This window comes from Panicum virgatum, chromosome 5K, assembly GCF_016808335.1.
Source record: "Panicum virgatum strain AP13 chromosome 5K, P.virgatum_v5, whole genome shotgun sequence".
Taxonomy (NCBI): Eukaryota; Viridiplantae; Streptophyta; class Magnoliopsida; order Poales; family Poaceae; genus Panicum; species Panicum virgatum.
The window spans coordinates 52,276,462-52,337,409 of record NC_053140.1 but is presented as its reverse complement, the minus strand read 5'-3'; the positions used below and the strand labels follow the sequence as shown (position 1 = coordinate 52,337,409).

The 60,948-nt window shown below is 50.4% G+C and overlaps 5 protein-coding genes and 1 pseudogene across 8 annotated transcripts; 3 read left to right on the top strand and 3 right to left on the bottom strand.

Moving 5' to 3' along the window:
• The first annotated feature begins 270 nt into the window (after positions 1 to 270).
• Positions 271 to 3,924, top strand: LOC120708432 (ABSCISIC ACID-INSENSITIVE 5-like protein 2). The gene is made up of 4 exons (XM_039993674.1): positions 271 to 580; positions 710 to 1,652; positions 1,858 to 1,929; positions 3,451 to 3,924. Exons 2-4 carry the CDS (start codon positions 810 to 812, stop codon positions 3,529 to 3,531), a joined length of 996 nt encoding a protein of 331 aa, XP_039849608.1. The 5' UTR covers positions 271 to 580; positions 710 to 809; the 3' UTR covers positions 3,532 to 3,924.
• Positions 3,925 to 6,474: 2,550 nt separating this feature from the next.
• Positions 6,475 to 9,559, top strand: LOC120708431 (14 kDa zinc-binding protein-like). 3 transcript variants are annotated; one of them, XM_039993670.1, is made up of 5 exons: positions 6,476 to 6,739; positions 7,605 to 7,662; positions 8,198 to 8,287; positions 8,998 to 9,115; positions 9,210 to 9,559. In XM_039993670.1, the coding sequence occupies exons 1-5, from the start codon at positions 6,570 to 6,572 to the stop codon at positions 9,275 to 9,277; spliced, it is 504 nt and encodes a 167-aa protein (XP_039849604.1). In that variant the 5' UTR covers positions 6,476 to 6,569; the 3' UTR covers positions 9,278 to 9,559. The 3 variants fall into 3 exon arrangements, with proteins under 3 accessions (XP_039849607.1, XP_039849604.1, XP_039849606.1); XM_039993672.1 differs by lacking the exon at positions 6,476 to 6,739 and adding an exon at positions 6,747 to 7,324; XM_039993673.1 differs by lacking the exon at positions 8,198 to 8,287 and having other exon boundaries at positions 6,475 to 6,739.
• Positions 9,560 to 10,205: 646 nt separating this feature from the next.
• On the top strand, positions 10,206 to 11,598 carry LOC120708430 (protein RETICULATA-RELATED 3, chloroplastic-like). Its single transcript, XM_039993669.1, has one exon. It carries the CDS (start codon positions 10,206 to 10,208, stop codon positions 11,238 to 11,240), a length of 1,035 nt encoding a protein of 344 aa, XP_039849603.1. The 3' UTR covers positions 11,241 to 11,598.
• Positions 11,599 to 17,287: 5,689 nt separating this feature from the next.
• On the bottom strand, positions 17,288 to 18,245 carry LOC120708429 (thaumatin-like protein). The gene has a single exon (XM_039993668.1). The coding sequence runs from the start codon at positions 18,172 to 18,174 to the stop codon at positions 17,776 to 17,778; it is 399 nt and encodes a 132-aa protein (XP_039849602.1). The 5' UTR covers positions 18,175 to 18,245; the 3' UTR covers positions 17,288 to 17,775.
• Positions 18,246 to 23,938: 5,693 nt separating this feature from the next.
• LOC120708427 (F-box protein At5g46170-like) lies at positions 23,939 to 26,051 on the bottom strand. Of its 2 annotated transcripts, none has more exons than XM_039993667.1 (2): positions 25,653 to 26,051; positions 23,939 to 25,345 (listed from the first exon to the last, which is right to left on the bottom strand). In XM_039993667.1, exon 2 carries the CDS (start codon positions 25,205 to 25,207, stop codon positions 24,146 to 24,148), a length of 1,062 nt encoding a protein of 353 aa, XP_039849601.1. In that variant the 5' UTR covers positions 25,208 to 25,345; positions 25,653 to 26,051; the 3' UTR covers positions 23,939 to 24,145. The 2 variants fall into 2 exon arrangements, with proteins under 2 accessions (XP_039849601.1, XP_039849600.1); XM_039993666.1 differs by having other exon boundaries at positions 23,939 to 25,352; positions 25,653 to 26,040.
• Positions 26,052 to 30,314: 4,263 nt separating this feature from the next.
• On the bottom strand, positions 30,315 to 31,470 carry LOC120708426 (annotated as a pseudogene).
• Between the last annotated feature and the right edge of the window lie 29,478 nt (positions 31,471 to 60,948).

Here is a 60,948-nt window from a genome sequence, read left to right as displayed (position 1 = left end):
CCGTGCCTCCTTTTCCAGCCAGGCGAAGACAAAAGCGGGGACTCTCATTTTCATTCCGTTTTCTCGTGCCGCTGGTGGGCCCACGCCCCAGTTCTTAATCACCCTCTACAGCAGTTTCAAGCCAGTTAAGTACTGTACCTACATGTCCTCACTCTCCCCAGGATCCCATCTCTCCCACCCAACCTCTCCCCAAGCAGGCGTCGCGCTCCCACCTCGCCTCCGGCCGCGTCCCACACCTCGCGGGCCGCTCCGGCCCCGGCCGCGCCCCACCTCGCGCGCCGCCCCAGCTCTCCCCGCGCCGGCGGCCGCGCCCCACCTGCGCCTGCGCCGGCGGCCCGGCCCAACCCTGTCTCCGGCCGCGCTCCGCCGCGCCTCCCATGGTTTCGTCGCGCACCCGCCACATGGCCGCCTCCTTCCCTCCCACCTCCATCCCCATTGACGGATGCTAATTGACCCACTGCTGTTCCGCTCGAAGCAGCCCCAGACCGACGCCAGGCCAGTGGTCGACGCCCGTGGCGAGCTGAGAGGCGGTGTCCTCACCAAGTCCGGCGCCGGCAAGGGTTGCGCGTCTCGCGTGTAGGTAAGTGCTTCCTCTGTCATCCCCTACTTCTCATCCCTAAATGGATTCGTAATAATCTTGCCCCTCTTCCTTTTTTTCCGCGTGGGGTTCCCTTGCAACTGCCTGATAGCTCCCCCTTTGGATCTGCAGGTTTTGATCTATCAGCTGTAGACGCGAGCTTTGTCTTTGCTTGAAGTAGTTTACAGTATAACGTAGACGGGTTAGCGTTGTTCCTGAAATCTGTTGGTTCATGGGGAGTCAAACAATGGCATCACAGGCTGGGGGAGGAGGCGGGGGCGGCGGGGGCGGTGCTGGCGCAGTGCAACGCGGGCAGATGCAGAACCTGGCAAGACAAGGGTCTCTGTATAGCCTTACCCTTGACGAGGTGCAGAGCCATTTGGGAGAACCCCTGCATAGCATGAACCTTGATGAGTTGCTCAAGAGTGTCTTTCCTGATGGTCTAGACCATGATGGTGGCACTACCAGCCAGTACGAGCAGACCTCAGGCCTCTTGAGACAGGGGAGCATCACCATGCCGCCTGAGCTTAGCAAGAAGACAGTGGATGAGGTGTGGAAAGGCATCCAGGATGCACCGAAGAGAAATGTCACAGAGAGTGGTAGGGGGAGACGAGAGCGGCAACCAACACTTGGGGAGATGACGCTTGAGGATTTCTTGGTGAAAGCTGGGGTCGTTACCCAAGGATATCTGAAGGACTTGAACGACGTAGGCAATGTGGAGCAGGTTGGTAGTGCTGGGCCTGTTGGTTTGACTGCTGGAGTACAGTGGTTAGACCACTACCAGCACCAGATTACAGCTATCGAGCCCCATCAGCATGGGCAACACAGCATGCCAGGTGGTTATATGCCGAGTCAGTTAGCCCTTCAGCCACTGAACGTTGGGCCGGGTGCTATTCTGGAATCATACTCTGATGGCCAAATTACTTCACCAATGATGGGTGCACTTTCTGATTCCCCGACACCTGGTAGGAAGCGTGGTGCCCCAGGAGATGTGGCGGATAAGTTGATGGAGAGAAGGCAGAAGAGGATGATAAAGAATAGGGAGTCAGCTGCTCGTTCAAGGGCTAGGAAGCAGGTTGCAACATCTGTCTTCTGCCTTTCTATGTTTAACATGCTCTTTTTGTCAGCAATTCTTTAGATACAGAAGTGGATGGATGAAGATTTATGAATGCTAATTTCTTGAGCTAGTTTTTCTTGTGAGCTGTGAGTAGAAAATGTTAGACATGATGACTTGTTCTTCGTCTTAAACCTGAGTATTTCTTGCACTGTATTTGCAACAGGCCTACACTAATGAACTGGAAAACAAGGTATCTCGATTAGAAGAGGAGAATGGGAGGCTAAAGAGGCAAAAGGTACTATGTCATCCCCTTTTGGGAGAAAGCGTTTTCTTATTCCTCCATGTTTGGTCGGTGAAGATGTGCAGTTACCAATTAGTCTTTTATCTTTTATCATCACTTTCTGTTTCCTAATAGGTGTCAGGTTATCTGATAAGTGACAGGAAATAAATGTGATTACCCTTACTAACAGTTGGATCTATTTTTATTCTCACTGTGAAGCTACTTTTAAGACCTGTGTTTATCTAAATGTCACTAAACCCCCTATAGTCTATAACCTCCATTTGCTTTATCGTTGTAGCATTTATTTTGCTTCCATTACTGGAGATAAAACATGTTTATATAGATATAGGACATAAGATTTGATGTACATCATGTGTTGGTTGATCGAATTATGAGATCTGTGCTGTTTGTCCCGTAAAACATTTATTGGAGTAGATGAATGTACCAAGGGCTAATTCTTATCTGTAATTGTAGCAGACTATTTGGGGCTATCTTTTATTTACCTTAGCATCAAAAGTCCAATATGTTAAGGTTATGTTATGAACCACAGCCCTCAACAGGTTACATTATGCTATTTGGGGTTATCTTTTATTTACCTTAGCGTCAAAAGTCCAACATTGTTAAGATTATGTTATGAACCACAGCCCTCCCTCTATATCTAATTCTAACACTGTAGGGTGGAACAATACTACAGCCCTATCGACATATGTTATTATTAGGTATAATAGAGAGGTGTTGGTTGTTATTATGATTTTGTTGTGGAAACTGTCTTTCTGAAGTTTTCCTGGACGACTGAAAAGTCCTATAAGTTTAGTTTTAGTGTAACTTCGTGATATTTCATAGGTTGAGTATTTTTTTTAACTGCATAAGTTTGAGTTCTACTTTATATTACGCCTTCAGATTTCACTTACAGCTTCATGATATTATTACTAATACTGTTCTTATCTTTGTATATGTTACTTTTGATTGATGATTTGTAACTGCAAATTCGGAATTGATATCTGTCTTAGTTGCTTCTTTTTAGCGGTGATAGTGATAACTTTATATTTTATACGACCACCAATTCAATCAGTATGTTGCTTGATAGCCTTACCTATGTGTTTCAGTAACCTTTCAGTTGTACTCCTAACAACAATTACTGATCCACACTCCACAGCTCAAGCTTAGTTCTTGACTTCTTGTTGAGGCGATTTTGTTTTTTTGGTTGTATATATTAGACTTCTATTTGATGCTGATTGCATTAGATGGCTATTTCATTTCTAAATCATTCATCTTACATGTTGTAGTAAGATTATCGGAAATTGAGCAGACTCAAGCAATTTTCTGGTACTGTATTCTCAGAATTTATTTCCTGTGTGGCAAAATAAAAAAATCAAAACCGTGACATGCCCTCTGCCACTGATGCAAAAGCTCAGATGCTTGCAAATAATTTGTTGGCTTGATTTTTAGCTTGTTTTATTCAATTCAATACAGTTCCCACAGTAGGTTATCATATTCCTGTACTCCAATTAAATTAATGTTTTGTGTTATGTCCAGGAGTTGGAGAAGATACTTTTCTCTGCGCCTATGCCTGAACCCAAATATCAACTCAGGAGAACAAGCTCGGTGGCTTTCTGATTATGTCCAGAATATCTAGTTTTGTAGTTCTCCAAGTGCTTTGGCTTGTAAGGTTTTGCCTCTTCGGCTTAGAATCATTTTCTAGCTGGGGAGTTTTTGGCTTATCCTAGCTCGATGGTTTGCTCTCTAGATTAGCAGGAGCCTAGCATGTGCTATCTGAGCACCGCTGTCTCTCCTGAGGCCTTGCTACTAGCCTAGTATGTAAATTTAAATCTGCAGGACTCATTTAGGTGGTCGTAGCTTTATTTACATGGTGACTTAACCCCTGCTCTTCCATGTGTGATATTCTGTGCTTGCCAAACTGCATTGTGCCAGATGGATACATACAACTCTGAGCAGTATGAACCTTTTTTCTTGTAGTCTCAGCTAAATTACATAAGACTCTTTGACTCTTGTTCCTGTTCCTCATTTCCTTTTATCAAGTGTGGTTGATTAAGAGCATCTCCAGTGGTCCTCCAATAAACATCTTTCAATAAGGTAGTATATATTTTTCCAATATTGATAGTTTATTGGAGAAAGGGGAGACTCGAGAAGTGGAGATGCTCTAGGGTACGAGGTAGTTCTTGATGCATCTTCTCGGATAATGATTTCTTTTAAAAAAATAAACTTATGGGATAATGACTTAAAGATACCTCTAAATTGTTGAATGCTTAGCTTTTCCTAAAATGTGGGCACAAAGAATCAGGTATTGTGTATGCCACTGGGTCCTTTTTAGCCTTACCTCTACATCATAATCTGTTTGGATATTTCTTTCGGTTGACTTGTGGTCTTGGAGTTAGTCAGGGTTACCTACCCTGAATCGGTTGCTTATTACTCCATATACTGGAGCCTCCGTCAGATGCTGTTTCGAGCTGTAACTGCCGTTGCCTTATCTGTTGGTGAAGCGTCGTTTGCAGTATCTGTTGGTGAAGCGTCGTTTGCAGTGTGATCAAGATGCTGATGAGTGAACTTGTGTCTATTTTACCAAATGTATTGTTTCAAGCGCAGGTTGTGACAAAAACACCAATTGCAGACTGCCAACCTCGCATTATCAGAGAATTGGTTGAATCGTTTCAGATGCTGGTTTAATTGTGATTAGATTGATACATACTTATTCCTACCATCTGGCCGGTAAATCAGCTGATAGTTACATTACGCCACACTTCCTATTTGACATGTCGCAACCGTGCCGCTTCGCTAAACTCGCCTCACGGCGTCTGTTCGGAAGTACGCCTTGCTTCTTAGAAAGCGTAAAGCCGATGCTGGTTTGTTTTTTTTGAGTAAAATGCATTGGGGGTCCTTAAACTAGTTGACCTGTTCTGTTTAGGTTCATAAACTCCGAAAGTGTATTTCTGGGTCCCTAAACTTTTTAAGTCGTTCACCGCAGGTCCATACTCATCCATGTGGGCAGCTAGCGCTGATGTGGCACGCTGACTAGGCGCTGACTAGGCGCTCTCTCTCTTTCTCTCTCCCCCCGTTCTCCCCCTGCACCGCGCCTCCGTCTGCGCGCACGCCGCCGCCGCGGCCACTGGGGAGAGGGATGGCGCGGAAGAAGGAGGGCCGGCCCCGCGTGCATGTTCGTGCCGCGGCCAGCCTCGCGCCGCCCGGCCGCGCGCCGCCATCCGCCGGCCTGGGGAGCTCCGAGCTCCACGCCCGCCGCCGTGTGCCAGCCGCGTAGGCCGGCCCCGCCGCCGCCGTGGCGCAGGCAGATCTGCGGGTCGTGGCCGTGGAGCAGCGCTAGGGCCGGCGGCGCGGGAGGGAGCTCCACCCGGACAGAGGAGGGAGGAGAGCCGCAGATCCGCGCGAAGCTGGCCGCCGGCGAGCTCGGGAAGGGAGGATGCGCCGCTGCGGGGAGTGGCGCCGCCGCGAGGAAGGATCTGGCCGCCGCCATGGGAGAGGGGATCGGGGGAGCAGAGGGCCGCCCGGCCCTACTCGCCACCGCTGTCTGAGATGAGGCAGGGACGGCGGAGGCCGCTCGAAGTCGACGCGAGAGCTGCCCTCGCGTCCTTCGCCCGCGCGCCGCCGCCCTCCTCCGCCTCCCTTGCGCGCCTTCATCGGGCCGCCTGGAGAAGACCGAGGAGGAGCCGCCTCCTCTGTTCCGCGCGTACTCCACCGCCATGGCCTCCACTGGCGGGAGGGTGGCGGCGCCGTCGCCGTCGCCAAGAGGCCACGAGGCCGCCGCACCATCTCACCGTCGTCGCCGCTCCCACGAACCCCGCGGCGCCGGTGACCAGCACGGACAGGCCCCTATCACGCCGAGAAGCCGCGAGGCCGCCGCAGCTTCGTGCGCTCTGCTTGCTCCGGCGCTGGCCGCCGCCGCTGCGCGCGGCCCTACCGCGTCCGCGGCCGCTCCGCCTTGCCGGCTCGCGCGCAAGCGCCTGGGAGGAGGCTTGCGGCGGGGAGGCGAGCCGCCGTCGCCATGGGAGGACGGGCGCGCATCCGGCCACCCCGTCCGCGCCGGCGAAGGGAGCACAACGCGCTGGAGGACGGCGGAGCAGGGAGGGGCCGACGCGGGTGGGGGGAGAGAGAGAGGAGGGAGGGAGGAGAGAGAGTGAGGAGGGAGAGAGAGCGAGTTCGGGCAGGAGGGCCCCTCCGCCGCCAGCCTCGCCTCGCCGGGGCTCCGGCCCCTCCGCCGCGGCTCGCCTCGCTGGCGGCGCAGGGGGAGAGAGGGGGCGGCGCCGGCTAGAAATGGGAGGCGGAGGCGCGGTGCAGGGGGAGAACGGGGAGGGAGAACGGGGAGAGAGAAAGAGAGAGAAAGATAGAGAGCGCCTAGTCAGCGTGCCACATCAGCGCTAGCTGACCACATGGATGCGTATGGACCTGCGGTGAACGACTTAAAAAGTTTAGGGACCCAGAAATGCACTTTCGGAGTTTATGGATCTAAACAGATCATGTCAACTATTTTTTGGACCCCAGTGCATATTACTTTTTTTTTTCCCGAGGAAAGCCAAAGGTGGTTTGTGATGGGCTGATGGCGTGGGCAAGTGTGCGACGACTTCAGCTGCGGTCTGCGGTCTGCGGAGCAGCGGGAGGCGAGGGCGACAGGGAAATTGGAGGGGATGAGCCGGAACGGCGGCGCCCAAGGCCAACATCCTCCGACGACGGCGAGTGGCGACCGCCTCGCGGTCATCGCGTCTCACTTATCCCACTCTTGGCTCGGCAGTCCGGCGCACATGGCCAGCGAGAAGGAAGCCGCACTCGCCCCCGAGCCCGTCGACGGCCCCACCATGTCAGCCTCTCTCAACCCTCCCAATTCGATACTGTCACTTCAATTTGGATGAATATGACGGAACGGAACGCTCGTCTGACTGGGCTGTAGTTTTGTTTCCTGCTTGCACGCGCGAGCAGAGCCCTGGATTCTGGGTCGTAGCCTCGTAGTGGTGGTTGGACTTCAGAGCAGAACCGTCTGCAGTAAATCCAATTTCAAGCGATGCTGTCTTCGTGTAGCCAGTATCCTATTCTACCCCGCCGAATCTGAAATCGATAGGTTTTTGTAGGGACATCGATGTGCTAATGTGATCCAATGCAAGTTGTGCTTCGATTATCACTTGAGTGGGTGAATTTAGGCAGATATATGGCAACATTTGAACACACACCTAAGGGCCTGGTTTGCAGGTGTTCAGTTGAAACCATCACATTCAGTAGCAGAAACCCATCTCCTCAACAGGTGGGAATGTTCATTGAGCTCCTCAAAATCTATGGTTACTCTGGCAGCTTTCGTTTGTCCATTTGGATGCACTGAACCTACGGCTGGGAAACATGCAGAAATCTTCCTTCGATACCTTTTCTGTCGCACACTCAGTCAACTAGTCAGGTTGGTGGTGACCTGCAAGATGTATATGTGCATATAATGACAAACAATAGAAACAAATAATCAAATATTAGACAGATACCCAATGCTTAACTTTCACACTTGCTGCTAGGATATGCCAAATACTAGCCAACATTTGCTGAATTTTAAGTTTCATCTTTCCTTTTTCTGAATTAAAGAGGTTGCTTTACTTGTTTCTAGTTATGACTACTATACTACTGCTTCTCACATGCATGTGCCATATGTTCTCCATTGAGATGATTAGTCGTCTGTTTTTTTGCAGTTTTGACAAAATTATCAGGAAGGAGATCCCATCTCAGGTGGTTTATGAGGACCAAAAGGTAATCTTATCTGTGCTATCTGGATCAAGTCCTTAATGATCTAGGACTATCAACTTTCTGGTATTGCCAGCTTTAAAAATATTGGCGCCTTCACCACCCTTGGTGTCATTGCCAGCAAGGTTGATTTTCCTCATTGACATGCTATTGAGAAACTCAAGAACTAGTGAACAACATGTTTTAGTCTCACCTGGTGCCATTAAGTGGTTCCTCCTTGACAATCTGGGTCAGGAATCTGTTGAAATTTTAGTCTCACCTGGTGCCATTAAGCAAGGGGTCCATGCTCTGAAGTCTGAAGTCTTCAGCAATTTGCGCTCTGGAAATAACACCTTCCATCTCCCTGGAGAGCCAGCAATTTTCAGAGAAAGCATCTTATATCGAAGAATTACTGTCAAACATTATGCTATCCATTTACCACATACAATGCAAAGCTGCAGTACAAATAGTTTTAGGAACAACATGTTTGTTGTTGCAGTGTTGCTATAGCACGTGATTACAGTAGAATTTTTATCATCTCTATTCAATTATTTTACTACAGGTCCTTGCATTCCGAGACATTACACCACAAGCTCCCATACATATTATAATCATACCCAAGGTTAAAGATGGGTTATCTAGGCTGTCGAAGGTACTTATATTCACCTCTTCTTTTCTCCATTCAAATGGATTGTGCCAAATCCATACTGTAAACCATGTTTCAGAAACAAATTTAAGAAATACATTGGAAGGTACTATGTGCCTTGGACACAGACAATTTTCATGATGAAGTATCAGATGCTTAAAAATAAGATGAATTTAGCTGATGCTATGAATGCTAAAATTTTTTTGAGCAATTATGATAATTATTTGCAGTACGCAATGATACATAGTGTACGATGTATTTGATTATAGGCGGTATCTTTTCAGGAAATCATTGTCCTCTCGTATCTGGTTGAAAAGTTTTTTTTTCTGGTGATAAACCTAGCGGCACATGAATGTTCATGTATCGTTTCCATTGTATTTGTTACTTTAGATACGAGTAAGTTGTAGTGGCACATGAACGATTCATGTATCTCTTGTCTTGAAGGGTCAACCAGCTAGTAGATGGGCTTTAATCCTTTAACTCTTCAAGAGCTTTACCTCTCAGCGCCTGTACCCATAGAAGATAGAACTCTCTGAATGTGAAGGGCAAAATGATATGACATCATTGGTACTGGACAGTGGAACGCAGGAAATTCGCAGCCAGGTTTAGGACTTATTTAGGGATTCAAGGTTGTTGCAAACTGCAATTCACTGAATATGCTGATAGCAAAATAATCAACAACCCTAACTGCAATGTGCTATCGTTGTTGTTCCCAGGCAGAAGAAAGGCACGTCGAGGTTCTGGGCAATCTTCTGTATGCTGCAAACGTTGTAGCAAAGCAGGAAGGGCTTGAGGATGGCTTCAGGATTGTCATCAACGATGGGCCCGAAGGATGTGAGTAACGTTCGTCGGTTCTGATGAGACCCATCTTGTTGGGAATCTCTTGTTGGTGGCCATTCGACTGATTTTTCTGCCTTCGGTTACGTAGGTCAATCTGTGTATCACCTCCATGTCCATCTTCTTGGGGGACGGCAGATGAACTGGCCACCTGGGTGAGTTGGTGTTGCAGTTTTTACAAGAGCAATTTACAAATTACACGGCTGGAATATTCACTTACTACTGCGGTGTCCTGTACACTGGAGCCTGCGATGTAATCTGAGACGATGCTGACAGCATACAGACGCGAAGGACGTGTATAATCGTTGGCAAAGCTTAACAGACCATCGAGATGGTTTTGTCAAGTGTGTAATTTGTAAAGTATGCTAGATGGAGAACGGTCATCCTTAACCAGACCATCGTTTGCAATATGCGGAGCTCATCCGTTTCCCTTGCTTCTCATTTTTCTCGTCCGTGGTAAGAACAGAGGATTACCGCGTGGTAAGTTGTTTTCATGAACTTCTCTGTTTCTCAATTATATGTGATGCTATCATCATACTCTCACAAACACATCTTACAAGAAACCCCCCTACCTCAATCATTACTAATCATGCGATGGTCTTGCAGGCCAAAACCGGAAAAGACTAATAAACTATCCCGTGACATTTTTTCATCCAAACAATATCTTCTGACAGTATCGGAACCCAGCCGTTTTCGAAAAATACAGGGAATGAAGCCGGCGACCCAAGATGCTCCCAGTTCCGCGTACTGTTCGGCCAAGCGCCAGGTTGCACCAGCAGCGATCTCGCGGCAGGCGTGTAGGTGGACAGGTGGTCGCCCGAGCCCACGTGGGAGGCCTGCGGGGCCAGGGCGCACTTGGTGCAAGTCCCCACCAGGCCACCACCAACTCCTTCCCCCTCTCACCAGACCCGGAGGACCCACCCCCTCACGACTTCACTACACCAACCCCCAAAACCCTCCCCCCATCCGAGGCCGTCCCGCACTACCAAGCCACCTCCCGCACCGCGCCGCTGCCGCCGCCGCCGTCTCGCACGCGCGGCAGAGGACGCGCGCGATCCCCTCCCGCCCACCACCACCAGATCGCGCCATGGCCTCCACGGCCTTCGCCGCCACCAAGTTCCTCCCGGCCCACCTCGACTCCTCCCCGCGCATCGCGCCCCACCGCGCCGGCCCCACCGCGAATCTCTCCTTCGCGCCGCTTTCCCCCTCTTCCTCCTCCGCGGCGTCGCTCCTCCGCCTCCGATCCCCGTCGCCGTCCGGCCCGGGAGGCAGGCTGCCCCCGCCCCCGCGCTCGTACGGCGGCGGCGGATCTGGCGACGCCGCGGACTCCGGCGGCGGCAACGGCCGCCGCGGGGGCATCCTCGGCGTCTTCCTGGCCGGCTGGGCCGCCCGCGTCGCCGCGGACCCGCAGTTCCCGTTCAAGGTGCTCATGGAGGAGATCGTCGGCGTCACCGCCTGCGTGCTCGGCGACATGGCCTCCCGCCCCAACTTCGGCCTCAACGAGCTCGACTTCGTCTTCTCCACCCTCGTCGTCGGATCCATCCTCAACTTCGTCCTCATGTACCTCCTCGCGCCCACCGCCAGCGTCGCCGCCGCCGCCTCGTCCGCCGCCGCCGCGCTCCCCAGCCACATGTTCGAGCCCGGCGCCTACTCGCTCGGCTCCCGCGTCGCCACCCTCGTGTCCAAGGGCGCGACCTTCGCGATGGTCGGGTTCGCGGCCGGGCTCGCCGGCACCGCGCTCTCCAACGGGCTCATCGCCATGCGGAAGCGCATGGACCCGGAGTTCGAGACTCCCAACAAGCCGCCGCCCACGCTGCTCAACGCGGCCACCTGGGCGATCCACATGGGCGTCAGCAGCAACCTGCGTTACCAGACTCTGAACGGGGTCGAGTACCTGCTCGGCAAGGTAGCGCCGGCGCCAGTGTTCAAGGTGTCCATCGTTGCTCTCCGCTGCATCAACAACGTGCTTGGTGGCATGTCCTTCGTGTTGCTTGCCAGGTTGACTGGATCGCAAAGATCAGATAAGCCAGCGACGGCTGCAGAAGAGAAGGAACGGTTGATAGCTGTGGGCAATGCCGCCGCAGATGCCATCAATGAGGCAAAGGACGCAGAGGGTAAGTAAAGCGGGTAGAGGAGGGTGCAAGTGGATGCATGTATGCTCTGCGCCTGAGCTTCGTTTGCGGCTTCTTGGAATAGGCCATGAAACCTGTAGATGATAAGTGGGTTGGAATAAGGAGTGAGGCTCAAAACATTTTCTTCAATCTGTTTGTGGTGATGACATGCTTAGTTGATCTTAGAATAAAGTTTTTCTCTCTTGTCCATTTGATCTTTGACTCAATGGGTAGCCTGCTTGCCATACCTGAAGTTGTTTGATCTGCATGCAATCTATGATCCTTAATGATCCTATGATGTAAAGACGAGTGGATTCATGACCCAAAATATAAGAACTTGATGATGTCTAGTTTCTTCATGTAACCAAACCAGTGCCTGTAACTTCTGTTCAATTGTTGGAAACCAATTCCTTTGTTGAATAGACATCAAAATCTGATGTGCTTTGTTCTGCTGCTTTGGCAATGGCTGTGATATGCCAAAATCTAAGATGTTTGTTGGAACTACATTTCGGTACATTTCTTTGTAGTTGTGTTCATGTAAAAATCGATTCTAATGCTTAAAGATCAAGTGGGAAAAGATTTGCGGGTTTTAACTCGATTGAGTGTATAATTGTTTGCTCATTGGCACATTGTCATCCTTGGCATTGCAAATTGAATCGAGGATTCAAAGTTGTAAAAGCCAGTGGAAGTAGACCTGAAACTCCAATGGTCATGGAAGCAATGCTAGTATGTATTAGTTGTTGGCTGGACATATATTTTTCTAGTGCTAATCAGAAGCCTTTACCTTTCTCCAAAAAATTTTAAATACAGGACCTCGTATTGCTTGTTTCTGTGGCTCTGTAGCCATTGCTCTCAGACTTGTAAACGTCGGTAGAATCAAAGCTTGAGAATGCTCCCTGTTGGTCATGCATACCTTTCAATCCGACTTGTGTTTGTGTTGTGCAAGATAGTTCGTTTGTCTGTTGTTTACGGTCCTGGTAAGTCTGTTGTTACCATGTTAGCTGTGCTTATTCATTTTTTTGTTATTTTCGGAACAAAGGTTATGAACAATAGCTTAACATATTCATTTCTGATTAATTCGAATATCCAGCTTGGGCATATCCGCATATTTTCTACTATTATTGTGGTCCCTCTCGGGCCTTGGCTTTGATCCACTGGACCAATAGGGATTTTATAGTTTGTAGCGACGCTGTTCCGGTCCCGAATGCGGATGCCCCCGGCCCTTTTTTGTTGGTAGACAGCGACCTCCAGCAATTCCTTCCAGGTCCAGCGCTCTCAAAGTTTCGACCGGTCGCACTTGACGTCTTGTGCTTGCTCGGATCGCAATTCTACAGAGGACAGACGTGCGGCCTGTGAGGCGAGCCCTCCGTGAAAAAGACGGCAGACACGACGACGTCCATGTCACACGACCCGTGCGCCGTGCCGCTGTGGCGTTTGCGCCTGGCGTACATCGACGCGCGACCTGAACCGGGACGGGGGGCACGGGAAGCACGCCGAGCCCCGAGTCTCCATGGCATGGTCGCACGCCGAGCACGGCGGTTCGGCGCTGGCGCCGCCGCTGCGGAGACTCGTCGTCTCCGTCACGCCTCCGCCGCCGCCGCCACTTACCTGCGCCTACGGACGGTCCCACGTCCCCGTCGTCTGCCTGTAGCTGCCAAAGCAACTTTCAGATGCCTTGGAATGGTCGCCCGGCTGGAGTAGCCACGGGAGACAAGCAAGCTGCAGGTTCCGTGCCGAATCCAGCCGTTCGGCGCGTTCCCCGCGGCGCGGGCGCGGCCAAATGTGCCGTTCGGAGACGGGGATGCCGGGCAGGAATTCCGCCGCCCGCTCTTGTTACCATTTGGGTCGCCGGCGCGCCGCTCCGGAGTCCAGCCACGCCACGCCATGACGCCCAGCCCGATCACGACTCGTGCCCCACTGCCCCCTGTGGAATCGCACACGCGTCGCGTGCATGTTACAGTGGACATCGCAACCACGGCGCCGTGCATGTTACAGGCTCGGAGGTCGGAGCCGCTGCACGGCTCTGAGGGGTGTGGACAGTTCAAGTCGCGTCGGTCAAACCCATTGTGCCATGTGCCGCACTCGTCAGGGAATGCTAGATTTTTTTTTTTTTTTGCAAAGAGACAAGGGTAGGTTCAACTTTCAAGGACGAGGAGGCACTGAGGAGATGAATGATTAGCGTGGTCAAACAGGTGAGTCCAAAGGCTTTGGGCCTTTGAGATCTTGAAATGGATCTGTCATGTGGGCGTGGCATGTGGAGGTTTCACTCTTGTTTTTGTTATCACACCAGATTTGATGCCAATTAATCCTCCAGTCACATGATCAGAGGGACTGAGCGTCAGGCACATTGGCTGTTTTCTCTTGTCCCTCTTTTTTGAAAGACCTTGGGTGGTTTCTCTTACTAAACTGCTGATTATTTTTTTAAAAATTCTAGAGCCACTGACTCGTAAAGCAGCTTTGTTGTGATTCTGCGATTGGATGATTGTAGGTAGGAAGGACCACAGCAATGAGGAGCAAAAAAGGCGAATGCATTGTGATGGGCCGCTGTCCTCCAATATTTCAAGAAAAAACATTTCCCTGAAAGTGCATCAGCGTTGCATGCTCTGCAAGTTGACGGGAAATAAAGACTAAGAGTCGCCCTGGGCACGAAAAACCTAGAACCGAGAACCGAATCGAAAAAATTGAGAATCGGAGCCGAACCAATCTGAAACCGAGAATTCAGGAACCAAAGTATTCGGTTCGGTTCAGTTCCTAAACCGGTTAGCCGAAGAACCGAGCACATCATATATTCAGCTCATAAAGCTATTAGGTGGCCCAAGGCCCAAACAAAACCCTAGCTTTATTACACCACTCCAACCCAAAGTCCAAACTACCCACCAAGCCCACTAGTCACTACCGCCCCTCAACCCCCAACTCGGCGATCCCCAACCCTTAGTCCCCCACCCCCACGGCCGCCTCCGGCCAAGCGCCGCTGTGCCGCCGCCGTGTCAGCCCCTCCACGCCCTCCTCGGCCGCCGCTGAGGCACCTTCCCGGCCACCGCCGCAGCCCCTCCCTGTCCCGAGCCTCCGCCTCGCCCTCCCCGGCCGCGACCCCTCCCCATCGCCGTCGCGGCCGCTCCCCGACACCGACGCGGCCCCCGCCCTCCCCGGCGGCGTCCAGCGGAGCACGCAGGCTAGGCTGCGGGGGTGTTGCGCCTCCCGGCAGGCCAGGAGCACAGCATGGCGCCCGCGGTCCTCAGCAGTCCAGGCGGCGGCGGCGGCGCGGCCGTCCCCTGCAGGCAAGCCGCCGGCAGCGCGCAGCGATGCCCGTCGCTGGCAAGCTCCGAGAGATTTTTTCCTCCTCAACGAAGTTCGGTTCCATCGGTTTTAACCGGAACCGAACCCGAAATTTATCGGTTCTTTGTCCTGAAAAGAACCGAACCGAACCAAACCAAACTTGTTCGAGAACTGAAGAACCGAACCGATCGGTTCGGATAGAACCGAATGCCTAGGCCTAACTAAGACTGCACTTGATGTCAACACTCACATTAAGAGTAGTTAACATTCAAGAAACTCATGTTTGATAAACTAGGAAACTTCTGCTAAAATAAGGCTTTATTACACACAAAAAATGATTTAAAAAACAGTGGAAAAAACTTATAGTGGATGCAATCTATATGTGGCTCCATGTGCCGCCCACAATCGCCGAATGGGCACTCACGCAAAAGATAAAAATGCGAGTTGGTACAGAACCGCTGGTACGCGGCCATCACATGCTAAATCAAACACAATCATGGGAGCTCCTGAGGTCGGATCTCCAATATCTCTTGGTGCTGACTGTACTCGCATGGAAGCTTTTATAAGAGCAGCGGCTTTGAGTTCCTGATCCTCGCTTCTCAGTTGATCCCATCATCAACTCACCAGTAGCTTCTACCTACCCCCCCTCTGCCAAAGCGCCAGCACACAGCCATGAGAGCTATCACCGTCTGCGCCTCCTTCCTCTCCGCCTTGCTGCTTCTGCATTGCATCCTGACGTCGTCTGGTGTCGTGGTCTCAAAGGAGAGGATCCAATCAAGGAAGCTCTTGCAGAGTGTACACGTCAGCTCGGAGAGAGCACGGCGACAGGTGTTCCACGCAGTGGCGGCCGCGGCGAACAAGACTCCTGGCGCCCAGGTGTCCGAGAACCTGAAGAAGCAGACGCCGAGCAGGTCCAACCCGATACAGAATTAGCTGGAGTAGGTCACGATCTGTGAGCAAATCGGAATGCATTCTCTGCACTTGTCAAGTGTATGGAGGGATTTTCTGTTATTTTAGTTTTTGTTTTCGTTTTGCTACGTTAGAGACTTGCGTTTATCATTGCTTGTACAGTAGAGGATAGCATATAGATAGATAGAAAGGGGATTTTTCTGTTGTTTCCCTCTCCCAATTGTTCATGAATTTTCTGTCACGTTCACCTTTTCCGGTCTAATATGTGAAGACTATTTTAGTGATATCAGGTTCTATGCCCAGGACTAATTTCATTGCCATTTTGAAAATGTTCTTTCTTTTAGCTTCTGGGATTCTTATAGGACACGAAAGAGACAGCTAATTATCAAAAACCCACAAAAGAGTTGTTACCAATTTTTAATTTTTTTAGAAGTATAAGTTTCAATAACAGTTGACAAGTCAAACTTTGTTAAACTAGATTTTGAATATTATTCCCAGTTTTCAGAAATATTGAGGGGATCCCGAACGTCTAGTGACAGATAGATGCTCCCTTAGCAAAAGAACTAATTTCTAGGATATTTTACATTTTGATGATCATCATGAATTTTCATACGCCGTGCTAGCTAGAAACCCAACTCTCTTTTTTTTTTTGAGTGGGCTAGAAATCCAACTTGAAGCTCCTGTTTTGCATTGGCTGAATCTTCACCCATCCACATGGGCTGGCTGATACTTTGGTTGAGTTTCCTGCACCGTATATGGATTGGGCTGAGATCTGGCCCATCCAAATACACCCAAGCAATCTGCACTGTGTTCTGTGTTTCGATTTGGTTTGGCTGTGGAGGACCGGATCCGAGGTTGAGATGAGAGACCAAAGGGTTCGAAAGACTACCAGGACTCTGTTTTTTGGGCTGTAAAACTAGACGGGCCGAATGCACGAAATCGAAGCAATCTCTCCAGCTTGAGCGCCAGTACTTCTCGATCTATCTACTTTTCTTGGTCGTCGCGCCGAGCCAGACAGCCTCACGCCCTCACCGCCGGCGTTGGCAGATTGGTCGGCCTCATGGACGACGACGACGTTTCCTGTTCCTGGTGTCTCTGCTGCATTGTGAAATCCTGCTTCGGCTGCCTCGGCGGCTGCTGCCTCTGTGCCGCAGACTTCGCCTGCAGCATCTGCGGCTTGTTCATCGCGGTGGTGCTCATCTGCGTGCTCGTCCCGGCCTTCGGCGTCGTCCGCCCCGTCCGCGCCACCGTGAAGGACGCGTCGGTGTCGCGCCTCGCCCTCGCCGGCGCCAACGGCACGGCGCTCGCGTACGATCTGTCCTTCACCGTCGCCCTGCGCAACCGCAACTGGGCCATGCACGCCGAGCACGCCGCGCCGCTCGACGCCAAGCTCCTGTTCGCGGGGCGGCACTTGGCAGGCGAGCGGCTGGCGGACGCCGGCAGGAGCATGGACCCGAAATACACGGAAGAGTTCCCCATGCGGGCGGCGTCGCCGCTGCGGGGACTAGAGATGGGCGGCGACGCGGCGGCGGGATTCGCGAGGGAGAGCGTCGCCGGCGTGGTCGAGTTGGAGCTGCGGCTCACCGGGGCGTTCAAGTACTGGCCGGTGCACGCAGGCGGGAGCAAGAGGCTGGACGTGACGTGCCCGCTTAGGGTGCCGGTGGAGCTAGCGCCGGCCACGCCGGGGCCGCACTTCATGTCCACGGCGTTCGACAAAGCCATCATCACGTGCTATTAGATAGTTGGATGAATACCGCAAGCTTCTTCTCTAGGACGTCCCCTTAGTATTTTTAGGCAGGTATATACAGGTACCAAGAAGTACAGTACATGTACATGGTTTTCCTTTGATGAACATTATGTGTGCAACAGTATGAGAAATTTCAAAATCAAAATGATATAAGGTAGTTTTTGCAAATTTTCCCTTTATTCATATACAAGCGTTCAAACATGTAAAATGATGGCCAATATAATACGTAGTAAGTAACTAAGCCGGCCTTATTCATGGATCATATCTTCTATATATGCGTGGTAAAACCCTCCTGTATAATTATTTTTACAGTAGCGATGCTGTCGATGGATCTCCTGATCTCCTCAAGGGCATAACACGATGTCGTAGTTGGCGCCCTGCGGGCAGTTGAAGGTGCTGGTCTGGTCGTCCTTGGCGTAGCTGTAGGCGTCCGGGCACAGCCCCTTGAAGAACCTGGAGTAGTCGGTCGGCGGGCACTTGTCCGTGTACGGGCCCCGGCAGCAGTAGGTGTCGCCGCCGAACTTCTCGCACGCGCTGGCGCATCCCCCCGGCACCTTGAGCTCGGCGAGGCAGCGCGCGTTGACGTCGGCGGCGCAGCTGGGGCCCCTGCCGCCTCACTGGAAGGACATGGGCACGTTGAAGCCGTCGACGAGGGAGACGTCGATGTAGTCCGGGTCGCCCAGCGTGTACTCGGCCAGCGTCGCGGGGGGCCGCCCGGACACGGTGCACTCCAGCGCGCCGCCGCAGTCGCCCGTCTCGCACGAGCCGCGGCCGGCGCCGTCGAAGTCGCAGCCCGTGCGCGCCCACATCCGCGCGCTCGACGTGCCCGCCGGCACCTCCACGGTCCACGTCCGGCCAGGGTCCAGCCGCGCGCCGCCGCCCGGGAGCGCCGCCGGCCACAGCGTGTCCCTGCAGCGGTTGATGACGTTGAAGGTGATCGCGTCCGCCGTGCTGGCCGCCGCGAGGGCGACGGCGGCGAGGAGGAGAAGAGAGGACCTCGCCGGAGACGCCATCGCTGATTCCCTAGCCGTGTCCGTGCGCACCAGCAGTCCACTCCGATGGTGCCCAGATGTGTGTGCGCGCTGTGAGCAAGTATGGAGGGGTTTGCTGGGTACTTATAGGTGCATGGCGCAGGTCGGTATCGTGCCATGGTGCGGTTGCGTGTGGAAAATTCGTAACAAAATTTCCACAAGATTATGCGTTCGTGTTTGGCATGGGGGTGGATGAGCTGTACCAAAACGTTAGGTCAGGGTCAGCAGGTGTGTATGAGTGTATCCTAAACCATACGCGTATCTCGACGACGCACAGCGGGGTGTGTAGAAATGTATGCACAGTACAGTTCTTCCGATCCAAGGCTCCAGCGGCGCGGGAGAGACCATGTCAAGGTCGGCCGGCGAGCACGGCCAGATCAACGTGTCAGGGCGGGGCGGCAGTACCGCATGGATGAAAACTTTCGGAGACGTACGCGGGCGACCAGAACATGTATGGTTCGAGTTTGTCCAGGTGACCAGGTCCATGAGCCCTTCGTACTCCTACAGGGTACGCGGGGCCGCGTGTCGCCGGCGGCGCCGCGAGACCCGGCGGGATCGAGGTGCGCGGCCGCGGAAGGTAGCCACGTACGCCGTCAAGCTTGCCGGACACCGGCTCTGCTTTCTTCTCGCAGCTGGAGAATTCCGACGGGCACATGCTGATTTCCATGCATGTGCCGATTCATTCAACGGTCAAGGAAGGGAAGCGAGCGAGACTGCAAGTCTGCCACTGCAAGAGAAGGCCGCGAACGTGCATGTAGTGTCTAGGAGAGAGACGAAGAGACCCGGGCTTTAAGGCTGCCCATATGGGCCGAGACCTATTTGCTTGCATAGCTGCGGCCCAAAAAAACTTGGCCCAACAAGATCACATATGCAACTCCGCTCATTTTTTCGTACACACTAAGATCCATTTTTTGTTCTTATTTAATTTTTCACCTTCACCTCAACAAAACTATCCGTGCCCATGTGTAGTGTAGGTTATATGTCGCAAATGCGATGGGAACAAGTCTTGACGCACTCACTACATAAAGGTCCGAATAAAGCCTTTTCTTTTCTTATGGAACATTTCTTTCGCCACTGGAACCATCAAACAAATTTTGGGATGGGCAACAAATTGAATTTCAGACGAACATAATACGATGGATAGTATTTCCCATGGCTTGCCCTCGTTTTTTTCACGAACGCCATCTCTAGGGCCTCTCCATGAGGCCGAATTCACTACTGAGTACTGAGTGAAGAATGGGCCTGGGCCATGAGGGAAAAGAGAGAGAAAACCGGCCCACGACCCCGCGCGGAAGGGTGTCTCCGATCATCCTCCTTCGGCGCCTTCAATTAGGAACGGGAAACACACATCTCTAAAGACCTAATTGCGGTGAGATTTTCGAGCAAAGAATGGGCCACGTCGCCTCTTATTCTGGTCTGTCCGATCTCAAGCTGCACATGCTTCAGCCGTTGATCTGGCCCCAGCTTCTCGACCCTTCACGAGAGCAGCAGATGCTTTCGCGCGTGCAGCCTGCATTTGCTCGTCTCCACCTGTATTAAAGTACCCTGCTTCGCCAACAGATGCTGGGAAAGATCGTCAATTCCTTGCTTCGTTAGCAACACTTGGCCGAGCGGCGCGCTTGCCTCATCCGTCGGCAGCGACGACCCAAAGCTCCGCAGAAGAGGCCAAGGCCGAGATGGCCACGCGCCCACGCTGCGGGACCAGCACTCTCGGCTGCGGACCGCTCACGAGGCGTCCAAGAACGCGGCTCCGACAGCGCGCCCGCCGCCACGCAGGCCGCGCCCGTCCGGCTCCTCGGCTCCGCGCTGCGCCTCAAGGTGTGCCTGGCCTCCATAGACCGCCGCCCGCCCGCCCGCCCCCGCAGCCGCCGTCCAGGCCGCGGTGGGTTCCGTGGCCGCAGGCACCAATGGCGGAGTCAGGAATTTGCGGCTGGGTATGCCAAATATAAAAAAAACCGAAGCAAAAAAATCGAAGTTATACACAATATAATAAACGATTAAGTTATACCGGCCATAACAAATCCATAATAATAACAAGTGGCGGCCTCCTTCGTGCTGGTGCTGGGGCGTTGGCACTAGGGCGGCGAGGCGGCTGCGGTTTGCCACTGTCGGAGTTGCCGTTGCCGAGATGGGGAGGTCGGGAGGTGGGAGACGAACTGCCGGACGCCGGTCTGGGGATAGGCCAAGGGCCAAGGGCCGAGAGCCGAGGGTCGGAGGCGCATTGGGGGCGGATATGAAGCCAGGGGGACGGGGGCGAGCCTCAAGCAGAGAGAGAGCGATTCTTTTGTATTTTGGGCTTTTTTGTTGGACTTTGTTGAAATGGGACCATAAGTTTGTATATAATACTCCCTCCGTCCCAAAATAAGTGTAGTTTTTGGCTTTCAAATGTTGTCCCACAAATAGTGTAGTTTGAGCTTGTCATAAGATCCATCTAATTAAAACGCAATACCAAGTATCAAAAAAGCATTGCATAGAAAAACGTAGTGCCAATCAAATATTTAGTATATATTATTTTTCTAGTTCCAATGTGTATGCATGCATTGAGGATATGAAAAACCAAATAAATAACACGGTTTTCTATCACAATTGGTAGAAGTAATTAGGGGTAACAAAATCATTTCATTGAATGAGTAATGTGTCTGAAATTTTCTAAAACTACACTCTTTGTAAGACGGAAGGAGTAGTATATATCTATGAATACATACTAGTATTTCCCCCTAAATCTTAGGTATGACTAGGCATACAGGGGCATACCCCATGCGCCGCCACTGGCATGCACGACCTCATTGGCCATTGGGGACGACGTCCATGCCCTTCGGCGTCAGGTCTCCGCGCGAGCAACGTGAGGAGACGGCCGGCGGTACCTCGCCATCTCCGGGGATGCGCTCACCGAGGAGCAGCTGAACGCCTCCTCGCCAACGACGACGATTCCGACGCGGCTCTGCTGTCCGCCCCGGCGGCGTTGCGGATGAGCCGGAGGAGGCGATGAGAGAGATGGCGGTCGCCGCCCACGGCCAGGTCGAGGCGGTTCGGTGGCGACGAGCGCCGGCTCCCCGCGGCGGCGGCACGGATGTCGGCCGGGTCGGTGCTGGCGGGACAGCCCGCCCGTGGACCCCGCGAAGTTGGGCTGCGCGTCCTGCGGGCCGCGCAGGCACGTCGCTTTGGCCTTGGCGGAGTTGAAGCTGTCGAGCCAGACGCGGACCTTGGTGCCCGGCTATTCCCACTCAAGGGATTACATTACCGGCGATACAGCATTTATCAGTGAGCTCCGGTAACAATAATCGATTAAAAATTGGTGAAAAATCGCCAAAACCGATCGGTAAAAGATCCAAATTCAAAAAAACGAAAATCGACAATTTATCGTCGATAATCGATGCAAACCGAACGATTTATCGCTTCGCCTACTAAAAATATATTTTGGCAGTGGGAAAAATATAAAAATTTGATAGCATTTAATTTTTTAAGTTATGTATTGTATTATATTAGATAAATTACACATATATGCACAATTTTGCATATGGAATTGCCTAAGAAATAAACATGTTTACATATTTTGCCCATAAAATTGCATAAAGCACATGAATTTGCACATGTATACAAACCACGAAATGCATAGTCCATATAAACAAACGAGTGCATAGTCCATACAAATTTCATAGTTCACATAAACAAAAGAGTGCATAGTTCATACAAACCTTATAGTGCATATAAAACAAGAGTACATAGTGTATACAAGCCATATACAAACTAGCAAGCACATAGTCCATACATGAAGTCATTCGGTATATCAATTTAATCATTCTTCGGTCTCTTCTTGCTGGTACGTGTGATATCTATAATAATATTCCTAAATATTGAAATGAACTCAAATAAGAGGGAAACACATAATGATAAAATTGTAATATAGGTACATACATACCTGTAATTCACCAATCTGACCATATTTTTGGGTCTTCATGAAAGCTGTCCTAAAGTAAGGGTCATCCCATACAAAAGAAGCGGACCTGAACTGAAAATCATCCGATACAAATCGATAATCAATGATTTACCTCGATTATCGACACCACGATCACAGCTCCCTCGCTCCCAGCTGCAGCATCATCGATTTTTTTAAATTGTTGCTTTCAAAGAGTATTGCTTTCAACATGTGACAATACTCTGGAATCAAGAGAAGGTCTATTTTTTTATAAAAATAAGTTCTCCACTTTTTATGAATTTTTTTAAATTTTTGAATTTTTTATTGAAATCCATCGAAATTCCAGTCGATTTATATTTTCAGCTAGCATCGCTAATAATAAATTTCATCGATAATCGAGCGGTTTTGTATTCCATGTTCCCACTTGCCCCACTTCCGACGCCGCACGCCGTGTTCCTGATATGGCGGCGGTAGTGCAGGCATAGGACGCACCGCTGGATGACATCGAGCCGCACATTGCGGCGGCCGCGGGCGACGGGGCGGCGGAGGCGGAGCTACGGGAGGCGCAGAGGCTGCAGGCCGAGGCGAGCGCGGAGCCCCAGCTCTGACTCCTGCGGCGAAGTACCGCTACACCATCCCTTTCCCTGTCATCAGCTATCATCGGCGCGGCATGCTAGGAAGTCTGTTAGCAGCCTTGCCATCTTGTACATGTATAAATGTACCACTGATCAATGCAATGAGTGTGGATTGAGTCCTACCGTGTTTCACGCTCGAGTGACAATCCTCAACAATCAACACCAATCTCAATCTCCATGATGTCAAAAAAATCTCAATCTCCATGAGTACTTTCCACGGATGTTGATTGATTTTTGCCCTTTTTTTTACCTTTTTTGTACAAGGATTTACCTTTTTTTTAAAAAAAATGTCTGTAATTTATTTTCTTAATATGTCCTTCTCCATGTACTTTAATTTGACTATCTAATTCTCTATGTTCAAGAATTTTACATTCATAAAGGAAACCAAGTAAACAAGATATTTTTAATTTAGCCAACTTTATTAACATAACCTCAAATCCTAATGGAGATGCACTTTCCCCAGGCACATGTTTTGAGAAAACTAGCAAAAAGAAATTATATATTCGTAAGTTGAAAAAAGGTGGATGTTTTGCTGTAAATAGCCCCTAGAGGCGATCAATTCCCACCTTTTCATTCTCAGATGAGTGACTATGCTTATCTTATCAGTTCATAACTCATCAATTTTACTACTGTTTCATCTCTCTCTCTTTGGTCATCAAATACTAAAATCATGTTTTCTCTTAAAAAATTGACCACTCAACTTCACCTTGCATTTTATTTCAAATTTTTTTAATAATCTTGTGGATGCTACAAAAGTAATCTTAAAAAGTGCAACAGAAGATCTCTCTGAATTGTATATTCCATGAAAAGGTGGCCAGACTGGCCCAATTCATTAGGGCGCGGCAAGGCCGCGCCAGAGTTTCTAGTTACTTCATGCTAATCACGTGTTCTCGGTAGGCACAGACGGTGTGCTGCCATGCCACCGCGCACAACAAAACATCTCGATTCTCTATGGAGGGCTTAAGAGCAACTCCAACAGGGCACTAAACTCACATTTTAATCATTTTGCTCAAATTTTCATCTCCAGCAGGACCTCTATTTGGGTAACTAAAATAAAGAGATGACTAAATTTTCTCTCTCACCCCCTCAATTTGGTTATCCTCTATTTAGGCTACCAAAATTAAGGCACATCATTTTTTAATCTATTTAGTCGATGCTGCTGGAGTAGACATTATATTTTGAGTGATTAAATTTGAAAAGTGGGTGACTAAAATGAATTTTAGTCACTCAAATTTAGTCACTCCATTAAAGTTGCTCTAAGACAAATACTATAACATATTCATACGCTAAGATGATACTAGTACTACACTACTACTACTGTACAAAGATCAGAGAGCCTATACCAATCACAAGTCACAAGCACCCCCCGGAAAGCAACATGTCTCTGAAGCCCTCAGGACCTCTAGAACCCGTTCATCTCCAGAAGATACGTGCGCCTCTTCATCAGTGCCTTCACAGCAAACCTCAGGGGCCCATCGAACGCGCCGGACACAAAAGCATCAGCTTCCTTCCGATCGCCACGGCCGCCGCCGCCGCTCCCGTCGCCGGCGGGCTTGATGACGAGCAAGGTCGCGCCCAGCAGCGCCGAGCCGCCAGGGAGCTCCAGGCACGGCGCGTACCTCAGCTTGATGTTGCACGCGGGGACCTGCGTCCTGTTGGAGCACGCCGAGGCCGCCACCGGGCGCTCCCTGAAATCCCTCAGCTGCTCCGCCCCCATGCGCAGCGCGCCCTGCCCGTCGGCGTCCGCCAGGACCAGGCTTCTCAGCGTCGGGTGCTCCTCGACGATCGACCGGAGGAGGTAGTGCCTCGTCGAAGCGGCGATCAGGCAGCTGATGGTCCACACCACACGGAGCTTCAGCCCGCCGTTGGTGTAGAAGGATTCGGGCATGGTTCCACTGTCATCCGGAGACGGCTCGTGATCGGCGCCGCCGGCGTCGCGGCTGACAAGGGTGCCGCCCAGGATCACGCAACTCTGAAGCGTGCTGCTGTACTCCGCCCGCCACTTCAGCAGAACCCCCTCCTCGACGCCGACGTCCCCAGATGGCAGCTCCACGCGAAGGTTGCGAACATGGGAGAAGCTCCTCAGCACCTGCGCAGGCGAATGCTGGGTGAACAGTGGCCGCCCGGCGCCGTTTGGGTTGCCGCCCATGTCATGGAAGGGCTTGGTGATCGCGAACAGCATCAGCTTGAACAAATGTGAGAGGATGTTCTGGGGCTTGGGCGACGACAGGTTCAGAGCAGCTTCGGAGTCTCCATCCACAGTCAGGACGCGGTCGATCTTGACGCAGACGTCGTGCACAAGGGGAACCAGGCCACTGAACCGCTTGGACACCGCGGAGCAGCGCCCGAGCGAACGCATGTCCTCGAGCTTGTTCAGGATCAGCAGCACGAGTGAATCCGGCAGGCAGTCGAACCGGTCAAACTCCTGGACCGGGTCAGCGTGGATTCGAGCCTTGGTATGCATTGCCCGATTCAAAAGTCGACCCTGCTTGCTTCTTCGACTGACTGAAGAACTCTGAAACAGCTAAGAACGAGCTGAATCTTTCTTCAGGTCTTCGAAACTGGTCTGAACTAGCGAAATCTTCAGGTCTTCTAATTCAATCTGTTTCCTGAAACAAACGAATCAACACTACAGTAAACAACTAACTCGACAGGGGAGAGCGAGCTTAACTGCACAGAGTAACATGCATCACACAAATTTGATGCATAACACGAAACGAACTGAACTAAGCAAAGCAGCATCATATCAGAAGCTGAAAAATTATATCATTAAAATCGCCAGGCAGTGTACTAGTACTTCTAAACAGTAAACAATGCTTAGAAACGACCACAGGCCATCAAACTGGAGAGAGAATTAACTATGACTCGGCACATGAGTCAAACTAATCCAAGAAGAAGACAGGCAGTACCTCAAAGTTCACCACGAGCGCGGCTACGGACACCTCGAGAGTCCGAAGTAATGGCCCTGATCCAAGAACCCGGTCCTGTCGCCGGAGCCCAGCCGGATCCAGCCCCGCAGAGCCGGTAACCGCAGGCACGCCGGAGACCACCCCGGCAACGGCCAAGAAATCGGCGCCTTCGGGCTCCGAAACCGTCTGAAAGCTCAGCTTCGACGCCCAGCGATCTGAGATGACGCTGCGATTCGGGAGACCGGGCGACGAATTCGCGCGAGAGGAGGGGGAGGAACGGAGCTGCGGGGAAATTTTTTTTCGCTCTTGGGTTTCCGCCGGGACGACGGTTTCTCTAGTTTAGTGCGAGGAGAAGCGTGCCGGCCGGCCGCTCGCCGCGGCTTTAATACCGGCGGAGGAGTGGTAGGATTCTCGGAGGAGGTAAAGCGCGGGCCCCGCCACGGCGAGGTGATTCGTTGGTGCTCCTCCGCGACGGCGTGGCGGCCCCGTGACGACGTTACGGGGATAGGGGAAAGTTGGGAAGAACGGAACCCGGTGCGGTGACCGGGTTAGTCACGCGCGCGCGGCAGATGGCCAATTTTCCTATTTGTTTTGTGCACCCAATCCTTTTTTTATTTTAAATTAAAAAATCTTCTGGAGGGCCCTGTACGACAATTCACAATATTTACAGTCCTACGAAAATCGTCATGATGTAAAGCTACGCAAATCGTTTTATCCTTTTTTACGATTTTCAAAGTATACTTGCCCTACAATATTCAGGCAATTTCCTTTGCATTTTCCAGTCTTACTCGCATTAATCATGTTTTTAGTTAACATTTTCCCATGCAGAGTGCTAGTACAACTACACTGTAGCGAGATATAATTAAGGATAAGTTGGTCATTTCGTCTTCCTTCTTAATTAAAACATGTACTGTATCGTGAGTTGGACTATATATTTATTTAGACTTGAAAACACGAGGACTCTGACGTTAACAGCGAATGATCGTGAGTTAAAGTACTCCAGCTCACATCATCACGGTTGAGACCTGGACAAAATCGCAGCAATAACCATGAGTCCGAGCGCCAGGAATGGCCACAGCCACCAAGCAATCGACAAGAGCTCCTCACATAGCCATGCTTTGCTGTACGTGACGACGCGCGATGTCTCGCTAAAGGATACATAATCCTTTTTACCATGCCGTGCCACAGGATTTGCGTATATGGTAGTATCTGAAGAATCCGTAGCCATGCTTTGCTCCGACACCCTAGTTATAGAGTCACCACCGCAATTGGAGTCTGAAGAGTAAAAGCACACGATCACTGTTTTATAGACAGGAAAATAACTGCTCCGACGTTAACAGCCAATGACCGTGATTTTAAAAATCCTAGCTCCCATCACCACGGATGAGACCTGGAAAAATTCGCCGCAACAACCACGAGTCAGAGCGCCAGGAGGGAATGGCCGGAGCAGCGAGAAGATCAACGGGGTTCCTCAAAAATCCACGGTAGGTTTGTCTCTTTCCTGTACGTGACCACGCATGATGTTGTTGCTGCTGCTCAAGAGAATACTCCAATCCCCAGCCGTGCTATCCGATTGGGGCGTCGCGGTCAGATAGCTTTTGCCCAGGCGCCTGGTAGAGTCGAGGTCGGCAGATGCCCGTGACGACTGACGAGGAACCACGCCCGGGAGCAAGTGAACCACCACTCGGCGGCGCGGCGGCGCCGAGGCTATCTCCTTCCGCGTCCAAGGGCCGTCGCGTCAGTCACCCGCGCTAGAACGAAGCCGACGGCGGCAGCAAGCCGGAGAAGCAGGCGGCGTTTCTCCGGCCCGGGACTGGCAGGGCGCGGCGGGCAGGAGATGCTCCCCCTCTCCTTCCCGTCCAGACAGCGCCAACTGCCGAAGCCGTGGCGCCGCAACTCTGGTGGCTCCCGGCGTCCCCGTACCGTGCGGTCCTGACCCTTGCCGGCGGGGCCGGACGCAGCGCCACACGCGAAACCAGCGGAGCGACAAGCACGTTTGGGTTCGTGTTCGAGCGAAGATGCAAGCTGGGCAATCATAGAGGCCCGTAAGGATCCAGGCGAGCAGTCCCATCGGCGGACAATCTGGCTGTAGCTCGGATTAGGGTCATCGGCGCAATGATCTCGTGCCGCGCTCGGTCACTCCCCGTCGCGCGCGGTCCCGCCAGCCATCCGACCGGCGTCCAGATCAGAATCGTTAGGCTCCTGGGCTTGGCGCTCATGCCGGCCGCCGCGAGCGAACACGCCGGAAAAGGATCGACCCTGAATTCCAGATCCGCCCGCCCGGCACGGTGGCCCGGCGATGATCGCCGAACACGACCGCTGTTACCAGGTTTCTTTATCCCGATATTCACTGAATTTCCAATATCTCCCTTTCTATCTCTAGGGCCCGATAAAATTGAATATCGGTCAAAATTTTCTAATTATTCTGCTTCTACACATATGGATCAAATTCATTCACGCGACAATTCCACACTCGTAGTGTTTTATTCTTATTTTTATATGTGAACAAGTGATGTTTAATAGCTTAGAAATAGTTTCAAGCCAAATTCTATGAATTTTTTAAAACCAATTTGAAATTTTTTTAATTTGATCCGATGTTTCCGGTATATTCTATTTATTATCTTATTTATTCATGACCCCCGATAATTTTTTATTTCCAATAATGAAAATCTATAACACTGCCTGCCCGTCCGGCCCCGCTCTCGCTCGCCGCGCATGCTGCGGCGCCGCCCCGGCCCTATTCCGAACGCAACCGCGTGGGGCACGGCCGGGTGGTGATCCGAGGCCAGGCGCGCCAGGATTGCTCGGATGGCGCCGCCTCGCCCGCCTACAGCGAATCTAATCAGGACGCCTCGCCCGTCTCGCGCCACACGCTGACAAGGTGGACGCGCCGCGAACAGCCAAGCCCGGTACGGGAGCTCGCTTATCCGAACTGATCTATCTGCTTTTTTGTTTGCTTCGATGCCAATTACGCTCCGCGTCAGCCTGTTGACCGTGTTGGGATAATGATGCACGGTGTATGGACTATGGAGTGGAGTGTGGAACTACCCGGAGCGCTCCATCAGTTTCTGACGACGGGATGACTAGACCGTTGGCAGCTCGTTACCACCGCTCGCTAGTTAACATAGGTCTAGTCTTTTTTTCCCTTCTTTTTCTCGTGTCTGGGCCGTTGAGTCTTGTTAAATCTTTGCTAGTCGAAGTTTCCACGCGGGAGGCCATATCTCGTGTCGTTGTGATTCGGCCCAGCATCTGCTTCGAGTTCATGGAGGCGCACCACTGTCGTCTCAGAGTTCAGCGTACAAGTTCTCTTCCAAAAAAGAAAGGGGGAAAAAATACTATGCTACTGTAGCAAAGATCGCAATATTTCACCATCAGCCGGCCACGACGTGGGCGACACTATTATCAGTTGCCCGGATATTACGGCAATTAACTGACCAGCAGGCAGTCTGGCCTGGCACATGCCACTGTACTACACTGATTTGTCGAGATGCGCCTTTGAAAATTTTCGGAATTTTACATGAAAGAAAAATGTTTTCACTGTTTCAGCGTTTACCTAGCAGGTCTACCTGATCGTTTGGCCACGCTCAGCTCTGAACTCCGTCTTCTTCCGGAAACTCCGGTTTTTTGTCTCATACGTTGGTTGTGCCTCTGCACTGAATATGCTTGTCGATCACACACTTGGGGTCAGGTGCAGTAGCGGACAATGTTCAAGTTTGTCAGTGACAAGGTCACCGTGAAGCGTGAATCCATGAGAGGTTACATCAGAGTATGCTCAGATGCAGTACGTAGCAAGACTAAGGGGGTGTTTAGATTGAGGGACTTCAAAAAAGTCCTAGGGACTTTTTAGTATTTAGAAGTATTAAATAAATATTAATTATAAAACTAACTGCAGAACTCTGGGGCTAAACTGCGAGACGAATCTAATGATGTATCTTAATCTATGATTAGCGAATGGTTACTGTAGCATCACTGTAGCCAATCATCGATTAATTAGGCTCATTAGATTCGTCTCGCGAAAAAACACTCAGCTGTCAAAAAACATTTATAAACAGATTTTATTTAATAATATAAAATAGTAAGATTTCTTTTGATGTGATAGGGACTTTTGGAAAAAGTCCTGGAGCCAAACAGGCCCTAAGAGAGCTCCCATCCCTCCTCGGCAAGGCCAACTCGGGCTGCCGAAGCGCAGCGAGCGCTTGGCAAACCATCCTTTGGCCAGCGCCGCTTCCTTCAAGCGCGCGAAGGTGATGCTGATGCGCCGCTTTAGTGTCATCCCAGAGGTGGCCGCGCCGAACTCAGACTCTAAGAAAGGCTACACGCAGTTGTACAAGGAGAAGCTCGACGCCAGCCATTTCGAGGCCATGAGAGACCTCCTGCCAGCGCTTCGCAGCTCCTCGGCCATGGGCATCACTGCTGAGTGATGTGCCGTGCTGCCGCCCATTGAGCGCATGTCGTTTGGGTTATTTTAAGTGCGAGTAGTCTGTCGAAGGTTGGCCCTATAGGGTTTTGTCACCTTCTTAGCGCTAGATTAGTGGCTCATGTGTTCCGTGAGTTCTGCGAGTTGTAAACAAACTTTTATTCTCCTCCTAATACAATGATGTGCAGTTCTCCTGCGTATTCGAGAAAAAAAATGCAGTAGGTAGGACTGCAGCAGTACACACAGGAAACAAGTTCATGCGATGCCCTGTTTTTAACAGCATTGTTAAGAGGAGCCAACCAACAACAGCTCAAACAGACAATTGCGCAGGATGCACGATATTGATATATTATGATCCGCATTACTCGAGCTAGCCAACTTTACAAACGAGGAGCAAAATATATCCCGGACAGGCCAGAAAATGCCATTCCGATGCACAGATGACAAAGCCACTTGTTACTTGCTCAGTTCAGTTCCTCCAGGACAGGAGGCGCACCTTGACGTCGCACGAGCTGGACACCACCTTGGCGTCGGCAGCGAGCCTGTCGACCGCCACGGTGCAGCGCGCCCGCGCCGGCACGGCCCACGTCTTGACCCCACCGACCTGCAGCCGCACGGGCACCTCGACGTCCACGTCGAACGGCACCGACCGGAGCCGCTCCGCCGCGGCCATCTGCCCGCGCACGCCCCGCGAGAACCGTATCCCGGACCCCTTGGCCTTCGCCACGAACACCGTCACGTTCCGGGGCCCCTGGTAGAACGCCGGCCACGCGCCGTCGGCCAGGGGCACGCCGTCGTACGACACGGAGACGCGGCTCCTGCCGCCCTCGTAGTGCACGCCGATCTTGCCGTTGGGGTTGTCGGCGCGCACGGTCGCGTCGAACCCCGGCGAGAACGCGGCCGGCGCCGCGGAGGCGTTGCCCACGCCGGCGAGGCCGGACACGGCGAGCGCCTGGACGGTGTACGACGGCCGCCTGGGCCTGAGGACCAGGTACACGACGCCGGCGGCCGCGGCGAGGAGGACGGCGAGCGCGACGGCCGCGGCGAGCAGGCACGTGCAGGCGCGGACGCAGGAGCAGCGGCTGCGGTGCTTGGCGCGGCGGGTGTAGTGCTCGAAGAGGCGCGCGTTCTCGGGCGGCGGGACGCGGAAGACCTTGTCCTTGGGCACCTGCACCACGTACGTGCCGGGCTGCGCCGCCGCCGCCGCCGGCTGCTGCTGCTGCGGGACGGGCTTCTCGAAGTGGAAGCTGTAGAGCGGGCTGGAGGATGGGTCGGAGGACGGCGCGGACACGGACTGGTTCATCTCGCCAGAGAAGTCGGAGCGGACGCCGCCGGGTGGACGCGGCCGTGCCCATTCCCGTGCATCATGGGCTGCTCCTCGAGGCGCTCGTCCGAATCAATCTGCAGAAACCGCGCGCAGGATTTTAAAAGCCGTATCGAGTATTGAACACTGATGAATGGTGTGAATCCTGTACTCCTACAATAAATACTACTTCATTATCCTCGGTGCGAATCGGATTTTTGAAAAACAAAATTGAAGCATGCCGTGTTTTTTGAGAGAATTCTGAGAGGATGCCTTGCTTTGGCTGCTTCCAAACAGAATTAGAGCCCCCAAATAGCAAAAAACTAAATCGCTCCTTATTTTGGAAAAAGGAAATGTATTAGCTCACAGTCAAGAAAACAAGGAAAACGAGAGAGCACAAAGCCCCGGACAAACCCTTCGAAATGAGCAACGGCCTACTCCCATCCCATTTCGCCCTTGGAAGATCTTTTCACATCGGAAGAGAACCGCCAGCGGCTATGGAACAAAACTGACACAACCCTCGATCCGGGATTAAAAAAAAGGAAGAAAATCCAGCACTTCGGTCGCTAGCAAAAGCACGTTCTCGCCCTGGACAAAATCTGGCGCGAGAGGCCACAAACTGCGCGCGAGAACACCCACCAGCGCTCGTCACGCGCAAACGAACGCATCGGCAAATGAATCGATCGAGAAAGGTCGAGAACGATCGGGACGCACCTTGCCTGGCTGCTAGCGATCGTCGCCGGCGATGCTTTCTTCTCGAGTTTGTCCGGCGGTGTCTTTGGGGGGCGGACTCAGCGCTCGTGACGCGTCCGGCGTCAACCCGAGAGGCCGCGGACGTACGAGGAGGTAGGGGTGTGGAGGTGGGATAGCTGGAGCTGAGCGGGGCTGAGCAGGCGCGGACGGGGGGGGGGGGGGGGGGGGGAGACGGGAGAGGCGGCAAGGGCCCCCGGCGGAGGGGGTTTTATACGGTGGCGGCGCGGGCGCGGGAGCCCAGGCGACGCCAACGGGTGGCGGCGCGTCCGGGGAAAGACGAGTTGAAGCCGTGTGCCGCGGCGCGCTGGGGGGCGCGCACGTAAGCGAACCGTGGGGCATGGCAGAGCGCGTTCACATCTCACGAGAGCCCCGCTCGTGTCCTAACCCGTGGGGCCATGGCAGCAGGCTTATCCGTTTCACGTAGGCCGAGTTTGGTTGTTCCTTGAGAAAAATTTCATCAAATTTTTTGTCATTTTGATCATTAATTAGAGATATTAAATGAAGTTTAATTACAAAACAACCTCCACAACTATGATACTGTAGCAGTACTGTAGCTAATGAAGCCTTTGACCGCATGATTTGGAGATAATTAGGCGTGATTATTGTAGCATCACTGTAACCAATCATGGTTAAATTTGTCTTATTAGATTCGTCTCGAAAAGTTATATCTATTCGTGAAAAAATTTCGCAAATAAATTTCGTTTAGTACTTTATGCATGCATTTGTGTTTTTGTGAGAAAATTCTCGTGAGGCTAACCAAACACGGCGGTAACGCGGTTCCAGCATGCAAGCAAGCCGGACGGGCAGTTAAACTGAACGGATCCCTTCACGGTCAAGGTTGGTCCAAGGTACAGGAGTAGCAACGTTGACTAGCGTTGTCGTTGGGGAGGGGGTGGATTAATAATCACCGCGTATAGATAATCCAATAAATAGGCAATAGATCTGCAAGTGAAGTTGGATGAAATACATCCCACATCAAGAGCCGGACTCTAAAAATAAAACATCACGTTCACACTATAAAATTTTATCAAAATTGACTGAAATTTGTTGAAGATGACTTAGTATGATCGGTAGCTACTCTGTGCAAAGCAGTGTGACTAGACTTACACGTGGCCCCACGTTAAGAGCCGGACCCTGAAAATAAAACCTCGCGTTCACACTATAAAATTTTATCAAAATTGATTAAAATTTGTTGGAAATGACTCAGTATGATCGACAGTTACTCTGTGCAAAGCAGTGTGGCTAGACCTATACGTGGGTCCCACGTCAAGAGTCGGACCCTAAAAATAAAACTTCGCGTTCACATTATAAATTTTTATCAAAATTGACTGAAATTTATTGGAGATGACTCAGACACTCAGTATGATCGGTAGCTACTCTGTGCAAAGCAGTGTGGCTAGACCTATACGTGGGCCCCACGTCAAGAGTCGGACCCTAAAAATAAAACCTCGCGTTCACACTATAAAATTTTATCAAAATTGGCTGAAATTTATTGTAGATGACTCAGTCTAACCGGTAGTAACTCTGTGCAAAGTAGTGTAGCTACACATACACGTGAGCCCCACGTCAAAGAGCGGAGCTACGAAATATAAGAGAATAGAAAATAACTAACTAACGGGTATTATCCATATGTACTCTATCCATATTTAAGTTGAGGTGGATAATTCATACCCTACCCAAATACAACGGGTATGAATTTAAGGGTGGTGGGTATCCAGTGACAACTTGGAACGTTGTTGCAAGCTGTAGCCTGCTCGTTGGCAACCATTTCGGGCGGCGGCGGGCGGCCAGCTGCCGCACAGCCCAGAACGCGGCTGACAGTAGTGGACCACGCAGGTTGAGGACGAAGCTGCTAGCCTGCTACACGTAACCAGGTGAGGTGATGGGCTGGCCTCTTGTGTGATCCAACAATTAACATGTTAGTCAAACATCGGGAAATGGTTGCAGTCAAATTACTCCTGCTAGGATTCAGGTCAGGGGTGCCCCAGGAATGCCCGCACCAGCAGGGGCAAGGCCCGAGTAATGCGCCCCACGCTCGCGCGGCCGCAGCCGGCGGAAGACTTCGGCACCACGTCTCGGGGTTATGCTAGTCCGCACTGCCAATCCAGAGATAAAACCAGTTTATTCTCTCAAGGCTCAAGATAATGCTCAGCAACAAAAGAATGTTTTGGTGTCGATCCTGCAAGACATTAGCACTCGTCTCACACAAGATTTAAACAAAAAAAGCTTTTGATATGTATTCTCTTCATATTGTAAAAGAAATCGTTTTGAGTTTGTTTTAAGTCAAATATTTTTAATTTTAACTATAAATATTTTTTTGAGTTGAGTTTAAAAATATAAAAGTGATATAAGTAGATTCATCTTAAAATGTAGTTTCGTAAAAGTATATATTGATTATATTTTATAAATTTGTTGTAGTGATAGCAATCCCAAGTGTTGGCATCATTGACCTCTGATTGCGCCTTGGCATCAGCACCTCTTATCTTCTCGTACTGAAGTTGCTTGCGGACTTTCTTCAAGCGTCGCCCATTCTTTGCCCCTTCCTCCTCCTAGAGCTCATTTGCTGGGACGTACTCAGAGTAAGTAAGAAACCTTTCTAGCATGGGATTAACATCCTGGAGCCAAACACGATCCGTGGACCCATCACCCTCGGCTCTTCTCTTCCTCTCCATCAGCCTCAATGTGCAGTGTTAAACCCCAAATCTCAGGGCTTTAGAGGTAGGTTGACCTTGGTTCCCGGTAGAAAATGTCGAGCTGATGGAAAGGAGAGGGAAAAAAAGCATAGCGGTGTGATTGATCTCAATTAGTAACAGAAAAAGAAGAACTGCGACTTCTAGGGTTTTACTCACAACAAAGGACCGATCGATCTCATCGATTCCACGTTGCCCAGGCAGAGGGAGAGAACCCACCGTCGCTTTACCTCCACGCAACCAGCATCGCTTGGATTGCCATTCTTTAGAAGGCCGGCGGGCACGAACGCACGGTGGCAGGTCTTCGCCGCGACTGCACTAAACGGAAAGAACAAGAAGGGTAAAGCCGGGTTGGCCGCGTCGCAGCTTGGGCCCAGTTAAGGAAGGCTGCGGTGACCGGGTGTGGTTTGGAGTGTTTTTTTTTCCTTCTTGTGAATTGTTTGCTTGGTAAAACAATGGTTTAGATGCAAAATTTAAAATTTCAAAAATGTCACATTGAATGTTGCAACATCTGTATGAAGAATTAAATGTAGACAAAATAAAAACTAATTGTACAATTTGCTTGTGAATTGCGAGATGAATCTAATGAACCTAATCAGGTCATGGTTAGACACTAAAATGCTACAGTTACACATGCTCTAATGGTATATTAATTAGGCTTAATAAATTTATCTCGTAGTTAATAGACATATTATGTAATTTATGTTATAATTAGTTCATGTTTAATACTTTAAATGTGTACCGGAATACCCGATGTGACACTTTACACCAAAACTTTACAACATCTAAACAAGGTGTTAAAATATATTTTTATAGAAAAAGTTAAAATGTTCATATTACCTTTATTTGTCTTCTTTTTTCTTTTCTTTTTCTTTCCTTCCCATTTTCTCTTATCCATTTGGCAGGCTCCATCCCCGCTCACCACACCCGTCGCTGCCTTGGCTCCTGCACACGTCTGCCGCCCACCGTCACTTTGAGCTCCTGCGGCTAGTCGTTTCCTACTGCCAACTCGTGCTCCCGCTTGTGCCTCTGTCGAGCGGCTGGCGGTGCTTACGCCATCCAAGGAGGGAAAAGCTGGCAAGCGAGGTGGAGGAGTGTGATAACCTTCCCTTTTGATGAGTTGGGATTAAACCTAAGTGGTTATAGTGGGAGATATGGAAAGAAGAAAAGAAAGGAAAGAGAAAAGAAGTCAAACTTGGTCCAAATTAGAGAAATTTGAATGTCAAACAATCTGAAAATGTCAAATAAAATATTAAGTCAAATGACATTCAAATCTTAAGTTTGAAACTCAAATTCAAATGAAAAGTTTGTATTCGAAGGGGCACGTGAAATAATGGAAATGACTGATTACCCATGCTCAACAACCCTTAATTTGAAATTTGCTTGAACAAATCAACACTTGGTCAACATGAAAAAGGTAGTACAAAGTGTGTACATTATGATGGAATTAAATTTGAATCGATTATTGAAGATTGTCCTGGACATGTTAGAAGCCTTCAAAGTTTGAAAGAAATGCTTTATCAGCCAGCACTTACAGAAATGGTCAAGTCTGCAAATTTCAGTGACGAGGGCTCAACTTTAGAACTAAATAAATTAAGATTTTATGTATAGTTGTAGGACAAAAAGAACACTACCGAGAATCTGTATGTTTGGGCTACACCAATGCGGCATTTTTTTCCCTGAAAACATTCAGCAAGGATTTCGGATTTAAATTCAAAATCAGCCAGTTTGAACGGCAAATGCTGAAACTCTGAATTTCAGCTGAACCCGACATGTTCTAACCAATTTTTGACCAAGTTAGAGGCTGCATCAGAGGTTGTGACTCAAACAACAATTGTAGAGAAATGTCGGTTCTACAACTTTGAATTTGGCCAAATTCAATGTCTGGAAATGAAATTTGGAGAAAAGGGAGACCAAACTTGCTGGTTCAGAGGCCAATCAAGAGGATTCAGAAAACTCTTTCTGCCTCGCTTCCTTCTGTTTGCTCTCTCGCTGACGGTTCTCCGGCGCAACCTTCGATGGTGCCTACCTCTGAGCAAGATTCACACATTTTCCTCTCGGGGTGCATCTGATGAGCCAGCTGGAGCAGCCGGACTCTGCTTTGTTGCTGCTTCTTTCTTGCAAAGCGGGTGACGTTGTGGGGACAGGCCGCATGGAGGAAGGGAAGGAGGTATACGACTCCTCGGACGCGTTGGCACTCCGGCGAACCGCGGCGTGTGGAGGAGGCGGCGTCGCGGCGACGCCAGGGGTGGCCGACTGGACGGTAGGCGAAATCCCGAGTCCCGATCGGGGGTGGACGGTCCAGATCGAGCGTGTGTTGCCCAGGCAGCAACTCTGGTGTCCTCGTCAGTTGTCTGGTGTCCTCGTCAGTTGTCTCACAGATGCGGGAGCCGGGTGGCGTTTTCATTTTCATTTTCATAGTTCAGAGTGTCTGTTTTGAGCAGACACTCTGAACTATGAAGGGTGTCTTTTTTGTATTTTCATAGTTCGGAGTTGAGATTAGTTATGCACTGCATATTTGCATTACAGCATCAGACATTCCTATTTTCAGTACAGGCTTATCGCTGTTGTTTATGTTGAGAGAGACGATGGATCTTTGTGCCTGCATCTTGAGACTGATGGAAGGAATCGAGGACCAACCATCTCTGGAATGTAAAGACGAATTGTTGTATTGAGCTTTTGTCTACATATTCTTCAAGATAAGTGTTGCTTCTGTCTGCATATTCTTCAAGAGAATTGTTGCATTGAGCTTCTGCCTGCCGATCGACTGTCACTTCACTGCTAATGGCATGGTGTCATTCAGACCCTTGCCAGAACGTTTCACTGAATGTTCTTGCCCATCATTTATAGTCCTTTTGATTGGCTGCTACCCAGCTCCCTGATGGACTACTACAGGACATCGAGCACTAAAACATCCCTTATTTGCAAGTCAGCTCCTCAATGCAAAGACGCAATTACCTCACTTCTTGTTTAAAAAAATCTGTTATAATCGAGCAAAATTCACATCGGCATGTAACTTAACTGTTTATTTCAGATGTTGGTGTCAGAACAACCCACATATAACTGTTTATTTTGTCCAAACGTTTTTAGCTTGCAATTAGCACCCAACACATATATCCTATTAAACTCCACACATATAACATATTTAACTATATCACACCAAGAGAACATATGTTGCCTTGATTCTTCTTCACAAAACACACATTTAGAATCTCCTTGCGACCTTGCCATTTCTTTTATCTTTAGATTATTATTTTTTTTGTTCAAATGGCATTCTAGTGTATTGGCTGCATGAAAATTTTAATCCTGTATGGCAATTAACTGTCTAGAGCACCTTAAGAGGTAAAATATGCATATATTCTAATGCAATGAAAAAAATACCAGATTTTCCTCATTTCGATCAAGGATGGCAAATCCTTTTCACTTGATAAAGCAAAAGTAGACCATCTGGTTCCATTTTGCAAACCTTCATCCGGCCATCTTATAAAGGTAATACGCCAAGATTTTTATACATTTCAGTCACAGAGAAGTTTGAATAGCAAAGGCCAAGAGCAGAATTTATCATGGACCTCTGCACAATAAATGGTAGTAATTTCATTAAGGTAGCCCAAAGGAGGTTAGAAACATCAACTTGGCAGATTGATACCCAATAAAAGATTGCATAGAAGAAAGCGGTTACTTTACTAAAAATTCTGAATCTTTTCACAGTATCGTTGGTGTGTTACTCCAAGCACCAACATGAGCTTGAAAATTATGAATATTTTCTTCATTTAATCTGTAAGCTAGTATCAAAAGGATGGGTGGGTGTTTTTGTGACGGAACCGCCAAATTAAAATTCTAATTAAGCGTAATGGCTGTCATTTGAACACATCAGATACATTCGCTTAATGGCTTAATTTGACGATCCTTTCTCAATCCACGGCCTGATCGAAACGACACCGGTAGTCCCACGCGAAGGCGGGCGCAGATGGTACAAGCACGACAAAATACTTGAAAATATAACAACTTGACACAAAGGTAATACATAACTTTTTACAAACCCAGTGAAAATACCATAGTTTTATAATCCGAGTTCAAATACACCATGACTTACATAATTTACAAAGATTACATAATGTTCAAACTTTACAATAGCGAAACAAGTTCAAAGAAAAGAACCTTCAACTAAACTAACTCCCTGGTCCAGGTCCAACACAACCGCTCAGACCAGTTCCCAACACCGGACAGACCGGTGCCCCTCGGCCAACACTAACCACCGGTCAGACCGGTCCACGGACCGATCAGACCAGTCCACACAAGACAGAGGGCTGCACACTCAGCCCTCGAGGGTGCAACCCGGCTAACTCCTAGCCTAGGGGTCTAGATCCACCACTTCCCACCCCTCTGTATCTCTGCGGATAAACTTGGCACAGCAGGGGCAGAAATCAACGTCCGAATGCCCTGAAATAAAAAAAAATACAAAAATGTGGTGGTAACAAACCCCGAGCAACTAATACTCAGCAAGACTTACCCGACCAGTGGGTATAACTTAGCCCACATATTTAGACATGCAAGACTTTCTGGCTGATGGTTAATTTTGCAGAAAAAGCTTCTAAAATGAGTCCTTATTTTCCCCCCATTTTTAGCTCCAAATTCTATATGCTAAAATCATCAACTAGTATTTGCACCTGCTAAGCAATCGTAACAAGCATAGAGTAATAATTCATGATAATCATTTCCAATCATCACTTAAATTCCATATAGCATTACTACGATGCGGTGCTGCGATCAAGGTGCTCATATCCAAGAGCGGCTGACGGCGAATCGATCCGCTTTAACCTTGCAAGGTGAACCTAACCAACACGGCACGCATATGCCCCGTCGGACCACACGCACCAACCATTCCCCTCCCCGCCTCGAACTACAGGAACCAACCCAACGATATATGGTCAGCCGAGCTCAACGTGAGACCACCAAAAGTAAACATATGCATCCCCAATTCTCCGCGGCTACTCGACCACCCCAGAAGTTGGGTGCGGGTTCCTGTACTTTCGAAGCAAGGCAGTACTCGGCTTACCAGTTTTGACTACCTCCTACTCTCGGCATGCGGCTAGTACAATTCAAACTCGATCACAGGGCCAGACAACGAACGGTCCTTGACCGACATAGACGGGGCTAGCCTTTCCCCGTCCGGTCTCCAATTTCTTTTCCTTCTCCAATCTATTCCAATATTCTATATACTCAAAATAACGAGATATCCTATATCTCGCGAGTGACCAGAAATCACTCGGCTTCTACCGAGATCTTATTAAGTATAGCATTTCTATCATCCTATACATACTAGTATAACTCTAGGGAACTTAGGGATCATGCACTAGAGTTCCAAACAATTCCTAAACCTAATTCACAAGTAATAGAAACATATATAGGTGTCATAAATTTGAAATAATAGGGCATGCACCGGGGCTTGCCTTCGGGTTGCTGCTGGGTACTGGGGTGAATTGGGCCTTGGGCTGGGTTCTCACGCCTCTCCTCCTGTTGGGCCTGCTCCAGCGGCTCCGGTGGCTCCGCAACCACCTCGTACACGACCTCCTCGGCTGCGGTTTCTACACTTATGCAATTGTCATGAGAAATGCATAAATGGGTTGCAACCTTAAAATAGCCAACGACTAGATGCAACTTCTAGTAATTTACATAAAAATTGCACTCCCTGGCCCAAAACATTCCCAAAAAATCCGGAGTATCCGGACAAATACCCGGAGTATCCGGACTCCCAAGTTCGGAGTTTCCGGGCCTATACCCGGAGTTTTCCCCGGAGTGTTCCAAGTCCGGAGTATCCGGGCTTATACCCGGAGTCTCCGAGCTTCACACCATTTTCGCCCCAAAAACTGAAATATTGATTTTGGCAAAACCAACCCACAAAATTTGAAACCCTTTCAGGCCCTAATAGAATGGTTCATAGGGAGATGATTGACCCAAAAGAAATCAATTTAAACACCCTAGATCGATCAATCTCTTTTTGCCCTAGCTCTTAGTACCTTGAGCAAGCTCTCCTTGCAAGAAAACTAAAAAAACGAAGCCACCCCATGGTGGAATACTTGGAGAAGATGATCCCCACGCTGATTTGAGCTTCCTTGGTCTTGGGATTGATTTGGGATGAGGATTTTTTTGAGTTCTAAAGTTTGGGGAGAGAGAGGGCTCTTGAGGGAGTGAGAGAGAGAGAGAGTAACGAGAGAGAGTGAGAGTGAGCTGTGAGAGAGATGAGTTAATTTTTATGGTTGTGGTGCCTAGATGGAAAAACTTAGATGACTTAGTGATGAGGACATGACCAATATGCATATGACCAAGGCCCAAGCAAAGATAGAGTTCAAAGCCCACTCCACATTGAAGTCCGATTTATTCGCGAGTCCGGTTCGGACTGCAGGAGCAGACCTCACGAAAACGGACGCCCAGGCCCCATACGGGCTCCGTTTTGGGTGTTCTATATATCGTTGGAAAGCTAAGGAGATAAGCTTTCCAACCCAACTGATCCCATATCAAAATACGCTCGGAGTCGACGGGAATCGTCGAAACAACATGACGACCAGAATCTGCCTGGATGCAGCGATGCCAGTTTTTGGGCCCGAAGGCCTTGTACTCCCTAGGGTTGCCCGGCCACCCCCTTGGCCGCCCCCCTAGCCTCTCTCTTCTATATACACAGCAGCCGCCATTAGGTTACTTGGGTTTTGCTTAGATTCATTCTGTCAAGAACAGTTGTCGCCGTTCATCGGTTTGTGAAACCCCAACTTGTGAGATTAATCAATCATCTGCAGAGTCACTCTATTTTGAGCTGCGTTTCTTTCGAGTTCTTGCTTGTGTTCTTCGTTGCGCTTGCAGGGATTAGCCTTCTTGGCGAGGTCAACCGGGTTGTGACACGGTTGATAACCAGAGGAGTTGTGGTGCTAAGATTGCTGGATTCGGGTTTTAGGATCTGAAGCCGGATCGGTGTGTCTCACTCCGCCTACAACGAGAGTTATCCAGAATCTGACGGAAGATCGGGAACCCACGTCCCCATTACTTAGAAACTCCATGTCTGGAGTATTCGGGCAGGGTGTTACAGTTTTTTTGAGTAAAATATCTTGCCTTGTGGGAACGCTACACTTTGGTTGCCGAAGAAGCTATGACTTTTATGACACCACTTAAAGTAGTTTTCTGTAACAAAGGTCAGAATGGTGTAGACATGGGAACTACACTGCGGTGGATGTGTAGTGTATTAAGGTTCAGATAAGAATACTGAAATGAGGCCCTGACCAAATAGGTGAATGTGCAAGCTTAGTGAATATGTGCAGTGTCCTTCTGGACAATGCAGATTTGCTATACCTCCTCAAAATTTAAGAAACACACTTGAGGCTCACCGGAAGTGCGTCGAGCGCTTCAACTCCATGAGATCCTTGCCCTTGGGGCAGGGCAACCTCAGCGGCGAAACGCCAACTCGCGTCAACGGGCAGCAACTCAGGAGGTTCGAAGAATTGCAACTCGGGAGGGCCAACTGCCGGACTATTTGTTGCTTCTTCTTCCTTGCTCTCCGTGGCCATGGCCGCGCGCAAGCGGGTCGGGGTGGCACGCCCGGGGAGATGATGCATGGAGGAAGGGAAGGAGGTCTATAGACTCCGGGGAAGCGGCGGTGCTCTGGCAAGACACAGAGTGCGGTGGAGGCGGCGTCGCGACGACGGCAAGGGGTGGACGGGAGGCGAAATCCCGACCGGGGGTGGACGGTATTTCAAATACCGTCCACCCCTGGGTCCCTGTCAGCCGTGGGATCAGGCATGTGCGGTCCAGATCGGGCGTCGCGACTACTCTGGTGTCCTCGTCAGTTGCCAGGCAGGCGCAGGAGCCGCGTGTCGGCTCGCTGTTGGCCGGACGCCGCGGCGGCGGTGCTTGGACTCGGTGGCGAGTGTCCGCCGGCCGGCCGACGGAGTGGGAGACCTCGCCGCTTCATCATTCAAGACAAGCTCGTCCGATCGATAGGCCCGGACAGGCCGGCATGGAGATTGGCCGACCGGCTGGTTTCAGCAAATGCACGCGGCCACCGGCTCGAACCACGTCGCCGTCTTCGCCGCCGCCCGCCTGCCTCCCAATCCAAGTCTGCAACGCATGGGTCCCAACAAACGATGGATCGCAGAGGACAGGCTGCCTCCCGCCGCGGGCGTTCTTGCATCCCAAACCGGACGGGGGCGAAGCCTTTCTGTAGGCGCAAGAGAGGACCACGAAGGGGCATGTGGACGAAAGCACTCCCAGGGACGCGGCGGTGCACCGGCGAGCCACGGCCTGCGGCGGGCGAGACGTTCTCGCAAGGACAAGCGTGGACGGGTCGCACAGACTGAGGTGCCATCAATCACCTACCTTGTACTACTAAAATCCCTGAATCAATCAACTCCTGTGGTTGCCCTTTGCAGTCACCTGTATGTAGTTGGCGTCCGCTCCTGGCCGCCGTCCTCACCGTCGGAGCCGAAAAGCCCAGTCCTCACCGTCGCCGACTGGCCGTCGAGGTGGTGGTGGGCTGGTGGCCATCTGCAATTCCGAGGAGGCTGGCTGTGCACATGGAGTCCGGTGGCGCGCGTCGGTGGCGCATGTCGCAAGCTCGCCCAAGCTGGACGCGCCCGTGCCCCCATGGCTGGAGCTGGACGCGCCGAGCGACAGGTCCATCTTCGTCCCAGACCGACAGACTGGCGCGGTGGAGCCCCCGGCCTCGCTTCCTTCTGTTTGCTCCCTCGCTGACGGTTCTCCTGCGTAGCCTTCGATGGTGCCTACCTGGCTACCTCTGAGCAAGATTCACGCATTTGCCTCTCGGGGTGCATCTGGCGAGCCAGCAGGAGCTGCCGGACTCTGCTTGTTGCTGCTTCTTTCCTGCAAAGCAGGTGGCGCCGTGGGGAGAGGTCGCATGGAGGAAGGGAAGGAGGTACACGACTCCTCGGACGCGGCGGCGCTCCGGCGAGCCACGGCGTGCGGTGGAGGCGGCGTCGCGGTGACGGCCAGGGGTGGACGGTAGGCGAAATCTCGACCGGGGGTGGACGGTATATGAAATACCGTCCAGCCCCTGGGTCCCTGTCAGCCATAGGATCAGGCACGTGCGGTCCAGATCAGGCATGTCACAGGCAACGACTCTGTCGTCGTCGTCAAGGCGCGAGTGCTGGGTCACGGGTGGCGCCTTGCTGGAGCCTGGAGGCCACCGGACGCCGCGGCGGCGGTGCTCGGTGGCTAGTGTCCGTCGGTCGACGGCGCGGGAGACCTCTCCGCTTCATCGTTGTGAAAGATATGCTCGCCGCCCTGCCTCACCCGATCAGTAGGCCCCGGCAGGCAGGCAGGGACATTGGCCGGCCGACTGGTTTCGGCAGATGCGCGCTGCCACCATGCTCGAACCACCTCGCCGTCTTCGCCGGCGCCCCCTGCAAATACGCAGATGGGATGCGACATCAATTTGTGTATGCATAAATCACTACTACCCCTGGGGCTGCAATTCAGGAGGTCCAACGAATTGCAGGGGATGAGGGGAGTAGCTCTGCAAACAGGCCGGCCGGGGTACATCGCATGGAAATTTGATGGCGCCGCGTCGGTGGCGCGCGTCGGCGTATGAAACGCAGCTCGTCGAAGCTCGACGGCCCCGTGCCGGACACCCTCCGCGCGACAGGACGAAGGAGCTCGTCGTCCCAGACCGACAGACCGGCGCGGCGGCGCCCCCCGGCCTTGTTTCACTCCGTTCGCTAGCTCGCTGACGGTTCTCCGGCGTAGCCTTGGACGCTGCCTGCTGCCGAGCAAGATTCACTCTCGATCTCTCTCATTTGCCTCTCGGGCTGCATCTGGTGAGCCAGATTCCAGAAGGACCTGCCGCATACTTTATCTTGCTGCTTCTTTGTTGCTCCCGTGGCCAGCGGAAAGCGAGCGGCGCCGCGGGGAGAGGACGCATGGAGGAAGGGAAGGAGGTATATCGACTCCTCGGGCGCGGCGGCGCTCCGGGCCTCCGGCGAGCCACGGCCAGAGGTGGACGGTAGGCGACCCGACAGGGGGTGGACGGTAAATGAAATACCGTCCACCCCCAGGTCCCTGAAAGCCGTGGGATCAGCCACGTGCGGTCCAGATCGGCCGTGTATTGCGCAGGTCTCGACTTCATCGTCCTCGTCAGTTGTCAGGCACGCGCGGGAGCTGGGGGACGCCTTGCTGGGTGCCGGAGCCGCGGCCCGCGGCGGTGGTGCTCCGTGCTCGGGCCTCGGGCTCGGTGGTAAGTGTCCGCCGCTCGACGGCGCCGGAGACATTGCCGCTTCATAGTTCAAGACAAGCTCGTCCAATCATCTAGCCCGGGCAGGCCAGTAGGGAGATTGGCCGGGCGGCTAGCTTCGCCAATACGCACGGCCACCGGCTCTAAGCACGTCGCCGTCAACGGGACGCAACTCAGGAGGTTCAAAGAATTGCAACTCGGGAGGGCCAACTGCCGGACTCCTTTGTTGCTTCTTCTTCCTTGCTCTCCGTAGCCATGGCCGGCGCAAACGAGTGGGGGATGGCACGCGCGGGGGAGATGATGCATGGAGAAAGGGAAGGAGCCAAGGAGGGCTATATACTCCCGGGACGCGGCGGCGCTCTAGCAAGCCACGGCGTGCGGCGGAGGCGGCGTCACGACGACGGCAAGGGATGGACGGTGGGCGAAATCCCGACCTGGGGACTGGGGTGGACGGTATTTCAAATACCGTCCACCCCCGGGTCCCTGTCAGCCGTGGGATCAGGCACGTGCGGTCCAGATCGGCCGTGTGTTGCCCAGGCAGCGACTCTGTCGTCCTCGTCAGTTGTCAGGGAGGCGCGGGAGCCGGGTGGCGTCTTGCTGGAGGCCGGACGCCGCGGCGGCGGTGCTTGAACTCGGTGGCGAGTGTCCGCCGGCCGACGGAGTGGGAGACGTCACCGCTCCATCATTCAAGACAAAGGCAAGCTCGTCCGACCAATTGGTCCGGACAGGCCGGCAGGGAGATTGGCCGACCGGCTGGTTTCGGCAGGTGCGCGGCCACCGGCTCGAACCACGTCGCCGTCTTCGCCGTCGCCCGCCTGCCTCCCGATCAAGTCCGCTACGCATGGGTCCCAACAACGATGGATCACAGAGGACAGGCTGACTGCTGAGTGCTGACAGCAGCGAAGGGTGTCTGTTTTGCATTTTCATAGTTCAAAGTTGAGATTAGTTATGCACTGCATATTTGCATTACAGCATCAGACACTCCTATTTTCAGTACAGATCAAATCAAATTATCAAACCATGCTTATCGCTGTTGTTTGCCTCCATCTTGAGACTGATGGAAGGAATCGAGGAACATGGTTACTTGCAATCACCAACCACCTCTGGAATGTAAAGACGAAGTGTTGTATTGAGCTCTCGTCAACATATTCTTCAAGAGAAGTGTTACTGCCTGCGTATTCTTCAAGAGAAGTGTTGCATTGAGCTTCTGCCTGCCGACTGTCGCTGCATAAAGCATGGTGTCATTCAGACCCTTGCCAGAACGTTTCACTGAATGTTCTTGCCCATCATTTAGTCCTTTGGACTGGCTGATTACCCAGCTTTCCAGATGGACTGGAACTGAACAGCGAGCGCTACAGCATCCTTTTTTACAATTTAGTGTAGTGTATTAAGGTTCAGATAAGGGCACTAAGATGAGGTCATGACCAAATAGGTGAATATATATGCAGGCTTCGTGGATATGTGCAGTGTCCTTCTGGTCAATGCAGATTTGCAATTCCTCCTTAAAATTTAAGCAACAGTTAAATATGACCCATTGCGGTAGCATCTTTGTGCCTTTGGTACGGATCGCTCGACATCGACCGTGGAATCATGGATTGACCACAGAAATTAGAGCGATTGGAAATGTGTGGTAAAGAAAACCAATTGTTGGTGCAGGAGCAGAAACAATGCATGTCACCGCTTCACCACGCCACTCTCCAAATCCAGGCACTTACGAGCAATGAATACCTCTGTCAGCGAACTAGTGCATCTATGTAGCTGTGCCAACGTTGTCATGCACTGATTTAGAGTACCGAATAGCTGGAAGTGAACAATGTACTGATCGATTCTAGCACAGAAAAAAAAATGAACCTGAACTTCTGCAGAAAAGCCTGGTAGGAGGATGATCAAGGCCTTTGGGGAGATTGAATAGTAGCTGAAACTGTTGATGTGGATTTTGCTGCAGGTCTTCCTGGATGAAACGGAACACAGGGGAAGAACCTGGTGCAGTCTGAACAGAGGAGCAAGTCGCGTGGAGAACGCCGCAACTCTCCGGCTAGCGTGGGAATTGGACATGGTCAGGCGCAAAAGGATCTCATGGAGGTCGACGGGGACCAAGGGGAGAGAGTGAGAGAGAGAGGAGGAGGAGGAAGACCGGCACGAGGCGGCGCTCCGGCGAGCACAGGCTATGTTCTGTAGGCTTTCTTGAGAGATACTGATGCAGTGACGCTCTGTCAGGTTCCAGCAGGGTTCTGACTTCTGAGCGTACTGTACAGGAGGTCTCTGGTGGTTGTTTATCGGTTCGATCCCCATCACCGACCCTCCGACCGGAGTCTGTAATGCCTTTTGTCCTCACAGTTCGCCACCTTCCATCTGGCGGGGAAGGTAGTCGAAATATCTGGGAAAACCAGGGGGCAATCTGCAAACCAGACATCCGATGTCGCGTTACAGAAGACGGTTCTTCGGTTCAACGACACACACATCATCATCCATCCCCTGGAACCTCACAGTTCCATCTCATTCTTGTAACAATCCTAAAATTAGAATTCAAATAAACAAATTTTCTTACACGTGGCCCCACATGTCAGTCTCTCTCTCCCCTCTCCCATACTTCTTCCTGTGCGGCACAGTGCGCAGTAATGGCGTCGGTGGTCTCCCGAAGCCGCTGTGCGTGCCGTCGTGGAGAGCGATCCCGGTTTTCCGGCCGTCAAGCGTCGCCAAGTCGACCACGCCCCTCTCCCGAGCTCGCCACCTGCCTCGCTCCCTCCTGCGCCTCGCCTTCGTCTCCTTCTCCTCCCTGAGTCGCCATGAACGGCGAGTGAGCAAGCTCACTGTCTCCAGCCGATTCCGCGAGCTTCTCCCCGTGGAATTCAAATCCCTCGCAACCGAAGTTCCTCCACATCTCTAGCATCCTCCTCGACCTCTCCTTCACGAGCCCCCTCGACCAGAGCACCGGGAATCCGTGATTCTTTGGCCGCCGGTCACCAGTGAGCTCGAGCTCCGCCTCAACGCCGACAACCCACCTCCGACCACCGTTCTCTTCGCCCAGCAGCTCAAATCGACCCTAGGTGATGCACTGAAGCTCATGCTCCCCTTACTTTTCCACGTTCACCAAGTTTCCGCGCTCGTTCCGCGCCATGCCGCCGCCGGCCACCATGCTTGCCGCCGCCGCACGCTGAGCGCCACACTCGAGCCGCCCCCCTCCACGTTGGCGCGAGCACCAGGGCCGCCCTACACCACTGGTGCTCGAGCCGCCTCACACCGCCGCCGCCCGACCTCGCCGCCGCCGGCGCAAGCGCGCCGCCGCCTCCCCTGCCCTAGCGCCGCCGCTGGCACGACTGCGTGCCGCCGCCACCGCCTCTGCGCCGCCCCCGCGCCGCACCGCCCCCGCGGGACTGGGCGCGCGAGCCAAGGGCCCCGCCGCCGCCCTGCTCGCCGTCGGCTGGCGCCGCCGCCGCGGCATCGCCCCAGCGCCGCCGCGAGCCGCGCGCCTGGTCGCGTTGCCCCCCCCTCTCTGTTTTGGGTCACTGGCCAAAGGGGCCCACGGGTCAGGGGTTAAAGGGGTTTATTTATTTTGTGTTTTATTTCGGCTGTAAATTGTAAATTCCATATAAATTCAAGGAAAAATGCGAAAAATATGAAATAAATTTTGTTGGATTTGTTAAAGTAAGATCTATAGAGGAAAAATATCCACAGTGGAAAAATGACCTTTTTACCCCTGCAAAAATTTAGATTGTGTTTAGTATTGCTTAATTAGTTTCTCTAGATCTGTTAATCTAAAAATTATGAAATTTTTGCAGTAGCTTACTTTAAACATGAGTGATCCACCATAAAATTTTCATACACATAGGACCTAGTTTAGTATATGAATATAATATGTAACCAAACTTAATTATGTGTATAGGTATAATAATATTTATTTTACATGTGGATTTTTATGCAAATTATAAGAGGCAAATAATAATGTCTTTGCTAGTCATATTTTGTTTTATAATAAATCATGCTCTAATTGATAATTTAGCTTCTAATTGTTCCTAGCACTTAGTGTTAAAGTTATTTATCACTATATTTGCATTCTTTTATGTAAATTGTTAATTTGTTAATGTTTATCTTCTAATGGCAAATTCATGATTGCATTTACTCATTGTCTCATATGATGGCATTTACTCATTGTCTCATATGCATGCATATAGAATCCGCGACCGAGGAAGTCGTATACGAGGTGATCGCGGAGCCGCAGGAGCAGACGGAGCCAGCCCCGCAGGCGTTTCGTGACGACCCGGCCCAAGGCCCAGTTGACACCAGCACTGAGCAGCAGCCCGCAGGCAAGCCCCGGAGCATAACCTACTATTTTAACTTATGAAATGTTATAGATATTACTTGATTATGCATTAAGTTTCTAGGCGTTGGATGAAACCTTAGTTGCATGATTCCTAGATTCCATTGGTCGGAGTACTAGTATGTGTATATCGTTATCCTTGCCATGCTAAAAATAGGATTCGGTAGAAGACGAGTAATTTCCTGTTACTCGCGAGATATAGGATGTCTTTATGTTTTGATTATGGAATGTTGGGTTATGGAGGAAAGGAAAAGAATTGGAGACCGGACGGGAACTGTCTAGCCCCGTCTGTGTCGGTTAAGGACCGTACCGTTGTCGGCCCTGCTGATCAGGTTTGATTTGTACTAGCTGCATGCCGGGAGTAGGAGGTAGTCGAAACCGGTAAGCCGAGTACTGCCTTGTTTCGAAAGTACAGAACTTCTACCCACCCCTTAGGGCAGTTGAGTGGCCGCGGAGAATTGGGATGCATATGTTTACTTTTGGTGGTCTCTCGTAGGGCTCGGTTGACTATATGCAGGTGGGGCGGTTCTGTAGTTCGAGGCGGGGAGGGGAAATGGTTGGTCCGTATGGTCCGACGGGGCTAATACGTGCCGTGTTGGTTAGGTCCACCTTGCAAGGTTAAATCGGATCGATTCGCCGTCAGTCGCTCGCGGACATGAGCACCTTGATCTCCGAGTCACATCGTAGTAAGAATATGGAAGGGAATGAGATGATCAGTATAGTTGAACCTAATCAATTGTTTTTCCACACTGATTGGTATAGAATTGAAAACCATAGAAAATAGATATCATTCCTAATCTTGAGCTAAAATATTGAAAGTAAGGACTCACTCTTATCTGCTTTTCCGCAAAACAACCCACAGCCAGAAGGCCGTGCATGTCTAGATAATGGGCTATGTATACCCATAGCCGGGTAAGTCTTGCGGAGTATTAGTATACTCAGGGTTGTGGCTTAAACCGTTTCAGGTCAGGATGGGATCGACTTCTGCCCTTGTTGTGCTAAGTTTATACAGCTTGGCGCGGATGGTTGGGAGGTGGCCGGACCAGATGTTTAGTCCTTGCTAATTACAAAATCACACACCCGTGGGCTGAGTGTGTGATTCGATACTGCGCTTTATGTAGTATAGTCGTCATGTTCCGATATCGGACCTTGTTTTAAAATAAAGTTACTCTTGTATATTGTTATGTAACTAAACCAGGTTTGTAGAACTTAATGTACTATACTCGGTATTGTAATCGTATTTTTATGTACTCGTCATGTTTGTACTGCCTGTGCTCACCTTCGCGTGGGACTACTGGTGTTTGTTTCGATCGGAATGTCGGTTTCGAAAGGACTGTCAAATTAAACCGTTAAGCCAAATGTGCCTGATGTGTTCAAATGATGGCCATTTAGCTTAATTTGAGTTTTAATTTGGCGGTTCTGTCACAGCTGGTATCAGAGCCGAAATACACCAGGGGTGGTACGAATGTGACTATTTTCTAGACTTTCAAAATTAAAAACAAATTTCTGGGGTATAAGGAAAATCGTTCAGTCACGTTTTACGATTAAATCCGTATTACGCCCTATATAGTACTTGGTTATTTATAAATGGGTGGCAATATTTATATTCACTAACTTCCAGCACATTCTTTCTGTTAAACCTTAATTTCTTGCACAACCCTTACTTAATATTGTAACGACGCACCTACGCTGAGGTAAGCAAGGTGAGCATTCTTGGTAGTCCTTAGAATAGCCCACGTGTTTCATACGTGCGCGGGTCCCGTATGATGAGCATACGAGGAGGTGATAAGGCTCCATTCAAATGAGCCTGTCGCTATCTGCCGCCTGATATGGAGCGCGGACTTCCCACCGTGTGATTGTGAGCACGGCCATCTCGTAAGGCAATATTACGAGATGTAAATCTGTCATGCGATTGGTTGTGACCGTGTACCTTGGGGCACGTGTACCCTTGGATGTCCCGTAAGGCGATTTGTACGGGAAGTGAATACGTTGCCTCGGTAACGTATGCAGCGCTGTCCATGCAGCGTTGAACGCATGGGCGCCATCTCTATAGCGGATGGTGATGTATGTGTGAATATGTGGGCAACTGCATATGCGTTACCCATGTGGCGTAGGACACATGGGGGCCGTTCGTGTGTGCTGGCACGAAGGGTCCAGTCGTGGATATATGCATATATCTGTATATCATGTGTTTTCTGCAGGTACACTAACAAACGAACGCGTAAGTTAAGGCGTGTAGTAATCGATTATATCATTGAGAGCGTATGTTGCCACCGAAAGACCACGTATATTGCCCTATTATTGTCGGCGATTTTTGTTGGAAGAGTGACGTAGGACGATCATGCATAATACCATTCATTGCATTATAAGAGTGGATTAGCGAGTGATTTGGGTTGTGAATTTTTGTTGGAAGTTCGAAATTAAAAGAGTTTTGTTTTTCCAGAGTGTTGTAAGTATTTACCGTTTTATAAATTATGAGTTCGTATTTTCTTTTGGGAATGTTCCTTACCGCTGTCGGCGTTTTTCGCAGATGGCAGCCTTGTCGGACTTCCACTTTGACGAGGACGGGTGGGTGCGTTCCACTTGTCTTCACCGTGAGGGCCTTCCCGTGTTGCTGTGGGAGGTGCTCCAGGAGTTTGGCCACACCGAGCCTCCCCAGTACTACGGTCGCGTGTCTTCCGAGGGGGCCATCTCTGGTTGGGAGGCTCGCCTGCGTGTTCCGGCACGTCTCGGTCTCTTTCAGTCAGACCCTTGGGAGGTGCACACTGAGGGTGCTGAGATTTTGAGCGTCTGGGATCGTGCAGCTGCGATGGCTATTACCCAGTTTTGTGAGCAGGAGCCCATCTTTGCGAGTTACTCTGCTTCGACGGTTGGTTTTCCTGTCAGAGTGACTTCTGAGTACTCGAGGCAGCGGTTTTCTCTTCTGTTGGACTCTACTCTTCCAGGCCACGTCCCAGCTTTGGCCAGGATCGCCCGCTACGCCGCCGGTATGTTGGGTGTGTGCGACCAGTTTAGGAGTGAGAACACACTCTACCGGCAGGGACTTCGGACAGCTCACGCCACAGCACAGGAGCAGACTCAGCAGATCTTAGCACAGAGCCAGCAGCTCGCAGAGCAGAGTCAGCAGGTAGTGGGGTTGGCACAGCAGTTCTGGGAGCAGGAGCAGAGGATAGTTGAGCAGGCTCAGCAGATTTTGGAGCAGTCACAGCAGCTAGAGGAGCAGTCACAGCAGCTAGCGGAGCAGACAGAGCAGCTAGCGGAGCAGGCTCAGCAGATTGAGGAGTTGACTGAGCAGGTGGACGACCAGGAGGCTCTAGCTGACCACTTGCAGGACGCGCTTCAGGTTGCACTAGGGAACGTGCACCAGTTGCAGCTTCAGCAGCAGCAGGCCGCAGCCCCACCTGAGCCACCACCTCAGGTGTCAGGTGTTGAGTCAGGAGTTGGGCCTCAGGAGATGTCCGATGCAGCGAGTTCCGTCGGTCAGAACGACGTTCCACCTCAGGCAGGGTCCACAGCCATCTTAGTGAACGAGCAGAACGTGGGACGCCTGCAGGAGGAGCTACGCGTGCGTGGGATCGAGGTTGAGCGTGTCTTCGAGTACCAGCCGCCGCGTTGAGTAGTTGGACTTTGGATGTAGTTAGGGTTAACATAGTGTTGTAGTTTGGTAAATGTATGAGAGCCAACTAGATTTGGTAGTATGACTAGAATAACTCTGATGTAAGATAAGGACTGTGGTTTGTATATGTTTGGACTGAGTTTGTAGGTGTGTAATCCCATTGTAAAATATCATCTTAGCGTTCGACTTATGGTAATTCTGAGGTTTAGTACGTAAAAATTCGTGAAGTATGATCTATGCGGTAAAAGTTTTCGTAGCATCGAAGTTTAGTACGTAAAAATTCGTGAAGACAGTCCATGCGGTAAACGCGCGTTATACAAAAGTTGTAGAGTATTCTGATAGCCATTCGTTTGCAAAAGTTATGAATTTTTGGACGTATAGTTTGGGAGATACTGTCAAATTTATACCGCGAAGATTTGCGATATTGAGAGTTAGTTGGGGCCTAATTTGTATTCACTAGTTGAGGCAAAAATGGTTTTACCTCCCTCATGCATGATCCAGTTATTCTTATTCCCATTTTGGGGCATAAAAGTGGGGATACAATTGTTGAGTTATTTAATCGGTGTTCTAAATTCAGCATTTTTCATGAATTGAATATTAGTTGCTATCATGATTATTTAATTTAATCAAGGTATTGGGACTAATCAATTCATGATTAATTGCAGAATGCCGAACACCGATAATGACTCCTCTGCGCCCAATGGTGCTAATGCGCTGCCACCGCCTCCCAATTTGGTTGAGGCAATCGCGGCCATGTTGACTGGGCGCGATGAACAGACGGAACTGCTCCGTCAGCTCGTTCATCAAGGTGCTGCACCGCGGCATGGAAATCATAATCATCACCAGCCGCCTGTCCCTGGGTATCAGGAGTTCTTGGGTACTCAGCCACCGCTTTTCCATAAGGCGGATGAGCCACTGGAAGCTGACAGTTGGCTCCGGACCATTGAGTCCAAGTTCACTCTATATCAGTATGATGACATTGACAAGGCATCATTTGCAGCACAGCAGCTCAGAGGTCCTGCACGTACGTGGTGGGATAATCACGTAGCTATGTTCCCTGCTGGCACTCGGTTTTCTTGGGATGAGTTCAAGGAAGCTTTCAGGGCACATCATATCCCTGCAGGGGTGATTCGCAGGAAGCTCAATGAGTTCTTGGCTCTGAAACAGGGCAATAATACTGTGACGCAATACGCTCAATCTTTCAACACCTTGTCTCAATATGCTGGATATCATGTGGAAACAGATGAAAAGAAACAAGCATGCTTCAGGCAGGGGCTTAGCAGCAAGCTCCAGGAACGCTTGATTATGTTCAAATTCAACACCTTTAGTGAGCTGGTCAATGGGGCTATCACTCAAGAGGACGCCCGTATAGCTCACCAGGCAGAGAAAAAGAGGAAGGCACCAATGGGTGGGTCTTCTAGTCAGGCTAATCAGAGGTTTCGTCTGATTCAGGCCGGACCCCCTCGTGCACCTTATCAGCATCGGCCGGTGTACCGACCAATACAGTATCAGACTACATATCGGCCTCCACAACAGCAATCCGGTTATAGGCCAACACAGTACCAGTCAGGATATAGACCACCTCAGTACCCACAACCTCAAGGGGTAGCCAGATCTCCGGTGCCTCAGCAGAATGTGCAGAAGACGGGGTTACAGCCACAGGGTGTACGCCCTAATTTCCCTCCCTGTTACAACTGTGGTCAAGTTGGTCATTTTGCACGTGAATGCCCTATGCCACCTAAACAAGTTCAGGGTTCTAATCAGCACAATCAGAAGCCGAGAATGGCTCATTTCAAGCCAGGACGCGTGCATTATACCACTCAAGAGGATGTTCCTGAGGGAGCTCAAGTGATGGCGGGTATGTTTTCAGTTAACAATCTCCCTGTTACTGTATTATTTGATTCCGGTGCATCTCACACTTTCATTAGCAATGAATGTGCTAGTAGACTTGGGTTGGAAGTGGAAAATATATCAAGGCCGTACAATATTCATTCACCCGGGGGGCATTTAATTACCAATCAAATTGTTAGGCAAGTGCCCTTGCTGTTTCAGGGAAAGATTTTTGCCACACAGCTTGTAGTGTTACCAACTCAGAAAATGGATATTATTCTGGGCATGAATTGGATGGGGGTTCATGGAGTCATTTTGGACACTAATTCTCAGTCTGTGCACATTAATTCTCCTCTGCATGGTTCTATGATTTTGAATCTGATGGACCATATGCCTTCGACACCCACAGTGAATCAGGTTGAGGCCAAAAGTCTGGCTGAAATACCAGTGGTGTGTGAATATCCGGATGTTTTTCCGGATGACTTACCAGGCATGCCACCTGACCGTAAGATAGAGTTTGCCATTGAATTGCAACCGGGAACGGCACCAATTGCTAGAAGACCTTATCGTATGCCACCCAATGAGTTAGCAGAACTAAAGAAACAATTGCAGGAGTTGCTTGATAAGGGTTATATCCGTCCTAGCACTTCACCTTGGGGCTGTCCAGCGCTCTTTGTTAAGAAGAAAGATCAAAGCCTCAGGTTGTGCGTGGACTATCGGCCTTTGAATGCTGTCACTATCAAAAACAAATATCCACTTCCCCGAATTGATATTTTGTTTGATCAGTTAGTCGGGGCCAAGGTATTCTCCAAAATTGATCTTCGATCGGGCTATCATCAAATAAAAATTAGGCTCGAAGATATCCCAAAGACAGCTTTCTCCACACGATATGGGCTTTATGAATATCTCGTTATGTCATTTGGATTGACGAATGCCCCGGCTCATTTCATGTATCTCATGAACTCAGTGTTTATGCCCGAGTTAGATAAGTTTGTCGTGGTTTTCATTGACGACATTCTTATATATTCCAAGAATGAAGAAGAACATGCTGAGCATCTTCGCATTGTTCTCCAGCGTCTACAGGAACACAAGTTGTATGCCAAATTCACCAAGTGTGAGTTTTGGCTAAAGAAGGTTCCATTCCTGGGTCATGTTATATCAGAAGATGGAATCTCTGTTGACCCTAGTAAAATCCAAGATGTTTTGAATTGGGAAGCACCTACATCTGTTCCGGAGATTCGGAGTTTTCTTGGGCTAGCAGGATATTACCGGCGGTTTGTTCCGGATTTTTCAAAAATTGCTAAGCCCATGACTGAGTTGCTCAAGAAAGGGGTGAAATTTATTTGGAATGATAGATGTGATCAGGCTTTTCTGACCCTAAGGAAACTTTTGACATCTGCTCCTATCTTAGCCCAACCTGATATTACTCGACCCTTTGATGTATATTGTGATGCATCAGGTACGGGTTTGGGTTGTGTCCTCATGCAAGACTGTCGAGTAATTGCTTATGCTTCCAGAGCACTCCGGCGACATGAGGAAAATTATGCCACTCATGATTTAGAACTAGCAGCAGTGGTTCATGCTTTGAAGATCTGGCGTCATTATCTTCTGGGCAATCCTGTTCATATATATACGGACCATAAAAGTCTCAAGTATATTTTCACCCAGAATGAGCTAAATCTACGCCAAAGGCGATGGTTGGAATTGATTAAGGATTATGATCTGGAAATTCATTATCACCCAGGTAAGGCCAATGTGGTTGCAGATGCTTTAAGCCGCAAGGCTCAGTGCAACTGCCTGTCTATTGTGCCTTTTAATGAGACCCTTTGTTATGAACTGGAAAAATTAAACTTGGGGATCATCACGCAAGGCAGTCTTGGTAATTTGGTCCTTTCACCTACTCTTCGAGATCGGATTATTTCTGCTCAAAAACATAATGTCGGGATGGAAAGGATTCGCCAAAGACTTGCGGAAAATGATCCGGGGGTGAAGTGTTTTCATTTAGATGAGAATGGAATTCTATGGTTCAAGAATCGTTTGGTGGTACCTAAAGATTTAGAGCTCCGAAAACAAATCTTTGATGAAGCTCATCTCTCTAGGTATTCTATCCACCCGGGCAGCAATAAAATGTATCAAGATTTGAAGCAACGATTCTGGTGGACCAGAATGAAGCGGGAGATTGCTAAATATGTGTCTGAATGTGACACCTGTAGAAGGGTCAAAGCAAGCCATTTGAAAGCAGCAGGTCCTCTTCAGCCTTTGAATATTCCATCTTGGAAGTGGGAGGACATCAGTATGGATTTCATTGTCGGCTTACCCAAAACTTCAAAAGGATACGACTCCATCTGGGTTATTGTTGACCGTCTTACCAAATCTGCACATTTTCATCCTGTGAAAACTATTTATACGGCCAAGCAATATGCTCAACTATATATGGACCGTATTGTGAGCCTGCATGGGATTCCAAAAACTATCATTTCAGATCGTGGCACACAATTTATTGCTCGGTTTTGGGAGCATTTCCACGCCGCTCTTGGTACACAACTGATCCGCAGTTCAGCTTATCACCCCCAGACCGATGGTCAAACCGAGAGAGTTAATCAAATTTTGGAAGATATGCTGCGGGCTTGTGTACTCTCGTATAGTAAAAAGTGGGATGAGTGCCTACCCTTAGCTGAATTCTCCTATAACAACAGCTATCAGGAAAGTATCAAAATGGCTCCTTTTGAGGCATTATATGGACGTAGGTGTAGAACTCCATTGAATTGGTCAGAAGCTGGTGAAAGAAATGTATTCGGCCCTGATATGGTCAGTGAGGCGGAAGAACAAGTCCGGGTTATACAAGAGAACTTGAAAATAGCCCAATCCCGGCAGAAAAGCTATGCGGACAAGAAACGTCAATCGATCTCGTTCCAAGTGGGAGATCATGTTTATTTGCGGGTATCTCCAATGAGAGGAGTTCAACGGTTCGGTGTGAAGGGAAAGCTCGCCCCTCGCTATGTTGGGCCTTTTCCGATCATCGAGCGATGTGGGCCGGTAGCGTATCGACTGGAACTTCCTGCCCAATTATCCGCAGTTCATAATATATTCCATATCTCCCAGCTCAGGAAATGCCTCCGTGTTCCAGACAAGATAATGGACATAGAAAAGTTACAAGTGGAGCCCGATCTTGTCTATCCAGAGCATCCAGTGAAAATTGTTGATCACAAGACTCGGGTCACTCGAAATCAAACCAGTAATTTCTATAAGGTACAATGGAGTAATCACTCAGAGCGAGAAGCTACCTGGGAAATGGAGGAATTTGTTCAATCCAAATGTCCTGAGTTGCTCCAATTATACCAAGGTATATGATTTTCCGACTTCCTTTCGATTCGGCACTTTTCTCCTAAATCTCGGGACGAGATTTCTGTTAGGGGGAAGGATTGTAACAATCCTAAAATTAGAATTCAAATAAACAAATTTTCTTACACGTGGCCCCACATGTCAGTCTCTCTCTCCCCTCTCCCATACTTCTTCCTGTGCGGCACAGTGCGCAGTAATGGCGTCGGTGGTCTCCCGAAGCCGCTGTGCGTGCCGTCGTGGAGAGCGATCCCGGTTTTCCGGCCGTCAAGCGTCGCCAAGTCGACCACGCCCCTCTCCCGAGCTCGCCACCTGCCTCGCTCCCTCCTGCGCCTCGCCTTCGTCTCCTTCTCCTCCCTGAGTCGCCATGAACGGCGAGTGAGCAAGCTCACTGTCTCCAGCCGATTCCGCGAGCTTCTCCCCGTGGAATTCAAATCCCTCGCAACCGAAGTTCCTCCACATCTCTAGCATCCTCCTCGACCTCTCCTTCACGAGCCCCCTCGACCAGAGCACCGGGAATCCGTGATTCTTTGGCCGCCGGTCACCAGTGAGCTCGAGCTCCGCCTCAACGCCGACAACCCACCTCCGACCACCGTTCTCTTCGCCCAGCAGCTCAAATCGACCCTAGGTGATGCACTGAAGCTCATGCTCCCCTTACTTTTCCACGTTCACCAAGTTTCCGCGCTCGTTCCGCGCCATGCCGCCGCCGGCCACCATGCTTGCCGCCGCCGCACGCTGAGCGCCACACTCGAGCCGCCCCCCTCCACGTTGGCGCGAGCACCAGGGCCGCCCTACACCACTGGTGCTCGAGCCGCCTCACACCGCCGCCGCCCGACCTCGCCGCCGCCGGCGCAAGCGCGCCGCCGCCTCCCCTGCCCTAGCGCCGCCGCTGGCACGACTGCGTGCCGCCGCCACCGCCTCTGCGCCGCCCCCGCGCCGCACCGCCCCCGCGGGACTGGGCGCGCGAGCCAAGGGCCCCGCCGCCGCCCTGCTCGCCGTCGGCTGGCGCCGCCGCCGCGGCATCGCCCCAGCGCCGCCGCGAGCCGCGCGCCTGGTCGCGTTGCCCCCCCCCTCTCTGTTTTGGGTCACTGGCCAAAGGGGCCCACGGGTCAGGGGTTAAAGGGGTTTATTTATTTTGTGTTTTATTTCGGCTGTAAATTGTAAATTCCATATAAATTCAAGGAAAAATGCGAAAAATATGAAATAAATTTTGTTGGATTTGTTAAAGTAAGATCTATAGAGGAAAAATATCCACAGTGGAAAAATGACCTTTTTACCCCTGCAAAAATTTAGATTGTGTTTAGTATTGCTTAATTAGTTTCTCTAGATCTGTTAATCTAAAAATTATGAAATTTTTGCAGTAGCTTACTTTAAACATGAGTGATCCACCATAAAATTTTCATACACATAGGACCTAGTTTAGTATATGAATATAATATGTAACCAAACTTAATTATGTGTATAGGTATAATAATATTTATTTTACATGTGGATTTTTATGCAAATTATAAGAGGCAAATAATAATGTCTTTGCTAGTCATATTTTGTTTTATAATAAATCATGCTCTAATTGATAATTTAGCTTCTAATTGTTCCTAGCACTTAGTGTTAAAGTTATTTATCACTATATTTGCATTCTTTTATGTAAATTGTTAATTTGTTAATGTTTATCTTCTAATGGCAAATTCATGATTGCATTTACTCATTGTCTCATATGATGGCATTTACTCATTGTCTCATATGCATGCATATAGAATCCGCGACCGAGGAAGTCGTATACGAGGTGATCGCGGAGCCGCAGGAGCAGACGGAGCCAGCCCCGCAGGCGTTTCGTGACGACCCGGCCCAAGGCCCAGTTGACACCAGCACTGAGCAGCAGCCCGCAGGCAAGCCCCGGAGCATAACCTACTATTTTAACTTATGAAATGTTATAGATATTACTTGATTATGCATTAAGTTTCTAGGCGTTGGATGAAACCTTAGTTGCATGATTCCTAGATTCCATTGGTCGGAGTACTAGTATGTGTATATCGTTATCCTTGCCATGCTAAAAATAGGATTCGGTAGAAGACGAGTAATTTCCTGTTACTCGCGAGATATAGGATGTCTTTATGTTTTGATTATGGAATGTTGGGTTATGGAGGAAAGGAAAAGAATTGGAGACCGGACGGGAACTGTCTAGCCCCGTCTGTGTCGGTTAAGGACCGTACCGTTGTCGGCCCTGCTGATCAGGTTTGATTTGTACTAGCTGCATGCCGGGAGTAGGAGGTAGTCGAAACCGGTAAGCCGAGTACTGCCTTGTTTCGAAAGTACAGAACTTCTACCCACCCCTTAGGGCAGTTGAGTGGCCGCGGAGAATTGGGATGCATATGTTTACTTTTGGTGGTCTCTCGTAGGGCTCGGTTGACTATATGCAGGTGGGGCGGTTCTGTAGTTCGAGGCGGGGAGGGGAAATGGTTGGTCCGTATGGTCCGACGGGGCTAATACGTGCCGTGTTGGTTAGGTCCACCTTGCAAGGTTAAATCGGATCGATTCGCCGTCAGTCGCTCGCGGACATGAGCACCTTGATCTCCGAGTCACATCGTAGTAAGAATATGGAAGGGAATGAGATGATCAGTATAGTTGAACCTAATCAATTGTTTTTCCACACTGATTGGTATAGAATTGAAAACCATAGAAAATAGATATCATTCCTAATCTTGAGCTAAAATATTGAAAGTAAGGACTCACTCTTATCTGCTTTTCCGCAAAACAACCCACAGCCAGAAGGCCGTGCATGTCTAGATAATGGGCTATGTA

Coding starts and splice junctions, on each gene's coding strand:
- LOC120708432 (XM_039993674.1), top strand. CDS start 810: ATGGGGAGTCAAACAATGGCATCACAGGCTGGGGGAGGAGGCGGGGGC. Junction 1,653..1,857: donor GTTCAAGGGCTAGGAAGCAG/GTTGCAACATCT, acceptor TATTTGCAACAG/GCCTACACTAATGAACTGGA. Junction 1,930..3,450: donor GGAGGCTAAAGAGGCAAAAG/GTACTATGTCAT, acceptor TGTTATGTCCAG/GAGTTGGAGAAGATACTTTT.
- LOC120708427 (XM_039993667.1), bottom strand. CDS start 25,207: ATGCATACCAAGGCTCGAATCCACGCTGACCCGGTCCAGGAGTTTGAC.
- LOC120708430 (XM_039993669.1), top strand. CDS start 10,206: ATGGCCTCCACGGCCTTCGCCGCCACCAAGTTCCTCCCGGCCCACCTC.
- LOC120708429 (XM_039993668.1), bottom strand. CDS start 18,174: ATGGCGTCTCCGGCGAGGTCCTCTCTTCTCCTCCTCGCCGCCGTCGCC.
- LOC120708431 (XM_039993670.1), top strand. CDS start 6,570: ATGAGCCGGAACGGCGGCGCCCAAGGCCAACATCCTCCGACGACGGCG. Junction 6,740..7,604: donor CCCGTCGACGGCCCCACCAT/GTCAGCCTCTCT, acceptor GTTTTTTTGCAG/TTTTGACAAAATTATCAGGA. Junction 9,116..9,209: donor CAACGATGGGCCCGAAGGAT/GTGAGTAACGTT, acceptor TCGGTTACGTAG/GTCAATCTGTGTATCACCTC.